This window comes from Lissotriton helveticus, chromosome 4_2 (assembly GCF_964261635.1).
Source record: "Lissotriton helveticus chromosome 4_2, aLisHel1.1, whole genome shotgun sequence".
Classification (NCBI taxonomy): domain Eukaryota; kingdom Metazoa; phylum Chordata; class Amphibia; order Caudata; family Salamandridae; genus Lissotriton; species Lissotriton helveticus.
In genome coordinates this window covers 78,763,339-78,835,427 of record NC_136064.1, presented here as the reverse complement: position 1 = coordinate 78,835,427, position 72,089 = coordinate 78,763,339, and positions in this window count along the sequence as shown.

Below are 72,089 nucleotides of genomic sequence, written 5' to 3'. Positions count from 1 at the left end.
CCATCGTCGGCCCGGCTTGCTTGAATCCTGATGGTGCAATGAACAAGGGACTCACATCTGAGTATACCCTTCCACGCTTATGGTGGACAAAATGATTCAGAAAAGGGGGTGGTGATGAACAGAGTGTCTGAATTAAGCAGACCACTCTTACCCAGTCCAAAGATCAGGGCTTGATCCATCACCGTTTTTTAGCTCACTGCACCATCCCAGCTCAGAACCTGGCTATATGCAAATTAGTCTGTTCCTGTCCTAGTGCATGATGGGAACAGGGCAAACCAAACTACCAAGCCAATTCTTATACTGGGAAGGAAACAAGCTTCCGGGGACCGGTTTCTGCCATTTCAGCCGTCGTCGGCCCAGCTTGCTTGAATCCTGATGGTGCAATGAGTAAGGGACTCACATCTGAGTATACCCTTCCACGCTTATGGTGGACAAAATGATTCAGAAAAGGGGGTGGTGATGAACAGAGTGTCTGAATTAAGCAGACCACTCTTACCCAGTCCAAAGATCAGGGCTTGATCCATCACCGTTTTTTAGCTCACTGCACCATCCCAGCTCAGAACCTGGCTATATGCAAATTAGTCTGTTCCTGTCCCAGTGCATGATGGGAACAGGGCAAACCAAACTACCAAGCCAATACTTATACTGGGAAGGAAACAAGCTTCCGGGGACCTGTTTCTGGCATTTCAGCCGTCGTCGGCCCGACTTGCTTGAATCCTGATGGTGCAATGAGCAAGGGACTCACATCTGAGTATACCCTTCCACGCTTGTGGTGGACAAAATGATTCAGAAAAGGGGGTGGTGATGAACAGAGTGTCGGAATTAAGCAGACCACTCTTACCCAGTCCAAAGATCAGGGCTTGATCCATCACCGTTTTTTAGCTCACTGCACCATCCCAGCTCAGAACCTGGCTATATGCAAATTAGTCTGTTCCTGTCCCAGTGCATGATGGGAACAGGGCAAACCAAACTACCAAGCCAATTCTTATACTGGGAAGGAAACAAGCTTCCGGGGACCGGTTTCTGGCATTTCAGCCGTCGTCGGCCCGGCTTGCTTGAATCCTGATGGTGCAATGAGCAAGGGACTCACATCTAAGTATACCCTTTCACGCTTATGGTGGACAAAATGATTCAGAAAAGGGGGTGGTGATGAACAGAGTGTCTGAATTAAGCCCTATTTTATTCAACCTGTACCTCCAGCCTTTGGTCGCCTTGATAAAGTCATTCGGCATATCGGTCATCAACTATGCCGATGACACACAGTTGATTTTCTCATTCGAGGGCGCCATGGCAGTATCAATGGACACATTTCATCGCTGTATGTCGGCTACGGCCGAGTGGCTGGGTGCGAACTCGCTACAATTTAACAGCTTAAAAACGGAAGTGGTCCACTGCTCTTTGGATCGTACACCGCGCCCGCTCCCGGACGATTTTTGGCCTGCAACTATTCCTGGCACGGTAGAGGCTACAAAATCGGTCCGGAATCTGGGAGTTCTGTTTGAATCCAACTTGCAGCTTGATGCGTCAGTGAACAGAACCGTAGCGACTTGTATGGGCCTACTTCGGGCCTTACGCAAGATTTTACCTCTTCTCCCTGAAAATACTAGAACGGAAGTATTGCGCAGTTCTATCCTTAGCCGGTTAGATTACTGCAATGCACTACTTCTGGGGGCCCCTAAACTTTTAATTTTAAAACTGCAGAGGATACAAAATATGGCGGCTAAGCTGGCCCTAACGCGTCCTCGATCTGCCTCTTCCACTGGAGCACTGGCTGATCTTCACTGGTTACCTGTCCAGCAGAGAATAATGTTCAAGGCAGCTTGTCTTGTTTTTAAGGCACTGCATGGACAGGGGACAATACCGATCCAAAAACTTTTCTCTTGGTACTGTGCCATTAGACCATTAAGATCTTCCTCTGCGTTCTTAGTGACGGTTCCAAGGATAAATAGAGTGAGGATGGGCGGCCGGGCGTTTGGCTTCACGGCCGCTACACTTTGGAACTCACTCCCGTTGACACTGAGGAGCAGACAGGATCTCCCCTCCTTTAAAAAGGACCTGAAAACGTTCTTGTTCCCAAGGAAAATGTAATGACAGATCGGTTGTAAAACACGGACGCAGTCTCAGCGCCAGGATACCCTTTGGGTGGCAGTCGCGCTTAAACAAGTAAATAAATACATACATACATACATTACCCAGTCCAAAGATCATGGCTTGATCCATCACCGTTTTTTAGCTCACTGCACCATCCCAGCTCATAACCTGGCTATATGCAAATTAGTCTGTTCCTGTCCCAGTGCATGATGGGAACAGGGCAAACCAAACTACCAAGCCAGTGGGGCAGTGAGCTAAATAACGGTGATGGATCAAGCCCTGATCTTTGGACTGGGTAAGAGTGGTCTGCTTAATTCAGACACTCTGTTCATCACCACCCCCCTTTTCTGAATCGTTTTTGGCCACTATAGGTGTGGCAGGGTATACTCAGACATGAGTCCCTTGCTCACTGCTCCATCAGGATTCAAGCAAGCCGGGCCGACGACGGCTGAAATGCCAGAAACCGGTCCCCGGAAGCTTGTCTCCTTTCTGGTAAAGAATTGGCTTGGTAGTTTGGTGTGCCCTGTTCCCATGATGCACTGGGCCAGGGACAGACTAATTTGCATATAGCCAGGTTCTGAGCTGGGATGGGGCAGTGAGCTAAATAACGGTGATGGATCAAGCCCTGATCTTTGGACTGGGTAAGAGTGGTCTGCTTAATTCAGACACTCTGTTCATCACCACCCCCCTTTTCTGAATCGTTTTTGGCCACTATAGGTGTGGCAGGGTATACTCAGACATGAGTCCCTTGCTCACTGCTCCATCAGGATTCAAGCAAGCCGGGCCGACGACGGCTGAAATGCCAGAAACCGGTCCCCGGAAGCTTGTCTCCTTTCTGGTGAAGAATTGGCTTGGTAGTTTGGTCTGCCCTGTTCCCATGATGCACTGGGCCAGGGACAGACTAATTTGCATATAGCCAGGTTCTGAGCTGGGATGGGGCAGTGAGCTAAATAACGGTGATGGATCAAGCCCTGATCTTTGGACTGGGTAAGAGTGGTCTGCTTAATTCAGACACTCTGTTCATCACCACCCCCTTTTCTGAATCGTTTTTGGCCACTATAGGTGTGGCAGGGTATACTCAGACATGAGTTCCTTGCTCACTGCTCCATCAGGATTCAAGCAAGCCGGGCCGACGACGGCTGAAATGCCAGAAACCGGTCCCCGGAAGCTTGTCTCCTTTCTGGTGAAGAATTGGCTTGGTAGTTTGGTCTGCCCTGTTCCCATGATGCACTGGGCCAGGGACAGACTAATTTGCATATAGCCAGGTTCTGAGCTGGGATGGGGCAGTGAGCTAAATAACGGTGATGGATCAAGCCCTGATCTTTGGACTGGGTAAGAGTGGTCTGCTTAATTCAGACACTCTGTTCATCACCACCCCCTTTTCTGAATCGTTTTTGGCCACTATAGGTGCGGCAGGGTATACTCAGACATGAGTCCCTTGCTCACTGCTCCTTCAGGATTCAAGCAAGCCGGGCCGACGACGGCTGAAATGCCAGAAACCGGTCCCCGGAAGCTTGTCTCCTTCCTGGTGAAGAATTGGCTTGGTAGTTTGGTCTGCCCTGTTCCCATGATGCACTGGGCCAGGGACAGACTAATTTGCATATAGCCAGGTTCTGAGCTGGGATGGGGCAGTGAGCTAAATAACGGTGATGGATCAAGCCCTGATCTTTGGACTGGGTAAGAGTGGTCTGCTTAATTCAGACACTCTGTTCATCACCACCCCCTTTTCTGAATCATTTTTGGCCACTATAGGTGTGGCAGGGTATACTCAGACATGAGTCCCTTGCTCACTGCTACATCAGGATTCAAGCAAGCCGGGCCGACGACGGCTGAAATACCAGAAACCGGTCCCCGGAAGCTTGTCTTCTTTCTGGTGAAGAATTGGCTTGGTAGTTTGGTCTGCCCTGTTCCCATGATGCACTGGGCCAGGGACAGACTAATTTGCATATAGCCAGGTTGTGAGATGGGATGGGGCAGTGAGCTAAATAACGGTGATGGATCAAGCCCTGATCTTTGGACTGGGTAAGAGTGGTCTGCTTAATTCAGACACTCTGTTCATCACCACCCCCTTTTCTGAATCGTTTAATAGAAAAGCGTCCAGGGTGCCTCGTACCTCCCCCCCAAATGCGTTTTACCACCGATCACAGGCTTCGGTGGCATTGGCAAGGTTCCACAACCTTAGAGTAGTAATAGGTAGGAATAAAGGGACAGAGCCCAGCCCAGTCTCGTTCGTCCTCAGACGGACTCAGACGGCCTGCCCTTTGGCCGGGCTTAGCCCCGAGCTTCGCCCCGCGCGCTTCCCGCGATGCGCAGTAAGAATGTAATTTAAATACACAAAGGAGGGCGGGGCTTGCACGGGAAGAGGCACCAGCTGTGGACGGTACAAAGTATGCTGGTCCTCGCAGTCCCGGCGTCCTGCGCTGTGTCCTGTGATCAGGGTCCTTCACAGGCTGTGATTCCAGTCAGCCAAGTTGGGGAAATTCGCACTCAATGTCCCGGCAAGGTAGGGAAACAAACGGTGTGGCAGAAACTGCTGCGAGCGATTCATGTAATTAAACCTATAGTGACAACGTAGCATTTCCCCACCCACTGTCAGCCCAGTGAAGTATGTAACCGCACAGTAGCCATCAATACCTGCAACATCTAAAGCGCATTTCCACTTCCTTTCAATGGCAGCTCCTGATACATATACCTATAACTTCTGGGCAGCATCTACCACAGACCACAACAATCTTTTTCTGTGTAAGAATAACTGAATGCTGTCAGTGAATGCTTCTCTTCCTCCTTCCTTACTAATATCTAATGGAGAATAATGAAAAAAAAAATATAATATTTTCTTATGCAAATAGTGTATCAAGCACTTGCTGCCCGCGGTCCTCCCCATATCCACACATATCAATATTCTGCTATCGCACCTTCCTGTCAACCCCATTATTATTTGAAGATGTTTTTTATCCCTTCTGTGAACTGGGAAAAGCAATACCTTGCACGAAAACAAGTCCTTTTCTACTGATACAGTCTCGCAAAGCACTTACTCGTTTTACTAACTGTCATTGTAAAGCAAACAGGTAACACATTCTAGGAATTACTGCTTAGAAGTGTGGAAGTTAATACTGAGATGAACAATGATTTTTTGCATGTCTGCCCGGCATTTGTTCTTCCCTGCATGAGTGCACAATGCAACAATACAATTTAGCTTAACAAATTTTTCAGAAATGTACCGGAAGGTAAAGAAACAGCCCATATTATTTTTACAAAGAAAAATAGACAAACGTCCACTTTATACCCCATGACATAAAAGCGTTAGCATGCACAGCTTGTCCAAATCCACGCCACCTAATTCAGCCCTGCCAAGTACCTTGCATCTGGCGTTAGACTAACACATTTAAGTGTGGTGATCCGCATCACCGCACTGAAATGCAAAATCACGCATAAAAGGCCTCGCGCCTCCTCGGGTACCAGTGCTGCTAATCAATGCTGGTGTGCTGTTATTTCCATGTGCCGATGTCTGTTTTATGGTGCTTTCTGTACGAAACTGACTCTATATATACTACAGCAAAATGAGGTATAGTGTGTATAGAGTCCAGGTGACCCCAGAGGTAGGCAGAGGTTAAAGTTAGATAGAACCTTACTCTCTATTTGTGGTAGTGTGGTTGTGAGAGATTGTATGAGTGGATATATGGGTGATTGAGATGGTGGATCAGTGGCGGTTTAGGTGAATGAGAGAATGTGTGAGTGTATGGGTGTGCAAAAGGATATATAGGTAGCTGTATAGGTGAGTTAATTACTGCGTAATTAGCCATATGTGTAAGTGAGAGCGTGCATAAGTGCCTGGATAAGTGTGTGTTGAGTGACTGTATGTCTGAGTAGCTGTCTCAATAAATGAGTGCCTGTGTGAGTGAGCATATGAGTTCTGAGGTTGTAGGAGTGGGTGTATGGATGATTGAGTGGGTGGATGAGTGCCTGCTTAAGTGAATGAGGAGGTGTGTAAGTGTGTGTATGGGTGTGTGAAAGGATGTATGAGTAGCTGTATGGGTGAGTCAGAGACTGTATGACTGGATATATGTGTGAGTGAGAGTGTGCATGATTTTCTGTATGAGTGAGTGTGTGGGTGTTGACTGGCTGTATGTGTGACTGGGAGTGTGAATGGCTGTATCGATGAGTGAGTGAGCATATGAGTTTGTAAGAGGTTGTATGAGTGTGTATATGGGTGACCGAGAGGGTGGATGAGTGTGTGTTTAGGTGAATGAGTTGCTGTATGAGTGTCTGTAAGGGTATGTGAAAGGGTATATGAGTGGCAGTATAGGAGAGTGAGTGACTGTTAAGTTATGTTATAGCTACCCCAAGGCTTCCCAGCGCTGAGAGTGAGATACGGTGTATAGAGAAGAGGCATGTTTAAGTGGTGCTGATGAAAGATCCAAGTCTTCAGCGTTTTTCGGAAGTTTGATTCCACTTCCAGGAATCTCAGTTTGAGGGGTAAGGTATTCCATAGCTTGGGTGCCCGATGCACGAAAGACTGCCTCCCCATCTAGTTCTTTTGATTCTGGTAGTTCTTAGTAGGTATTCAGAGTCAGATCTTAAACGTCTGTTGGGAACATATAACACTACCAAGGGGTCTATTACGATGGTGGGCGGACAAAGTCCGCCCGCCACCGCAATGGCAAAAGGGACTGCCCGCCATAGGTGCTGCGGTCCCGCCATGCCATTCAGGATGCGACTGCCACCATGGCGGTTGCATCCTGCATTTCTTACATTGCGGCGGGCGGTGCTGTCAGCAGCACCCAACGCAATGTAAAAAATACATGTTGTGCATTTGTACGCACAATGGTGCCTGCCACCTTGTGCATGCAAATGCATGGGGGTCCCATTGGTACCCCCCATGTGCACCCCCACCCCCCCCAACACCGTGGAGGCCCACAACAGGTCCCCAAAAGCAAAAAACACCTGCCTTTCCATGGCAGCAACCCCGCCGTGGAAAAGCTGATCTCCGCCATCATCATATTATGGATGGCGGTGTCTTGCAGACAACGCCACCATATTATGCCCCTTTTCCGCCCGGTTGACGAGTCAACCGGCAGAAAAGCAGCAGACGGTCTTTCCGTCCGCCGCGGACCCCCCAGCCATACTAATATGGCTGGGGTCAATCAGGCATGGATGGCGGGGGGATGGCCCCCGCCGGGCCAGCGGTGGCTACTGCCAGTCCGACAGGGGCGACCTGCCCGCCATCATAATAGACCCCCAAGTATCTGATTTTCCAGAGAGCCCTATTGTTTATGGCTTTATGTGTCCGGCAAAGTGCCTTGAATTTTATTCTCGCCTTTATCTGTAACCAGTGGAGTGCTTTGAGATACTTTCCAACTTGTTCATGGATTGGCACCTTACACAACAGCCTAATTGTGGGCTTCTGCACAACTTGAAGTTGTTTAATAACATATTTTGTGGCCCTAAGTAGAGGGAATTTCCATAATCAAGACGTGAGGTGACCAAAGCATGTATTACTGTTTTCCTTAAATGATTAGGAATCAACTCCAGTACCTTTCGGTGCATTCTAAGTAGGCCAAAGCATGACCCTTCTAGTTTCTTTGCTTGAACGTCCATTGTGAATTCCTTGTCCATCCGGAATCCGAGGTTTTTCCGAGGCTTAAATATTACGCCCTCCGAAAAAGCTCTAACTATCATAGAGAACAGAATTGAAAACATAGCATAATGTTTAAGCATCAACGGGGTCCAAGTAATCCAAGGTAAATTCAAAGAGAGTCCTCTTCAGATTTTGTCATTTTTTTCCTATATTGGTATTCACATTTCATAAAAAAGATTCTCCCAGCACTTAAATCGCTGGGCGTAATATTTAAGCCAAGACCAAAATACATCTGATTGTTAGGTGTGCTGTAATTAGAATCTCATTTGCTAATAAGGAGCTTGGGACTAGCGAATTGCCCAAGCAGCTTGGCCAGCTAGACAGAGATCTAGGGGCTGATTTGTTTCCCAGGATCATCAGCTCTGTTTTGTCCCCATGACTGCATGTCATCCACTCCACCACTCTTTCCAAGCAGGGTGCTAGTTGATCAGATTCAACATTGGTTCCAGACCACCAACTGTGTATTTTCTGCATACACAACCATGGAGATGCCAAACTCCTGTACTAAGTCAGCCAGCGGCCACATATAAATACTGAACAAGTTGGACCGAACAAGGAGCCCTGTGCCACCCTGCAACTCACTGGCATTTTGTTAGAAAGGAAGCTAGATTCCATGGCCTGGAAAGATCTGCCCTTCAAAAAGGATACCAGTCAATCCAAGGCTATATCCAGTATAACGATTTTTCAGGGTCTGTTTTCTTTTTTGTGTGTTTTTTTAGTCCTCATTCATATTGAAAAAACAAAGAAAGCAAAAGCTGCTCTAGGGCCCCCCTTTCTCAGCACCTACCCAAGATCTTTGTTTAAAGCCAAGGAAGGTGCGCTTTACACAGAACCTTTCCTTTCGAGGTTTGCTCTGACCCCAAAAAGGCCGTTGCAGAAACCACCAGAGTGGTGAAGTAACACGGTATAAAGGCATAATCATGGGACTGTGTTCAAATCAGATTCAAGCCATTTTTCACACCGAAACCAGAAATCCTTTTTCTTGTTTGGTGATGCTCTACCTAGTTTAATCGTATAATTCACAGATCTGATCTATTCTATCATAGTCAGGGGCTTTTTAAATCCAATTTTTACAGATCTCTCTCTGAGCACGCAATATCAAATAAAAACCCAGCTTTCTTACACTGGTAGACATAGATTCATATTGTGTCGGAACCCCAAAGAAAACCAAGGTTATGCTTACCTGAAGTGCCGTTCCGAGTATCATAGAGATACAATTACTTACATCTGCCCAAAAAGATTGAATCTCAGGACAACAATGTATATCATCCACCTTCTCTTGGGTGCATTTTGGGCATTTCGGAATGATACCCGGATGTCCAATAGACCCTGTGAAGACAAAAAAAATTGTTTTCTCTTTAAGTTTGTGGCCTGCACCATGGAGTACGGAATTTTTACAAGATACTTGCCATAAGTCTTCTAACTGAATCCCTGCCAAGCTTTTTCCCCACATGTCAGTCGGTAGTCTGAAATCGCGATCCGAAAGGTCCATCAGAAGCCAATACAGGTTTGCCATCTCTTTCTTTCTTGAGATTTTACAGACCAGCATGGACTCCAACTCATTTGAAGAGCCAATGTCTACTCCAACTACTGGATGCCAACTTTTTATTTGAAGATATTTGAACCTAGATAATTTGTTTTTTGTAATCACTGACCACTTGTCCCAAGAAAGTAGAGTTCCGTCATCAACTAGTTGCTTCTAACACATCACCACAGCCTCCCTCAAAGGAGCCACCAGGGTATATTTTGTCCACCCTGAGGAGCCAGGCACATTATATATTGGTGCTGCCGCACTCTAGTAGCTGATTTTGATCTCCTTTCTGACTTTGTACCACGTAACTGCTAAGCCATGTAAAATCTTAGGACACACCTTTCTAAAATATCTAGGATCTCCAAATTTGTAGATAAAACCTTGCTCGCCCCCTCACATCTAACAGCATCACCCTTAACATTTGACCAATGTCTGAACCATCAGGTTCATTCAAAAGCATGTTCCCATTCCTTAGAAGAAAGACCCAGGCATAATAAAACAAATCTGGTAAACACAGGCCCGCCTTATCTTTTTTTCTGCGCAGCTTTTTCCATGAAGTCCGCTTGCCTTTTGAGGCCCAGAAAAAACTGCCTATCTTAACCTGTAGTTTTTTAAGCCAATCTTCTCTAAAAACCAAAGGAATGTTCTGAAATAAAAAAATAAGTTTAGGGAGGATCATCAATTTTATTAAATTCACTCTTCTGATGATTGTCAGCGGTAAATGTGACCAACTTGCTAGTGACTTACAAACATCCTTGCTGACCCTTCTGAAATTTATTTCCGGGATTTTCTCAGTGGTTTGTGTGATCCTAATGCCTAAGTATCTCATCTTGTTTTTAATGCTCCCTTGTTGTACATTTATATTCCAAGCCATAAGCTCTGTTTTTTGTTCATGCATTTCATAGCCCGAGATGTGCCTGCATTGAGAGGTTCAGTCATATATCATTGGGACCGAGCGTCCAGGTCTGAAGTATACACCATCATGTCGTTGGCGTACAAAGCCACCTTTTTTCCCAGCCGCTGTACCTAAAGGGGGATATTTTATCTTAATTTCTGATTTTCACAGCTAAGAGCTCAATGCATAGATTGAAAAGGAGAGGGGACAGAGGGCCCCCGTGTCTAGTCCCCTGGAGATCTTAAAGGGGATAGACAGAATCCCACTCACCAAAACCTTAGCTGTTGGGTTTTGGAATATAAATGCTATAGTCCTACAGAAATTCTTACCCAGATTACAAAACCTTAATATTTTCTGGAGATGGGGGCAATTTACCCAATCAAAGGCTTTTGTGGTGTCTAAGGTACTAATAGCCAGGGGAGCTTTATGGACCGTAGCTATATCTATTGCCCCAATTAAGTTGTAAGTCAAATCCTGGATCTCCCTCCACCTGACAGAGCCTTTTTGATCCTCACGTAGAAGACCCCCACCACCTCATTTAACCTTTCTGCTAAAAAGTTTGGTGAACATTTTATAATCACAATTTAACAGCGAGATGGGCTTATAGGAGTCACAAACATTGGGCGATTTTCCATCTGGACCTGTCGCTTTGCCTGACTTCCCTACCATAATAGCCTTTCCAATCTCACTCACTGTAATGGGTCTATTGATGTTTTTAGTATCACTTTCACAAATGTTACGCTGGACATCCGGACCCAACCTTTCATTCACATCCTCCTCCATAGCTACCAGTTCCTCCTGATATACCCTCTCAAAATAATTGGGAATTGCCTCTTCTTTTTCTTCACTGGTCCTAGGGGGATTTCCTGACACCTCACGCCTAAGTTCTTTTATAAACCCTCTTTCCTGATTATTCTTGGATTTCAAAGCTAAGGGTTTTCCACACCCTTCCCGATATTCAAATTGTGCAAGTTTACTCGCTTGCAACTTTTTTCACAATCTCTCTTCAATCACGTCATCTAATTCCAACCTAAGAGTCTGCAAAGAGGTTTGCATAGACCCTGACTCTTGTTCGTCCCCAGAGGCTAATATCTGTTGTTCCACCCGCTGAATATTCTGTTCTATTTCCCCTACTTCTGCTCTGTATTTCTTCTGTTTGAAGGCCTGTATAGATGTTATGTTCTCCATCAAAAAGCTTTATATGAACCCCATAGAACCCCCAATGGGGCACTGTCGAGATTTATCGCAAAAAACTCATGAGACTCTAAACTGAGCTTCTCAATCATTTATCTAATAATAAGGCACAGTTCATTGTCCATCTCCTATGCATTAGCTTGATTGATAGATCTAAAACTAGGGTTACTGCAGAGTGATCCAACAAATGCGCTCGTAGATGCTTAACATCCTTCACCTGTTCTTTCAGCCCTTGATCTATTAAGAAAAAATCTAGTCTTGGTTGGTGGCGATACTTTTTGTTAATAAAAGTAAAATGCTTCTTAGCTCCCGTTTTTCTTTAAAATCTCTTTTTGAAAGTTATCAAGAGTAATACCTGTCTCTTGTTCTGATACACCTGTAGATACCTAGTAATCATTTCCAGTGATCTCTTCAGGACCAAAGAAACTAAACTGGACATATCTTTTTTCAGGATTTTTCTTCGCATAGACAGCACTGTTTTATCCAGTGTTCTAATTCTATTTAGAATTAAAATAAATAGTTGTCTCTACAGGGCAAGTGCCTTATCAATCACAGCCTCAACATGCTCATTTTTTTGTGTGTCTCTTCTTTTTTATACTGTTTGCATAGTATGTAGAAGAATCTGAAATACTCTACTCCGAAACATTCTTACTCTTATTTTCTTTTTTTTTTTTTCTTTTTTGTTTAAAACCTTTATTTGTACAGAAAGGATATACAAGGCTGGGCCTACAACCGATCTGGCCGGCCACGACATGGTAAAACAGTCAAAAATTCCAAAATAGTAGTCACAGAATCAAAGTAAAATTGTACATTCAATATAGTCGCTAAAAGAGTGGGGGAAGTATGAGGATCTATACGGCCAGCAATCAGGAGTAATATAGGTTAATTTTATAATATACCGATAGGGCGTATGGCAGGCTCAGCGAGAACAAAACAATATCCGGATACCCCGCACAAATCATTAACAGCCAAAGGATAAAGGGCAGCAATGTAGAAATGGCAGTACTATACACATCGGTAGAAGGACAGACGTAGGAAGCACAAATCAATATGCAATCAATAATAACTTGGCGTACCCACCACCCAATAGCACTTGGATACAGAACAGGGGGGCCGGAATAGTAATATCATTAAAACTAGCCCGCCATACTAACCTGGGGAGAAAAAGAAAAGGGGAGGGGAGGAAGAGGGAAAAGGAAAGAAAAGAAGGAAAGAAAACACAGATTAAAAGAAGAGGAATGCCGCGTCGGAACAAGCTCCCCATAGCAAGGAACACACATAGGAACAGGGGAATTGCAACGATGAGGGCAAGGGAGTCGCATCGGAAGCAGCAGAACTTTAAGAAGAGGAACAGCGACGTCACATATCCCACCCAATCATACCACGGGAGGCAAAGGATAGACGCGGCACCCCCATAAAGATATACAAAAGGGCCGTAGAACTGAAGAAAATAAAACAACAAAAAAGACCCAACCCACCCATCCCACCCAGCACCCCTGCAGAAGGCTACGGCCTATCCTCCAAACAGCGCGCCTGTCGCACTAAACCAGAACCCGAAATATAGTGGAGATAAGAGAGAAAAGAAGCAGAAGACAAAAAAAGATACGGAAACAAAATAGTAAATAGGAGGGAGGAGCATGAGATCAGAAATAAATACGGTCGGCTACAGCCCTCCACCCAACCATACACTACAGTACATGTGTACCAGAACGATATAGACTCAAGCACAATAAAACTTTCAGAGAGGTTTCTCATAACACTATGAATATGGGCAACTCCGCCATGAATTCGTATACCAATAATCTTTCGGGGCCATGCATCTCACCCCAATCCCTTCTTCACTGCATTTACCACCCACCAAACAACAGCCTGAAGCGTGCAATACGATGCGAGGCAAACACACAAATGAAAAAGAATACGATACAGATGCTGTTCAGAAAGGTCAATGAAAAAGCAAGTGAATAAAAATTCAAGTAAGCAATCCAAATATATCAGCAACCGCAACAGGGGCAATAAAAAACAGGAGTGCAGTCTCGTCGTTCGAAAAGGCGGGAGTATACTGGCAAAATAGAAACAAGACCTCATCAAGGTAAAAACAAGCAGCAGTCCGCCATCTTTCTCAGGCACCCGGGGATGACCGGGCCCTCGCACAGTGTCTAAGTCTCCAGTTTCCGAACATCGAAAAGGAGGTTCTGAAGCCGCCGATGTACAAATCCGTTGGTGGATAGCAGCACCATATTTCGGAGCCATCGAGGGGGGTGAGGCAATGGTATCACCGAGGCAAGAGGGGACCTTGAAGGAGCGTTCACCCAAGATGGCGGTGAATCGGGACAAGTCCTCAGGAGCACCGGGGGCCAAGGTCGCGTGTAAAGATCTCAAGGCAGCAAGAACGTCACCGATCGTAGGCTCACGTCCACATGGCCATATTTCCGCGCAATCTAGCAACCGGAGATCGCCATCAGGAGGAAATCCACAGCTCCAAACTGCGGCAGCCATTTTGAAAAATTCAACCCCTTCTTCACTCTCCGCCACCCCCGGAACAGTCCACAAACGTAGGCCTTTACAGATGTCTGGGGGGGTCCCGGCAATGACCACCGCGGTGCAGAAAAGAGAGCCCCACCAAGCGGAAGGTCGCCTATGTTCGAGCCGGCGCTCCTCAAAAGTATAGCTCGAGCGCGAGGGTCCAGGGTCGATGGACGGAGCGGCAGCAGGGAAACCCCTTTACACGGTTAGTCCATGGAGCACCGCGCCCCGCACCAGCCTCACGGCCGTCAAGGCAGGCCCGGTTCAGGATCACCGGGGATTTCTCACAGTGGCTCTCTCTCGTGGTGCAGTCTCTCGGCCGGGGCCAACAGTCACCACTACGCCAGGCCGGATCCAAAAGGCGAAGCCCCGGTCTCAGCTTCACAAAGGCCCCGGTTTCCGCGAGAGGGCACAACTCCGGATCCACCACAAGTCGGAGCCTCCAGGTCAGACGGTGAGTGGGAGCGAAGTGTTGCGTTTCTCTTTCTTCGAAAATGTATCGTCTCTGGGCAGGATATGTAGCAGGATAGGTGAGTCAGGCCGGAGGGCTGACGGAGCCGAGCTACAAGGCGACCATTTCGCTCGCGAGCTTGGCTCCTCCCCCTCTACTCTTATTTTCTTAAACTGCTTTTGTCTTATTGTTAAAGTATTGCATTTTTCAGATGATTTTATTCTGTTAATGTCACTTCCCTTTTTTCCATTTTTAGCTAAACTGAAACCTCACGTCTTGTTTACTTGCTTTTGCTCAATTTGCAGTCTTCTATATACTGATTTTAGAAACTTCTTAGTTCACTTATCTGTAGCTCTTTTTTCTTTCACCCCATTCTCAAGATATTCATCCTTTTCTTTATGCACTGCAAGATCACAGTATACTTTCTTCTGTGTATTTCTTCCTTCAGTTTTCTTTGGCTTTGTAAGATTTTATTTGTAAGTAGAAATAGATATGTATCGGAAAAGAAAAAACAAATAAACCCATTTAGGTTTTCATATTATACTAATAAATAGCACATTTTAAACATTTAACTACATTTAAAAACAGTTTACATATTATGTTATACCATGTCTAACTTTTCATAATTACATATCTATGCCCCTGCCTATATCAGCACACACATTACTGTATAACTGGGTTCATCACTATATCCATCAATGTATACCTGGGAGTATACCCACATAGATCAGTGTTTGACTGAAAATATTTGTATATGCAGAAGTGTATTCTTCCTGGGTGTCCTTAGTGAATGCGTTAGTGAGTATAAGGGTATGCAACGGGGTGTGCAAAAATGGTTCCAGGAGGCCTAGATTTATATGATGCATCTCTATAGCTGAGTGAATAGTTAGGTGTTATTGTGAATGTGTTTCTGGCTAAATAAGTGCTTGTATCATTTTGTAGATGGTGTGTGAGTTGCAGAATAGGTATGAGACTGCATGTAATGCTGGGCATATGAGCCTGTAAGTGCACAAGAAAGACACCAAAACTTGAAAGTATATGTTTTATGTTTTAACCACAAATCTCATTGCCTGTGGCCTTCTTAAAACCTATCTTAGGGGTGACTTAAATGTAGTAGAAGAGGGCTATTTGGACTTACAAACATGTTGTAAATGTCAAGTCTGGCTAGCAGTAACACTGCACGCGTAGGCTGTCCATGAGCAGCCCTGAGACATGTTGAAAGGAAAAGTGGTCAGCATGGCTGACTTTTTACTTTCAGTTTGTCAGTACTTATCTTAATGAATTTGTCAGTCCCTACTTGGTTCTGTCTTTGCAAATTTAAGAAAATATATTAGTATATGACTGCCTCTCTTACTGACTCTATGGGTCCTGTAAACATGCATGGAGGAAGCTGCATGGATTGGTTACTGGGTTACAGAGCATTTGGGTATATAAGTCTGTCTTCAACTGCCTCCATTCGGCCTACTTACGTTATAGCTGTGTGTGTCTGGGAGAGAATGTTACACCACTCCGCTCTGCGCCACTTCACTCTGTGCCACTCCACTCTGTGCCACTGCAATCTACTCATCACCACTCTACTCTATACCACTGCAATCTGCGCTACTCTATGTCACTGCACTCTACACCAAAGCAGTCTACAACACTTTACTCAAAACCAATGCACTCTATGCCACCGCACTCAACGCCAATCTACTCTGCACCATTCTGCTTTACGCCAATTCACTCTAGGCCACTCACCCACACTACACTCTACGATGATACTCCATTCTGTGATGCTTTGCTCCATCAAACTCTGCTCCAGTGACACTCTACTCCACTTCATGCTACTCCACTCTACAGAACTCTACTCCACTCTATTCCATTCTGCAACACTGCTTCACTCTACGCAACTCCTTCTATGCCACTCCATGCCACTTTACTCCACTCTATTCTAGAACACACTACTCAACTCTGTGCCACTCCACTCTATGACAATCTACTCCGCTGTGCACTACCCTACTCTACAACACTCTACTCCACTCTATGCAACACTCTCTATGCCACGAAACTCAACACCTGCTACGCCACTCCACTGTGCTCTACACCACTCCACGACACTCCATGCAACTCCACTCTATGAAACTCTGTTCAACTCTGACTCTGGGCTTCATTCTGCGCCACTCAACTCTTCATTCCTCTCCATGCTATTCAACTATACTGTACACCACTCCACACAACTCTTCCTCACTCCATAATATTCCACTCTACTCCTCTTTACACACTCCACTCCACACCATTCTCATTTTCCCTACTAACATTCAGCCATGCTAAACAGCAGCAACTCTGGTATGCAACATTGCTAAAACATATTGGCAAAGCCAATAGCTCTTGCATAGGCGAGACCCATTGGCTTTGCAAGTGCTTGTTGTCCTTCCTACCACTGTGTGTTGGCTCTTTTGATGGCAAAGTAGTGCAAAATCACACAGATTGATATGGTGTCACAATGTGTTTTTGTGATTATACAGTACTGCTTTTTCCATTGTACAGATGCACCTCAACTTTTGGTTAGAGGACTCCAAATGTGAGCTCCAAAGATTCCTTGTTTGCTGATGTGCTCCTCACTATCACAGTTGTATTGCTGTGTTTCTGTTCAACTAAGCTGTCAATATCCAATGACTGATGGCATAGGTACTGCCACTTAAGATGTGAGGAATACATTAACAGATCAGTTTTGAGAAGTTGGTTGCACTATGGGCTGTCCTAGTAGGTGCAGGTCAAACTTTCCAAGTACCCACCCATCTCCAAGTTTGCCTCTGGCAAGGTAGACATGCGGATTGCTGTGGGACATAAAATACATTTATTTCAGGAAATCGAGGAAAAAGCTTGTGAGAAGTAGGTACAAAAATGAGTGAAACAACAGGAAATTGGAGTGATTTCTCAAAAACCAGAACAGGATGGATGGAAAAGATGGCGACCAGGCCTCTGGAGGTCGAAGAAGCAGAACGGGAGGTGAGGTCATGTTAGAGACAAGTGGAGGTCCAATAGGAAAAGATGAAGAGCTGGGTCAGCACTTCTGGCCTAGCTTGAGTAGAGGGAGTAAGGCAGAAAACGTTGATCTGTAACTTCTTTCGCTGCAAGGCTACCCACTGCAGATTCTTCACTTATTGGTATTTTCTTACTTTTTAGTTGTGTCTACCTTTTCTATCTTTCATTTCCTTTCTCTTGTCTCATCTTGTGACCTTTTACTTTTTGGAACTGTGCTTCCTTTGTTAACCACCAATTCAGTTGGTGTTCTGCAATGATGTCCACTACTGCTGCTCTCAAGTCTGGGGAGGATTACTGGAACTCTCTGTGACCATCACCTGCCTCTTCCCAGGACCATCAGGTGAGTGCGAGATGTGATCTACTGCTTTGCTAAATGGGCCCTAGAGTTTGTGACAAACGTCTAATGTTTGTTCCCTGTTTCTGTCCTAGAGCTGCATATGTGAGAAGCCAGTGGATAGCACGAGCCAATGAAGGAGGAGATTCATGGATCAACGTAGACATAATACAGAACAGACCAATGTGGTCACCTTGAGTGTGCTCTCCGTCTCTTCCAATAGGCCAGTGGTTGATTTGCTTTGTTGGAAGTGCCACAATTTTGATCATCCAGCCGGGCTCGCACATGGCGTAGCTCAAACAACAGATGTGGCATGGACCCTAAAGTTAATCAAATACCTCCTTTGGCCCAAACATTTAGAAATGGGGTTTATAATTGGCAGTGGGACCCTTGCTCTAGTCAGGGTAAGTAAGTTACACCCTCAGAATAACCCATGCTCAACCCCTTGGTAGCTTGGCAAGAGCAATCAGGCTTATCTCAGAGGCAATAATAGCCAGTATTTATCTGATTGAAACAAGATGTAATGACAAAAATCAAACATACACAAGTAAAAGTCTGCATTTTCAAAGATTAAATAAAGTTCTAGTTCTTAAAAATCAAAGGTTGGGCTTGACCAGGACAAAGTACCTTAGATACATTAAAAATCAAGGATGATGCTTGTCGCAGGGGAGGTGAGGCATCTAAAAAGCGGAAGATGCATCTGTTCCTTAATGCTGGGCAGGTCGTTGGCATGGGGACTCTGGGGGACAGTGCGCTGCACAGAGGAGGTAAAGTGTTGCTATAAACAGGGATGTGTTGGTTCCTTAATGTGGTTCAGAGTTGTTCAGCAATTCACGCCTGGGATTTTGCAAGGTGCAGGGGAGGTGATGCGTTGTTCGCGGGCACGATATCTCGGTTCCTCACTGCGGTGCTGTGTTGTTGATAAACTCAGCACCCAAAGGTGATACGTTGATACTGCTTTGAAAGTCAAGTCGCACTACGTCGATTCCAAAGCGTTGGAAGAGGCGCTGTGTTGGAGTCAGAGCGGTGCGTCACGGACTTCGATGATACAGTGCTCGGGACTCACATAGCGCTGGTTCTTCTGAGGTGCTGTGACAAAAAGCTGGGGCCTGCATTGTAATCCACAGTCATTGGGCCATGCGAGGACCATGCCCTGGTGCAGGCAGTGGCGATGGGTCGAGTTTCACAATGATGCACCGGTTCCGAGCGGACTCTTGAATTGATACATGGAATTTCTTCTTTGTATCATTTATCACTTCCAAGGGCCCAGGAACTGGACTTGACACCCCTTGGCAGAGGAGGACTCTCAGCTGCAGAATCCAGGTGATTGCAGGTGAATTCTTTCATGGCCCTGATACTTCTTAACAGGAGGCAAGCTCAACTCAAGCCCTTGGAGAACCTTGGAAGCAGGATGTAGAAAACAAAGTCCAGTCCTTTCACTCCCAGGACAAAAGCTTTAAGCAGCAGGCCAACACAGCAAAGCAAACAACAAAGGGGCAGTCCATCCTGACAGCAATCCAGCTTTTCTTTCTGGCAGAATGTCCTGAATCCAGAAGTGCTCTGAGTATCTGTTGTCACAGGTCCAGTACTTATACCCAATTCAGCCACTAGCCATACTTTGAAGAAAGGTCTTTGTATTGCACAGGACCCTGCCCTGGCACCAGACACATTACAAGGGGGTGGAGACTTTTTTTTGTGGGGTCAGGCACAGCCCTATTCAGGTGTCAGTGTCAACTCCCCCCACCACTCTAGCTCAGCCTGCTGATGGGCCATCGGGATATGCAGGGCACTCCTCAGCTGCTCCCTTTGTGTGACTGTCTAGAGTGAATGCACAAGAGCCCAACTGTCACCCTACCCCGACGTGCAGAGGCAGGCAGGGGCACAGAATGGGTAATGTAAGAAAATGCTGACTTTCTAAAAGTGCAAAAACAACAGTTGATGGACAGAATGCAGAACAATGTCATACATTCACCCAAGTACAGAGATCTGGGCCTAAATCCATCGTTGTTTTGCACTCCACACCACCCCAGTTCAGACATGGCCATATGCAAATCAGTCTTGACCCTGTGACTCATGGCAACAGTTCAGCCCGAACTGCCAAGCCATGTCTTTCCTGGACCGGAATCAAGCATCCTAGGATCGGTTTCTGGCTATCATCCGTCTTCAGCCAGATTACTTTGACTCCAGTGGTGTGGAGAGCATGGGACTCACGTCTGAGCATACCCATCCCACTCGGGGTGACAAATGCAAAAACAACAGTTGATGGACAGAATGCAGAACAATGTCATACATTCACCCCAGTACAGAGATCTGGGCCTAAATCCATCGTTTTTTTGCACTCCACCCAGTTCAGACATGGCCATATGCATCATAATCTGGGGGTGGGTGTTTTCTCTGACCGGCGGTGGCTTCCACCGGCCCGGAGGATGTGGATTCACCGCAATCATAATCGACCCCTAAGTACGGAATGCAGTAGTTTGGTAGGGGGGATATGCATCACTTACGAAGAAGACAGCTAGAAAACACATCTACTCTCATGAAGTTCCGAAAGAAAAAGAACAATAAAAGTGTGTTCCCTGAATGTGAACAGTGGAAGAATACAAATCATCCAATAAAAAGGCTATGATCCATGGGAGCGACAAACACGAGAGGAGGAAGGCAAGCCATTGAATATAAAGCAAGCAAATGAGAGTGATAAAGTTACAAAGCAAACCAATTGTGAGCAATGGGCTTGCTCTAAGTCAACAGTACATTTTTGTTAGGGTCCACAAGGGCTTTCGCATATAGGCAAGACCGAAACTGGAGATTTTTTTGTGATAAAACACTAGATAAAAGGGCCCCTAGATTAACAGAGTGCTACGAATCTGTATTAATTAAAAAGGGGAATCAAAAATTGGCAACATAAGAAATTCTGTAATTTTCATCACTTTCAGAGAAAGCTGCTTTCTGAATTGGCTGGGAGGTAGCATGAGTGCTTGCTAAAATTCCGTTTAAATCCTTGATGATTTTCAAAGAGGCAATCTATATGCAGTTTCCTTTTTGTGGGATTCTTGAAGGTAGTGGTATACATCCAGTCATCCTCTTAGATTAAATGTATGTGTCTTGTGTATCCCTGTGCAAGCTCAGGAGATCAGGCTTTCATAGTTTCCAGAGTCAGGCTATGAAATTTTCTACCTCATTATCTGTGGGCCCAACCTTTCCCTAGAGTATTTAGGAAACATCTAAAGATCTTGCTATAGAACCTAGTGTCATATTTTCCTTTCTAGCAGTAGACAATTAGCCTTGACTCCACAGCGCATTATAAGAGAACATATTAAAGTAACATACAAGTTGATGCATTGATAAGTAAAGACATCAGTTTAATATGAGCTAATAGCCAGATGTGCCTCACTGGATTCTTCAGTCTTCCATATGTGAGCTTGAACATCTCCCTTTAAATGAAGAGACATCTTGAGCTTTTTACAGAGGACACTCACCAGACACATAGTAACAGGGCACACATGTAGGGAGGCAGAGTGACATCTAGTACTAATGGTCAAAGCCTGAAATGGGTTTGTTTTAGATAATCAACAGAGACCCATAAAGCTTTTACAAAGGGTTACAGGCTTGCAGTACAAAACATCTTCCCAGAAAGTCTTTGAACAGCTAAACAGATATTCCATTAAGACTGCCACAAGTGAACTCAAAGTTCCCTAACAAATACACATTCAAATCAGATTAAGACAGAGGGGTCAGAGTGCTCAAGCCTGGGGCTTGACAAGTGTGAACTGGTGGAGGAGAGATAGTGCTAAGATGCAAACTTGCAGTTTCTATTGCAAGCAGAAAAAGAGATTGAAATTCAGGGATGTACGGCGTAGGATATGGGATTTGCAGGTATTTCACAATAGTGACCTTATAACAAGACGGGAACTAGAAATAAGGTGTAGGTGTCTTTATACTTTTCCAAATCCCATTCCCCTATTCACAACCTGCAATTTGTAGTATGTTTAGTAGGACTTCAGTAGTACTCAAGTACTACAAAATAGTATTTACAAACTTGCCTGAACATTTTTGTGGCAAACGTGGGAGGGACAGGGGATTAGGAATGAGTAAAGTGGGGTTAGGGAGGGACAAACAACCACCCACAAAAGAATGAGCCTGTTGCTATCACAAACTCCACTTCTAAAAGTACCATAGGCAATATTGGCCCAAAGCAAGAGTAAATGTTCTTCCTTGGAGTAAGTGCCACATGTAGCTATCCATTTGTACTGCAACACACTCCTAAATTAAACATGGAGCTACCAAATAACAATAGAAATATACTGGAAAGTAAAGTAACAGTTTGTTTTGTACAATAAATTTTTTTTCGTAAAGAACATCCCGCTGAATTTTATAACAAGGCTTTTAAACTTCCATAGTCTTTTTTCCTTTAAAGCAAATCCTGTTGAATTTTATAACAAGGCTTACAACACTTGCAACACATCTGGTAGTACAAGGAGTACTTGTTCTGAACTCCACCACCCATGTACTGTTGAAACTCATTTCAACAAAAGCCAAATACATTCAGACTGACAACATAAAAATTAACTCAAACACTGGACAACTTTTTCTGCCTCCACTATGTTGTTGAATGTGTTTATTGAGTTGCCCTTCATTTTGAGGAATAACTCTTTGAGGCAGAGGGAAAAGGTTTAGTGGCATAAAAAGTGCCCCCCTGTGTGCACGCACACCAGTTCCTGCACGGCATGGGCTTCCGAGTCCATGCCGTTCAGGAACCTTGTTGTGAGGTCCTATTGCGGTGCTTTTTACAAAGGCACCACCGCCTTTGAAAGAGGCACTGCCGCGGGACCACCACTCTGCCACTTTTAAGTCGTAATCTGGTGGGCGGCCACGAGACTATGCAGTGCAGGGTGCGGCGGTGTGGTACCGCCTGCTCCTGCACCACCAAAATTGTAATTGGGCCCTTAGTCTTTCACGTCCCAACCAACAACTGGAGCATACTTGTAGAGCCCACCTAGTATATCAAAAGAGGCACAAGTTGTCAGGCAGAGCCCAACAGCAGGGTCCAGTTCAGGTCCAGTTGCCACTGGTCAGCTGGGGACTTACAGAAAAAGGCCTCTTGTGTCTTGTTGTCTCTCCATAGACACAAAGGAGGTCGGCCAACAGACCCACAGAGTCCACTTCGCTGTCCTGGGTATGAGGGAGTAGTTCCAGACTTCCAGGCCTTCTCTCAGGTCTCAGACAGCAGGTCCAGTCCTGTTCTGATCTTGCACAGGTTCAGAAACTGCTGTGAAGTGGGTGCCTGGAGATGTCATATTAATGCCTGAGAATAACAATTGAGTGGGGGTGACTCATTAACTAGGTAATGCACCCCCCTACAAGGTAGGTGCAAGGTCAGGGAAAGGGGGGAGAAAAAGAACAGCAATGAAAACTATACAAAGATAGTGTCCCTCTTGACCTATATTTCTTTTAAATACGACTTTTATGAAAGCTCACACAATGGGGCACATTAAGAAAATGCCCTGCTACACATGGAACAAGTGTTTCATTTGTACTTATTTTATTTCATTTTTTTAGAAAATTATTTTTATATATAAAGAAACATTTGTCTATTATGTTCCTTGTATTTTTACATGATAGTATTAGCAAATCAATCAACAATTACATGATACATAATTCACAAGCAGAACTGTATAAATAATTGTACAAAACGCAATATATGCTAATCATTTATAATAACACAATTTATACACTATTTATAAGGAACAACCTTGTTAGATAAATCCATACTCACCATCACCCCCATACATACATGCCTCTGATTCTTCTACATACACATCACTTGCACTCACTACATACATACTCTACACCCCAAAACCAGACTACATAGACAGATGGAACCATAGGGGGAGACTCACTACCCTCTAATGTTGTGCTAAGAACTGGGGTGTTACACACAAACTGGTCAGCGTGCTATTTTTCTTTCCTTGCCATCTTCTTCAGGACCTATTGCTTTGAAGATATATTGCGGGCTGGATGAAGGAGAAGAGCAAAGGACTCTGAAATAATAATACAGAGTGTTACTTAATTACTTAGAAACTTCCCCAATGGAGTTTTCTTACAACATCTGGGGGTGGCTCATGCCCCTTCCTAACCAATGGGTAAAGGTTCACATGGCCAGCCTTACCCACTTCATCAGTAGTTCCTGTTTGCCTTACTCGAAACAGGCCAGAAATTAGGCCATCTGAAATTAGCATAATTCGCATTTGTATAATTATGCAAAATTGCAGCAACAATACATGACATGCGAATCCATCATTTTGCTCTATATTTTAGCGTGATAATCATACTTCTGTGAACTTTTTGGCGTGAATATGCATTGAATCAAATGCACAGCAATTGGCACTATTTGTGGTTAATGTTTACTGTGAATGGTGCGTAAGTAAGCAAAGTAACATAACAGCATATCTTGTGGAATTTTGTGTAAAAAGCGAAACACAAAAATCACAAATTACACCGTTGTAATTGAAATTTTACCCTGACCAACCCAAAATGCTATGTGTTAGGGCATTTTCAAAATGTTGAAACTCTTAAGCCACACTAAACTGGGGCTCTGAGGCTGGATGTGTGAGTGGAGAGTGTACTATGGTAATCCTTGTGTCCTAAAATCCACTAAACTATGTATATGTTTACTTACCTGCAATCCTCCATAATCCATAGATTACTACCGCCACCCTGCCCCTCCCCCTCCCCATATCACCGGCCAGCAGCTACTCCCACCACCGACCGCTACAGAACTTTTCCCACCCCCATCTCTGGGGGGCGAGGAGCAGAATGTATCTTCAGCCCTTACTTTCTCAGCTGATGGGGTAAGACCACGGAAGCACTACTATCCAACTCCTGCATGGCTCAGGACAAGGAGAGAGGCCCGGACTACTGCCACATGTGCCTGTCCACCCCCTAACTGTAGCTGCTCCTGCTAGATGCACACATGAAAAACCTGCCCACGCAATGTCTAACTCATACCGGGGCACATGGGAAGCAAGTACATGAGCAAAGCCCCAAATGATGTCATGCACCCTGAAGATGCAAACAATTTCAGAGATTTGGGTTAATTACTCTATGGTCTCACTCAGGGTTGGCTGATAATGGAAAATCCTACAATTAATGGAAGAAGTCCTGAGGTGGAACCATTAGCAGAGTTTTGTCCATTATTTGTATGGGATTCTGGAGGAAAATACACAGATGGACTATCCATCAGATTTAGCACTCCCTTTGCAATTTATAAAAAAAACAGGTGTGGAAAAAGCGTGAGATTCTTGTAATTTTTCTGCATAAAGTTCAGCTTTAAAAGACAGATTAGATAGTAATCGTAATTGTAATTGTATAGGGGTTACTACCCCTTACGAGGCGTTGCCGCGTTTTTCGACGAGTATCACTCTACTCCGGAACCCTAAAAGGCTTAGTGGTTGATTACTATAGTGAGATACGAAATTCATTTGAGCAGTGGATCTGCTAGTCTGTGATTTGGATAATACAGAATTAACAACATTAATTAACAAACAATTAATTAATTAATTAACAATGAACAAGCAATTTATAAACCATTAAAAATAAATTATATCACACAATTAACACCATAAGATAACTTTAAATAAATATTATATAAAAAATTATTAAAATTACATTACTTCCCACCCTACACCCCTATCAACCCACAACCCACTCCTAAAAAAATTACACAATTAACATAGTTACCAATTAATTATTAATAAATAATATCCAATTAATAACCAACTAATATAAAAAGTACACAATTGACAATATAAAATATTAACTACTTAACTATTAATTAATAAATTATTAACTATAATTATACTACTTCCCACCCTACTCCCCTATCAACCCACAACCCACTCCTAAAAAATACACAATTAACATATTTACTAATTAATTATTAAAATATTAATAATTAATATCCAATTATTAACTAATGAATAGCATTTTTAACACAAGTAACAAAATAAAATTTGAAGTACATAAATATTAATTAATAAAAGTATTAATTAATTAATTATAATTAAATTACTTCCCACCCTACTCCCCTATAAAACCACAACCCGATCTTTAAAAAAATCCACAATTAACATACGTGCCAATTAAATATAAATGTTTAATAACTAATTAAAAATTAATTAGTAACAAATTAATTAACACAAGTGACAATATAAATTAATAAATAAAAAAATGTTAATTAATACAATTGTTAATTAATTAGTTGTAATTACATTTCTTCCCACCCTATTCCCCTATAAACCCACAACCCGCTATGGAACTAAAACACAAGAATTTTTTATTGATAACTTCTAAAAAAAATATTAATTAATATATTCTAATTAAATTACTTCCCTTCCTATTGCCTTATAAACACACAGCCTGCTACAGAACTAAAATACACAAAAATGTATTAACATTAAATTAATTACTTGTAAAAAATTCAAACATTTATTAGAATAATAAGCTATACTTTTAACACATATACTAACATACAGAATACCCCCCAAAAATGCAATATTATAAACAATATTTTTATTTACGATATAGCTAACTTCGATATTAAGTAAAACGATATTTCTTACCTGTGTGTCGATATTCTTGTAGGTCGATATTCTGTCACATTGAAATTTAAACATCGATATTATGGCATATCGATATTTAAAACTCGATATTATGTCTGCATACCGGTCTGACCATGTGAGTGTTGTTTGAAAGGTAACTAGTTCTGTATTTGCAAAAATTGCATCTAAGATGTGTCCAGCAAATGTGTGTGGGTTTGTGGATGATCTAATGCAGGTTCAGTGCGTCTAGGCCAGTGATGACTGTTTTTGGATGGGGAATATTGGGTTTATCAAAACAAATGTTGAGGTCACTCAGAATGCATAGGTTGGAGTGTAGCGTGATAAGGTTTGAAACCGTGTCTAGAAGTGTATCTGGGAATGTTTCATTGCTACGTGGAGGTCTGTAAAGGAGCAGGAAGTTACAGGCGCAAGATTGTGTGGGGTTGCATCTAGTGAAGAGGGACTCACAACCTTACATTGAGATGTTGTCAGTTTTAGTGATATTTAATGTTTGCCTGAACACAACAGCTAGGCCACCTCCTCTTTTGCCTACACGATTCTCGGTGATAGTTTGATGCAAGACTGGAACTATATCATCTCCAAACCATGATTCAGTTATGAAGAGTATGTCAGGTTGTGTGTAAATGAATGTCTTGTTTTTAGAGAGCGGTTGAGCATTTATTAGTAGGCAGTTTAGAGAATGTGTTTTGGTGATGGTGTGACTTTGTTTTGTAGAAGAGTGAGCAGTATTTTGTGGGCTTGTAGCTGGTGTGTCTCGAGTGCTTGTATTAGCAGTATGAGGAGAGTAATAGTGTAGCTCTTCTGTACTGTGTTCTTCGTCCAGCAGGCTACTAAGAAGGCATTTTGATGGGTCTGTGTGTGTAAGTGGTGGAGCGGTGGTTGAGAGTAAGTTGGTGAGCTGTGTTGTTTTTGTAGTGTAGCTTTGTTGTGCAGCAGACATGGAGAAGCAAAGTTGTGAGAGTGGCATGTTGCTTATTTTGTTTCCGTCTGTTTAGGGCGGAAGGTGTATGAGTTAGGGGAGGTGGTGCAGCTGTGGGTCATGTAAGGTTCTAAATTGTCCAGTGGATGAGAGGCAGTTGAAAGAGAGTTGCTGAGTTGCTGTATATGTGGGGAAAGAGAGAAAATGTGGCATTGGCATTTGTTCATGGTGCATATCATTTGTGTCATAAGGAAGGTGGGAGTGAGTGTATCTGTGTAGTTTATGACGGAAAGTATTAGGAGCTGTTGTGTGTGAGAGACTTTGTTGTGCTGGTGTTTGTGTTATGTTTTGTTTTTGAGGAGTTGTGAAAGTAGATGCTGATGTATTTGTTTTCTGAGAAGGATTTGTATGTAAAGTATTGTTGGTGAATGGAAATTGTAATGTCACGGGGATGGTGATAATTTTGTGAACAGAGTGTATGTGGTTTGTAAGAGGAGATGAACTACAGTTAAGAGTGTTTGTGTCTGATTTGATTGCTGAAAGCAGTCATACGTGTGATGCAGTGGAGTGTAAGTGTTGTGTGGTTATGTTATTGTGGTAGAAAGAAGAGGAAGGTGTTGGTGGATGACAAGATGGAAGGGTGAGCATACGTTTGTTGGTTGCAAAGAGGGGTCTGTTTGGAGTAATTTGAGCTTGGAGTATGTGTCTGGATGGGATATAGGTAAATATTCTATGAATTTGGGTTGTGTTTGCAATGAGTGGATTGGTCAGTGGTATAGGATAGAGTGGTGTATTGTTTGTAAGTGATGGTGCAAATGTGTGGTAGTAGGGTGGAAGGGTGTATAGGTGTGGTTTTTGGGGTTCTGTAGTGGGTGTTGAGACATTGATCTTTGTGTAGGGTTAGTTTGTAGTAAATGAGTGGAGTATTTGCTGTGAGTATGTTATTCTGGTTGTGGTTGTGGAGGGGTAGGATGGGTGCTGGTGTATGTTAATTGTGGCTGCATTTCTGGCCCTAGGCCTGACCAGTTTCAAACAGGCTCAAACAGGAAACTGCTTTGTCCTCTCCGCCCTTAGCCTCGACTTCCTGGCTGAGGCACCCTGAGCCCTCAGCTTAAATAGCCCAAGTGATCAGGTGACCCACTTGGCCAAAAGGAACTCCAGCCCTAACCAATTACAACATAAGCCCTCAAGCCCTAGAACCAATAGGACACCAGCCTCGTACAGCCAATCACAGCCCTAGTCCCAGCAGCTATTAAGGCACGGAACCCTAAGCCCTATCTCCAATCGAAACCCTATCCCCAGCGCTAGTCCTAGCAGCCAATCAGGCACTAAACCCTAAGCCTTACATCCAATAGAAACCAGTCAGATATTCTAAACCAAACCACCAATCAGAATCCTAAACCCATCATCCAATAAAGACAATGACCCAGGGACCAATCACATTTCAAGACCTATCAGCCCAATCAGAACACAACCCCTAAGCCCAATAGAAACAACAGATGCAGCCACCAATCACTGTACAAATGTAACATCCAATAGTATCTTCTATAAGGGGTGTGTGACCACAAGCACAGGCTACTGGGCAGGGGGTTGGGAGCTACTCCTCTTTTCAGAATCTCCTTGGAGACAGACAGGCTCAATCCACACTCTGGAGTGCTGCAGGTAAAGGCCTAAAACCAGGCCTCTAACAATACTGCTTTTCCCACCCTTAAACAACTCACTCTCCTAGCCAAAAAAAGAGGGTTACATGCACTTTCTAAACACAGTTTAAAATCTGAGAGCAGATTACTGCAGTCTCAGAACGCCCTCTGCTTAATCTCTGAAGTATAATATGTCTCTCTGGTACTTGGGTGGAGGCGGGTGTTTAATCTTGATTTACTCACTGGTTAAAACAAAAGGGAGCTCTGGTGGATCGCTTACTTCCAGGTTTGAGCACAGATTAGGGAAGAAACCAGGAGTGAAAAGTAAAGCTGTCACAGGTAGGTAAAAACACAGATCCTCAACAGTAAAATCCAATAACAAACAGGGAACATTGAGGCCTTCCAGAGCAGGTAAAAAAACAGATTATCAACAGCCAAGCCCCCCAACAAGCAAGGGAAATTGAGATCTTCACAGGCAGAACAACAGCGGATTATAAATAAGGCTCCCTTTTTTCCGTTTTTACTAGTTTTGACAGATAAATACAGACAGAAAACATTTATTTTCTTGTCTGTGTTTATTTTTAAATGTGGAGAAAACCAGAAATTGGGTTGATTTTTGAATAATTCTAAATACTGTCTGCCATGACTGCCAGGCCAGTAGCTGTGTGGATTTATAGGTAGGGGGGCTATAAAAGAAAGGACTTTTAGTAGAGAGGCTTTAACAGCAGTAGATATGCATAAGGTTGATATTGCAATGTGCATATTTTCTTATAAGTGCATTGATTTATCTTCTGCAGGTGTTTACAGCATTGAAACATAGTAGGCATTCAAGCTTGAGTCCATATTTACCGGTTACATAAAGATGGAAATGTACTAATTTCAGCTTAATTTAATCACAGAAACCCAAAGAAATATGGATAAAGGCATATAAAATTAGCAAAAAATAAATATGGCTAAATACAGACGGAAATGTAAAAAACAAAAAAATACCATAAAGCCGGGAGCACTTATTATAAACTACAAGGCCCACAATGCAACAGGGAAAAATACAGGCAGTCATGGGTAGAGGACAATCACTTTTTAAAGTATCAAGTGAAAAACAGCACAAAGTCTGGTCCTTCAAATATTTGGTTTTATTGGGTATTTGTCTAGTGTATCTTTGACAATTGCTTGACCTCTAGGCACCTTGGGCCCAATGTAGGTGGCCCAAATACCGGTCGGTAACGGTGACATTTGGTAAATTTCACCGTTACGACCGGTATTTAGGCATTCGTGATGTAGGGAAGGAATCGGTAATAAGGAATCGGTAAATACCGATTCCTTAATACCGATTCCTTATTGGCCTTGCATTTAAGGAATCGGTAATACCGATTTCTTAAATGCAATGTAGAAAGCACATAAAATAAAGCTTTTGGGCCTTAAGGTATCGGTAATTAACACCAACTTCAAGTTGGAATGTATATTGTCATAGCAGGTTGCTAGGTTTGTAGGGCTGTAGGGTGGGAAGTTAATTAAGTATAATCAATTAATAATTAATGTTTTATTTAATTGATTAATACATTGAAAGTTAAATAATAATCATATTTTTATGGTATGTATTAGGTGTGGGCAGGTGGGTATGTAGGGGTATAGGGTGGGAAGTTAAATAATGTTTAGCAGTTAGTTAGCAATGTATTCATTATTTAATTGATTAATACATAGGTAAATTGTGTCAATTACAATTTTTAAGTTATATAATAGGTGTGAGCTGTTGGATTTGTAAGGGTATAGGGAGAGAGTTAATTAAATGGTAAATAATGAACAATTTATTTTTGCTTATTTGATTGATTATTAATTATGTTAATTGAGAAATCATTTATTTTTTACCTTATATATTAGGTGTGGGTTGCTGGGTTTGTAGGGGCATAGGGTGGGAAGGTAATTATGAATTATTAATCAATTATTAATTAATATTGAATTGAGTAATAATTATGTTCATTGTGTTACATTTATTTATTTTAGTTATATTTTAAGTGTGGACTGGTAGTCCTGATGGGGTATAGTGTTGTAAGTCAATAAGTAATAAATAATTGAAACATTTTTAATTGATAATTAATTATTCATTTATTTACCAATCATGTTAATTGTTTAGTTGTTTTTTTAAATATATTTTAATGGGGTAATTAATAAGGTTCATATTATGGGTTTTATATTTGTGTAAAATTAATAGGCTTATGTTTTATATATGTTATATGTTTGAAATAAAGTACTTTCCGTACTGTTACACAGACTTGAGTGGGAATAGTAATTGTTACCCCTCCGAAGCCCAACACTTTCCCTACTGTTGGACAGACTGGAGTCGGAATAGTAACTTTTACCTCTTCGAAGTCCAACGCGTTGCCTACTGTTGCACAGATTGGAGTGGGAACAGTAAATGTTAGCCCTCTGGAGTCAAACTCTTTTCCTACAGTTGCACAGACTGCAGTGCGAATAGAGAATTGTACCCCTCTGGAGTTCAAAGGTTTGCCTGCTGTTGCAAAGACTGGAGTGGGAATAGTAAATATTACCCCTTCAGAGTCCAACGCTTTCCCTCTGCTGTAAAGACTGTAGTGGGAATTGTAAAATGAACCCCTCCGAAGTTCAACGCGTTCCCTACTGTTGCACAGACTGGGTTGGAAATAATAAATGTTACCCCTCTGAAGTCCAAGACTCTCCCTACTGTTGCACTCACTGGAGTGGGTATAGTATGTCTATTGTTCCAGACTGTAATATATTTTTATGTTGTTTAAATATATTTAATATTATTAGTTGTTAATTTCTATCATTTGTGTATATATATGTGTGTGAGTGTTTTTCTTGTATACATTTCATTTAAATATTTTGGGTAATTTGTTTCAATATTTATTTAAATTTGTAATGTTTTTTATATTTTACATTTGCTTTCTTAATGTTGTCAATGTTTTATGTATTTACATAAATGTTCTTTTTATAGTAGTACATTTTAAAAACATAATATAATGTAAACAATAAATTAATAAGCGTTATATTATATATATGGATATATAAAAACACATGTATATATATAAAATACCAAATGGTACTGGTATGTACTAATGTTTTGCAACCGAAATGGGTTTTTAAAACATTCGTACTTTACCACCAACAGTAAAATAGCGGTAACCCATTCACAAATTGGAAGGGGTTTCCTTGGGACCCCTTCCTCTTTAAGAATGTTTCAGAATAATATTTCTTATTTTTAAACTCATCCCTTTTAGGGGTGGGCGGAACTTGTGGAGCTTTACTCTGCAGAATTCTGCGGAGTTACATGAAAACGCACGTCACGCTGTTCGCACTGATTTTAAGCCCTGGGAGCTCATTCTGCGCTGAAAAGTTAAGTTAGTTAAGTTCAATTAAGCTGATTTATAAAGCGTGCGGCTGCCCCAGCAAAGGGGCGTCCCGGCGCTGAAACCAGATTAGGGCAGCTGGTAACAACAGAACAACCTATAGCGGAGGGAACACAAACGTTTTAATAGCTTTATGGAAGGGATGATAAAGCTTTAGGTTGCGGATGGAAATAGGAAGGGAATTCCAGAGTCTAGAAGCCAGCACCCGGAAGGAGCGGCCACCAGCACAAGCCCTCCTCACTCTGGGGACAACCACAAAATTCTGCGTGAACGACACCACGCGGCACGCCAGAGGGTGCTGCTTTTTGGGTTGGTTTTGCTGAAGCTCGAGTAGATTTTCTACTCGGGCGGCAGCTTTCCTACCACAAACAGTTGTGACCACCAAGTTGGGAAAATCTAGGTGAGTGCCCTCCTAACTCCCAAACATCTTGCTAGAGACACAAATTCTCGCTCGCCAACTTACAGTTCGTGAGCCACGCGCAAGAAAAAGCTCCGCCATGCAGCAGTTGGCAGTGTCTGGACGGAAAGCCGCATTACAAGTATAATGTGGAGTGGGCAAAACTCTGCGAACTCCACCAGAGGAGCAGAATTTATCACCGACCCCTAATCCCTATTTCCTTTAAGGAAAATGGCTTGCATTTAAAAAAATTGCTTTATTTAAAATCAATTGCGGACATGGTGGTCTGCTAACCCTAGCTGGCTACCATCTCTGTGATGGCAATAAATCCTAGTGGGTCACAAATTGCAACCCAATACCATTCGGGATTTTAAAAAACGACCTATTAGTATATAGGTTCGCTTTGCAAATTAACACACCGGTCGCACATTGAGACCAGTATTGTGCGACCAGTTGTAGGTACATCTAGCCCTAATGACTGAGGTACTGGTCATGGGAAAGATGCAGCATAGTTGGGGGAAATGTTTTGATGTATTCTGCAGACAAACTTTGGAAATGGATTTCAACTCCTTTTCATTAAAATTCGCAGCAGTCTCGGCCGGGGTCAGGGGAGTGCACTGGTGAGAATAAGGTTTGGGTTAGTGCCTGGGACGGGCTCCAGCCGCTAGATTCCGGTCTAGAGTTTCTCGTGGATTTGATTTCGGTCCAGAAAGAACTGTACATTTTCCATCTGCTGCGGATTTTTTTTTTCTTTGAACGCTGGATATAATGTATTCTGTATTAATGTAAAATAAATCTGACAATATATAAAATATCACCAACTGGCCAACTTTCATAGGATTATAAATCCCCAGAATTGCACGATGCATTCTGAATTTCTGAAGTGCTGCAGTGTTCCTCCACCAGACGCTGCCTAAAACTTCTGAAAACAAAAGTGCAGCTCAACTTCCAGACATCGGGGGGGGGATCCTGCAGGTTTCAAGAGCCTGGAGGCTTCTCTGTGAAAACAATGACACCGTGCCCTAGTGGAGGTCTTAGGCAGGACTTGCCGGGGGTCGAGGCATACCCTCCCTTTCTTCTGCCTCTGCCCCAGGAGCACAGTCATCACCCTTCTCGGCTCAGCTGGGAACTTGTACATTTGAGAACGAGCAAAGATCTGAAGGAAGCCCTTCCATTATAGAAAATTCTGTTCTACATGACTATAGAAGTGCCTTCCCAATGTGTTCTTGTGGTTTGGGAGTCTGCCATTTATTGCAGTATTATACTTCTACCTGTATTTTGTACTCTTTTGTAACATGCACACGTCACTTTCCCTCGTTTAATGTATTGTTTGCTACCTCTTGTATTTTGTTTGCTTTTGATACATGCACAATTGTCACCATTGCCTCGTAATGTAACGTTTGTTCTTGTGTTCTCAGCATCTGCCATTTATTGCAGTATTATACCTCTACTTGTACTTTGTAGGCTTTTGTAATATACACACGTCACTTTTTTCCTCTTGTAACGTATCGTTTGCTACCTCTTGTATTTTGTTTGCTCTTGATACATGCACAATTGTCACTATTGCCTCATGTAACGTACCGGTTGCTTTCGTAACATGCTGCCTTGTAATTTTTCCTCATGTTTCACTACCGTTCCTATTGTGAAGCGCTCTGACACCTTCGGGTAAAGTCGGCGCTATATAAAAACGCATAAAATAAAATAAAACAAAAAAGGAACAATATTCACAGATGCATTCTGGGTGCTCCGTTTATGACGTGGCACGACAAAGAAAGAGAAAACACGCCCCCCTCCTGCCTGGGGCCTTTTCTCTCCTTTCTAAAGTCAGAGCATGAGCACCAGCACAGGTAAGGGGGTTCGGATCATTGCCACCTTCCCTTCCACACCCTGCTTTTGAGGTGGCATGCAGATGGCGCCCCAAAGCCCTGGCAGGCACCATCACTGGAGACCAGATTGTGTCACAATCGGTCAGGTCCTCATACGATGGGGTGCACGCACCCCAATGATGTATGTGGGTGAGAAGATGGCAGGGAGGTTAGGCGGTCTGTCAACAACTTCCTCAGTAAGTAACTGCTCCTTAGTGAAAAGGACGGTGGTTGCGGGGTTGGGAGGGGGGCAGGATAGTCCTTCAGACAGGTAGAAGAAAGGGATGCCTTCTATTGCAATCTATGGCCCTGCTTCTGTCATTGGCTTTTTCCAGGCTTAAAAACATCAGAATGAGAAGATGCTCTTGGCACAGATGGTTACTTGTCATTAACTTTATTTAGTTATTTATTTAGTTATTTATTTAGTGTTTTCTATAGCGCGAACATGACCCTGTATAGGGTATCAGAGCGCTTTACAGGAGCATTTCAACAGTCAGAAACTTACAAATACACGACCTTACTGGTTTAACGAGATTTACACTTCCCGGAAAGTATATAAACATACATATTAGTCAGCAGATAGGATACCATAAAGCCTCTTCAAAAATAAAACCACAATAAAACGCATATACAAGTCCAAAACTGGATAGAGAACTGTTTGCTTGAAATTTAAACGGACGTGACAGGTTAATAAACAGACGACACACTTCATAATGAAACATATTCCATTATAAAACTAATTTAAAAAAATAAAAAACAATTAGAAAATCGATTTTGTGGGCTGGGAAGCCCAATAACGGCAACATGGCTGCTCTGCGAGGTTCTGGGAAGATCTGGAGTGAGGCTAATACAGATAAACAAAGGATGCTACAGGATTCTGTGACTTCAGAGCTGTCACTGTTGTGGACACCCTCGAGCAGGAGATCTGGATGGCTGGACAGCACATGACAAGAATGTGTCATATATCTAAGAGCACTGAGTCTGAGGGGCAGAGTTGTGCTCCAAGTGTGTCGCATGCGGATAAGGTAAGAAGCGTAGCATAGTATTAGAGACAGAAAAGTGCATGGGGGAGGGGGGAGTCATCAATGGAAGTGCTAAGCAGTATGCATGATGGCCAGAGGTTTTGTCTCATCAATTTCGCAGCAGATGATGTGCGTGATCAGATGGTAGAGACTTTTACCTTTATATCTTGGGTAGCCCAATGTTCCTAGTTAAGGGGTCATGTAACCACCAAATGAGATTTTGCACCAATATACGACCATGAAGGGGCTTAAAGAGTGTGTGGTATAATAGATAAGAACATACAAGTGGAGAGTCTAGATGATGAAACAGGGTTCAGGCAGATCAGGTCGTTTACCCCTTTTCTAGGTTTGCCCGGCGTTAGCCGCTTCTCACCCAACTCACGATTACCCAAATAAAGAGGCAGGCGCTGGAGACTGGAAGGCAAGAAACAGGAGTTTATTTCCGACGGAACAGAACACGTCAAATCAGACAACAGGGTATCTTCTCGAGGTGCTCTCTCGAGTTTCTCTACGGCTCCGTCTTTTATACACAGGTTTATGATGTACAAACATTCCTTATTGCAATAAAGACACTTTGAAGTACAAAAAGGGCATGTTTGGGACCCCAGCTCCAGGCCCATTCCCATACTGGCCGCTCTGATGTTGTCTTCCCCTCCCAAATGTGACATGTGATTGTAATCTGCAGCTGGACATTCCAACAGGGCACGAGGGCAGGAGGGGGTGGTCGGAACTAAAGTTGGGCGGGCGATAAGATCATGTTTCGCTATGCGGGGCCGGAGGGGTTCATCCACGAGACCTAGTTTTATGATGTGGGACTGGGTCGAGAGGCCAGGTGTAGCCGGGGGGGAGGGGGGGCATCAGAAGAGAGGAAGGGTGTTCCTGGGAGGGATGCGGGGGTGTCGGTCAGGTCTAGGGGTGTGAAGGCCTTGATTAACCCCTTCGACACTCATGACGAGCTGGGCTCGTCATGCAGTAGCCTCCCAGCACGCTCATGACGAGCCCAGCTCGTCATGAATGCTCTATATCCCCCATACCCCCAGCACAGCAGGGGAATGTGCTGAGCGGCGAAGGTGTTAATCACGCTCCTCTGATGTGAGGCGAGGTCCTACTGTAGGAAGCAATAAACTGCATCTGTTGGGCTAGGTGATGGCCTGGGATCAGGCCGGGCAATCGGGCAGGGAGGAAGAGGTTACCAAAAGGGCCCGTTCTATGAGTAGAATGAAAGAGCGAGGGGGCAGGGGTCCAGAGTGGTGACAAGGTCGTGTTTAGCGGTGCGTTTATGGCCCGAACAGGAGAGACCGGGGGCTGTCGGGGCGCAGGGTGCTTGCGGGGCTGGAGAGAGAGAGAGAGAGAGCGAGAGAGAGAGAGAGATGATGGCTATCGGCAATGGGCAGAGAGGTCATGACACAAAGATGGCTACTATCTATGTTTGTGATGGAGCCTAAAAGGGAACAAGATGGCGGGGCCACTGTTTCGTGACTTTCTTTACCTTCAACAGTGGCGAGGGTGAACACAAATGAACGCCGCTTATGTACATATACATTTTGTCATTTTCCACAGTCGCCGCTTTTTACATAAGATAGATCATTTCCGTGTTTATCATACATATAGTCGTGTTTAGTCAATGAAATAGCGTTTGTCAATATTTGTAGACTTACATATAACCGTGTGTAGTTGATGCAACATACGAGGTGGAATACATATAAATTTACATTTGTCGCACTTAAAAGTGACCGATGAAACATTTTACAGGCAAAAGTGATTGAGGGAGGAATTTAGTCCAATACAAGCAATTAGTCAAGGGGTGTAGAAAGTTCCGAAAAAGGGGGGTCTTCGCCACAGTGTCTTTATTAGTAGTGAGTCATCACTGGTAGGTTCTGGTAGTTCGTTTTCTTCCGTTGGCGCTGTTGAGCACCGGCGGTGGAGCTATAGGTCCAGCTCGGGTCCTTCTTTACACGTCGCAGGGTGTGATCTGTCCTTTGCCGTTAGGCCACAGTCCTGTTTCCTAGCTAATCTCTCTTAAGGGTGCCTTATGCTGGGCACCTGCATTTCTTTCTCGGAGTCAGAATCCACGTGGAAAGGATAGAAGGGGTTTTGTCGGATAATAGAGGGCGGAGTGGGACCGGATCTTTGAGACGGACCAGGGGAGCAAAAGGGTCATGCGCAGGCAGGTCCATCAATCGGGCTCAAAGGGGCGGGGACTACTGGCACGCGTGGGTCAACAAGTAGAGGGCTTCAAGGCAGCCCCCCATTCCTTCGTTTTCTGCGTTTGAGAGTGGTGCATCGTCCCGCGTCCCGTTGCTCTGCGGCTCCATCTTAGGTCGAGGTCACACGCGCCTCACGATCTGTGGCCAGGCTGTGCGTCACGTCCAGCCCCTCTCCTCCGGTGGCTGTGTATCCTTGAATGGGTACAAAACAGGTTTTAGCGAACTGGCAAGAGAAGGCATTTATACATTTCAATTCCGTCCCAGATCTAGGTAGCTGGGGGTACGTTTCATCGGTCACGGTCAGAAGTTATCACTGTGGAGTATGTATACAGGCGTGTCTACTGATTTTGAACTAGGTCTATTTGGCGTTCATTCATGTCGCATGTGGCTTTCTGACCCTAGCCCTGGCAGTCTTTTATCATCATGAGAGAGGGGTAGAGGCTAAACACTCTTTTCTCGGGGAGCAACAGTTAAGCAGGGTCATCAGTTATACCTCGAGTTTACAGAGCTGGGGTCAAGCGGGAGGAACGGGGACGTTTTGGACATCCGTACTTGGGTGCGGAGGGGTGGGGCAATCTGGGCCTAGGAGATTGTGTTTCTAACGACCTGAGAGCAGAAGGCCACTGACGTATAGTCCTCCTATAAAAAGGGCCAGATTAGGGGGACATCAGTCGTCTTACCTGTCCTTTCCTTATAGCCAATTCGAGTTCTGTCATTTTTACAGAAAAGGAGAGGTAGTAACGTGGCAAATTACAATTGTTTTAGTTTCTGGCAATTTTGTCGATCACCTTTGTGTTCGAAAAACCAATTAGGCTCGTGCCGGCGGGGCACAACATTACCACACAGAGGAAGAGGGAGCAGGGGTCGTTCGCATTTTAAATGAACTATTCGGTACACGTACAACATGAAGGGAAAGGACGAGAGAGAGAAACATGTACAATAATAGGCCATTTTAATGCGCACAAAACACAAAACAGTAGGGGTCATATTATATAGAAACACAGACTGAGGGACAACGTAAATCCATATACCACGTACACATGAATTCAGGCGAGGGGGGGGGGTACATGCATTTACATACAGAATTCAAGACAAAACATAGAACAGTACTTGGCCAAAGACATTTCCTCCTGCATGCTGCGCATCCTTAGTTTCCTATTTAATTCGCCTGGCTGTCTTTTGCTGTTCGTCTCTGTTGCAAATACTTATACTTTCGTCAATTGTTCGGGAACTATCCTGGTCGGGCTAGTACTTACGGTGGGATCTTTGAATCATTTTTAGCGGACGGGTATCCAGGCCAAGGCAACGGAGGGTGTTAGTTGGGGGAACAATGGGCAACTTCGAGTTTCATGGCGTAAGAATCTACTCGTAGGTGCACGTCATTCTTGGTTGCATTATTAGAGAGATGGTCGTTTCTAAGTAAGGGTGCGTTATATCTATGTCTGTTCATCGTGTATAGGTGCTACGTTCAGACCCCCTTTTTCCCCATTCCATTGGCCGTCCAATCATCACTCAAGTCGTACAAAGACATCTCTCTTATCAGGTCAACGCGTGCAACGAATATCCAGTCGAGTTACACACATTCGGTCATACACACATGCATTCATATCACCCAAATCCGCGTTGCTTAGGTCTTCTCCACACTTTAGTCGATGTTCTGATGCGACCTGCAGAAAGAAGGGGAAGAAGAAGGGGTGGGGGCGGCGTTTAAAGACACATTCGCGCGCATAAACCTAAAAGGCTTTTTACTTACTACGTATTTCGACCTATCTCCGCGGGGTGCAGTCCCGTCCATCTCGGCGTTTTAAGCCCCGTGGGACTGGTGGTGCGGGAGGCATAATGATTTATGGACTGCACATTGCATAGATCGCCCACGCGTGGTATTGCGGATCTTGTGTGGGGGGGTCGAAACAAAAGGGCAATCAGGGTAAAGTGGGTGAACTCGTGTTCTTCTTCGAGGAGTCGGGGTGGTCTACAGTGGTACCGGGTCTGGTTTAGGGGCATCTGAAACAATTTCCCTGAGATATGTGGCATACAAAGTAAAACAGAACATCGGGACCTTTATCGATTGCCTTAGGTTGCACAAAAGTAAAAAACACACGCAACAACTTGGATCGTTCACATTTTCAATATTCCTAGGTACTTTGCTTTTTAACCTTTCAGTAATCGACTTGCTTTATTTCGCCTATATTTTACGTAGATCGGAAACAAGGGCTATGTATTCAAAACTTACCAATCCAAAAGCTACGACTGTATTTGTTGTCACAAAATCTTTATTTAAAAAATGTTGACGTACAAATGCAGGCCTACAACCACGTGGGCCAGCCACGGAGCAGACTGGAACTGTACATGAGGGCATATTTATCTGCGGAAAACATAACCGAGTCGGTGGTTGTTTTATTTCATCAAGGTACGATAAGTGCAATAAAATCATATCGAAAATTCATTGTGGGTAAGTACCATCAGTGTCAAAAAGATTCGAACTTTCAATAATACTGTAATCAATGATGCGTCAGAACTTAATATCAAATTCACTGTTCGAATGTTCGAGCAATACTCATCCCCTCCCGCCATGTGCTTCAAAACTGCATACATATCTCACGATATCAAGTCTGAGCATCCGGAACACAACGGGGAATTGTGAGTTTTGTTTGTACCGGCGCCATTTTGGGTGGGGTCAGGCGGGTCCAAGTATAGTCAAACTGTCTCTACCAACTCGTGGTTGGACCAGAACTTCTTTTCGGCAGTCCAGAAGTTGCGTTAAGGGGCAACAGAACGGACCGGTGACATGAACCATCAGTCAAAGAAAAGGGAGGGGCAACAATCTTTCCTACCGGGTCATACTGATGTTCCACCGGAACTGATCAATTCGGTAGTCTGCAGTATCTTGGGTCATTCAAAACTGAGGCTGGCGCCAGCATGAGGGCGCCGACGTCCCGTGGCTTCGTCTTGGTCGTTCTGCGGGCAATCATGGCAGTCATTTCCCATCGGGGGCGGTCGGGGCCCGCGGAGGTCGAGGGCCCTCCGCAACTCTCGTAGAATCTTCAAAGCTGAGGAGAACGTTTCTGAACGGAGGACTCGTTTTTCTAGCTGGCCAGCGACCAGGCCATCCTTGCACGTCAGGTTAGTTCCTGCAAGGTCGACCGCCATTTTTAGAAGTTCTGCAGCTACCGGCAGTCACTGGGTCAAATGAGCAGACGGACTCCAGCCTGTTGGGTGAGGCGTCGTAGCACCGCCACAGTGGACGAGACCCTGCTGGGTGTGTGGAGCGTCCCTATACTGCAAGAGTGGACGAACCCTTTGCCGGGTGCGTGGAGCGTCCCTGCACCGCAAGAGTGGACGAACCCTTTGCCGGGTGCGTGGAGCGTTGGGGGTGCAGCTGAGGGGCCTCCACCTGGGGAGGCGGGAGAGGCTCGTCCGCGCCGCCTCTCCCTCCCAGTGCACCCCACGGCGTCTCGCTGACATTTGTTATGGCCGGACCAGGCGATGAAGAAGAGGGGGGGGGGTCGGAGGCATATGCAAGACATTCCCCCCCGTGGCCTGCAAGGCGTCAGGAGAAGAAGGGAATGGGAGGATGAGTTCATTCCGGGCCGGGCCATTCACCCCACAACCTCTCCGGCCGAGGGGCGGCCAGCCGCTTCTCCACCCCAGGCCACAGGAGCGGGTCCCTTGGTTCATCCTGGGGACAGGCCTTGGCGCGTGGTGTCGCCTCCGGACTATTCGCGTAATGGTTCTCCACCCCAGGCCGCCGCCGACGGCTTTTGTAGACTTTCTGACGCCCAAAAACCTACTAGAAAGTAGCCCAAAGTAGCCCTACATTGCTACTTTGGGGAAGGAGGGACAGGAACGGCGTCAAGCAGACGGCGAAATGCATTGTGGGTTTGTTGTTGCAGCCGTTTGCCGTGTAAATAGTTGTTTAATATATTTTTGTTCAAAATAAAAACGTTTTAACCTGTTACCTTGCTATAGTGTTGTATATTTCTAATATTTGCCTAGGGTTTGTCGTTAATTGGGCGGGGTGGTCGGTGGAGCCGAGCTGTCTCGCAGTCATCATGGCGTTGAGTTCGGCTTTCCTCACTAGTTTCATACTTCCTGAGGGGTTGTTCCTAATGTTTCCATTTCAGTAAGGTTGAAAAGAGATCTCATCAGTGGCCTACTGACTTTACTCGATTCCTTTTGTTTTTCCTAATGATTCTTATGTTCTTTTATTTGCTAGCACAATACCGCGGCTAATCCGCATTTTCTTTATATATGTCCTTTTTATTAGGGGTGTCCTCCGGTGGAGCCAGATGGTCTACCTTTAATAAATGGTCCGGGCTGAACCAACTACTGAGCAATGGGGGGGAGATAGGCATGACGGGTTACAACGGGGACAAAAGTCAGCACTACCTATCCTTCACTACTTTGCGGAGACTAGGTAGAATATTTCTATTCTACAGTATTCGCAAATAGGGAATACCCAAAGAGAGAACCAATTCCAAACAGTCAAGTTCGGACAAACAATCAATCAATCAAATGAGGAATAAAATAGGCGCGACGGGTTACAACGGGGGCAAAAGCCTGCGCTACCTACCCTTCACTATCTGCAAAGAGAGAGATCTTCCTGTTCCTCTCTGTTTGTAGGCAGAGAAGATCCTTTCCAAGAACCAATTCCGAACGATCAAGGTCCGGTCAAACAATCAATCAGTGGGGGATAAAAATAGGCACGACGGATTACAACGGGGGCAAAAGCCTGCGTTACCTATCCTTCACTATCTGCAAAGACTAAACAGAGTATTGTGCTTGTTTGCAAATAGAGAATGATCCAAAAAGAACCAATTCCAAAACAATAAATGCTTGGATAACAATCAATCAAATGGAGAGGGAAGTAGGCGCGACGGGTTACAACGGGGGCAAAAGCCTGCGCTACCCACCCTTCACTATCTGCAAAGGGAGAATACTCCTATCCTTCCCCGTTTGTAGACAGAGAATCTCTCAGGACAAAACAATCAAAATGCGTAATACTAGTATTTTCCAATGACAATCAAACAATCAATTCGCAATTTGTCGTGTTTCCACGACCTTACCCGGACCGTATGGACGGTTTCTCGTCTTCCGTTTCCAGCGCCCGATCGTCCTCTATTCTCCGTAATTGCTGTGGCACTCCTGATGGTTCCCAGTCAGGACCGTAGATCACTCGAGAGAGAGGTCTGTTCGGAACCGGTGAAGTTCGGATGATCGGCTGCCAGACAAGGGTCTATCGGGCAGGAGCTCTTCCCGATCGTTGCAGTCGTTCACTCTGTCGTTGGGACCTCTCTCACTGGATCCACGTGTCGCTGATGGGCCCCACGCTTGGGACGCCAATTGATGAAAAAGGGTTCAGGCAGATCAGGTCGTTTACCCCTTTTCTAGGTTTGCCCGGCGTTAGCCGCTTCTCACCCAACTCACGATTACCCAAATAAAGAGGCAGGCGCTGGAGACTGGAAGGCAGGAAACAGGAGTTTATTTCCGACGGAACAGAACACGCCAAATCAGACAACAGGGTATCTTCTCGAGGTGCTCTCTCGAGTTTCTCTACGGCTCCGTCTTTTATACACAGGTTTATGATGTACAAACATTCCTTATTGCAATAAAGACACTTTGAAGTACAAAAAGGGCATGTTTGGGACCCCAGCTCCAGGCCCATTCCCATACTGGCCGCTCTGATGTTGTCTTCCCCTCCCAAATGTGACATGTGATTGTAATCTGCAGCCGGACATTCCAACAGGGCACGAGGGCAGGAGGGGGTGGTCAGAACTAAAGTTGGGCGGGCGATAAGATCATGTTTCGCTATGCGGGGCCGGAGGGGTTCATCCACGAGACCTAGTTTTATGATGTGGGACTGGGTCGAGAGGCCAGGTGTAGCCGGGGGGGGGGCATCAGAAGAGAGGAAGGGTGTTCCTGGGAGGGATGCGGGGGTGTCGGTCAGGTCTAGGGGTGTGAAGGCCTTGATTAATCACCGCTCCTCTGATGTGAGGCGAGGTCCTACTGTAGGAAGCAATAAACTGCATCTGTTGGGCTAGGTGATGGCCTGGGATCAGGCCGGGCAATCGGGCAGGGAGGAAGAGGTTACCAAAAGGGCCCGTTCTATGAGTAGAATGAAAGAGCGAGGGGGCAGGGGTCCAGAGTGGTGACAAGGTCGTGTTTAGCGGTGCGTTTATGGCCCGAACAGGAGAGACCGGGGGCTGTCGGGGCGCGGGGTGCTTGCGGGGCTGGAGAGAGAGAGAGAGAGCGAGAGAGAGAGAGAGATGATGGCTATCGGCAATGGGCAGAGAGGTCATGACACAAAGACGGCTACTATCTATGTTCGTGATGGAGCCTAAAAGGGAACAAGATGGCGGGGCCACTGTTTCGTGACTTTCTTTACCTTCAACAGTGGCGAGGGTGAACACAAATGAACGCCGCTTATGTACATATACATTTTGTCATTTTCCACATAGAGAGGAGTACCGGTCCAGATAATATAGGAACTAAATACATATCTTTGTATATTTTCCCTCTCTCTAGATTACATATGGTTAGCATCTCGAGGAGGTAGGAAAAATCCCTTATTTATTTACTGTCCTGAGGAAGGCAGTTTTTAGTAGCTGTACCCACCGAAACATGTCGACGCAGAGCACTGCTGAATCCGACCGCAAGGAACTACTAGAATTAATGGACTATCACGTTCACCAGGACATACACTTGATGTGAACTGTTGGATCAGCTACTGCAACAGCTTTTTTTGAATTGTACAAAAAGGGTTCCCCGTTAATATATTCTTCTTTGGTCATTTTAGATATTTAAGAAAAGTGTTTTTATATAATGCATACATTTTTTTAAACTGTATACTGCATGTCAAATATACATTTTATGAAATGTGAAATGTTTTGACTATAATAAGGAAAAAATTACAATCTGATATAAAGTAAAAAAACTCTTTTTTTATTAAACACTTAAAAAAATACCCTACAACAAAAACAGCTCAGCTCACTTATAGATATCAAATGTGAACAATCAACAGTGAGATAGATTTATAGCACAATTGTTTTGCCAAGAAGAGTCGATATGTTCTTTCAATTTTTTTAATTCATCCTTTATTCACACAGTTTTTTGCAACCACCAACGCGTTTCGTCCACAATCGGACTTCTTCAGGGCTCACAATGTAAGGTTTTTGTATTTTTCATATATCCGTTTCCAATTTGTATTACCAAATGATTTGAAAAATATGTGTATCCAAGCACTGTATATGTACTGATTCGAAAAGGCTCAATTAAAAGTGTATCGGTGAATAAATGCACCCGCCTCTGCGCGATCGTCTTGCTCGAAAAAAGAATACCCCTTGATGCTTGATCTCATAATTGGCGGTATACAAGGCTGGAGGGTGGATTCCACTATAACTTTATGCTGAGTCTATTGACAGGGAATAGGTAACTGAAACAAATTTGTGTATGAGTGTGTTTGGTATAGGGTTTCCAAGGGGAATTCTTGTTCTCTTCACTCAGCAGCTGATGTGTTCCAAGAGTTTGGTCACATCCGGTAGATCTTTCTTGGCACCAGGCTCCACGGTTACAACCTATGGACCCTGCATAGACCCTGGTGCTAGTTCCAGACCACGGTCTCCTGGACCCTGCCTGGGCTAAGGTACAGGTAAGGTCCGGATGGACACATGCAATCAGTCCTGCCAGATTCACACAGGTATTTGTAGGTGGAATCTACTTCATCAGCCCCCAAGTGTGTACACATACAAACAGTGTCTATAGACCTTTACAATGATAGGTAAGGGGTTTGTGGACTTTTACTGCATCATGATGTAGTGTCCTTTAAAGAGGTACTTCTCAACTCTCTCCTGAACTGCAGTCGGGTTGGGGCAGCATGATGGATACAGTAATGTTCAAGCTCTTGAGTGGTTTTTGGATGATTTGTTTTTGTGTGTTCACAAATCTTTTCATCTGGTGTGATGGTGTCTAGATTGTGTGTATGCCAAGAGCCATCAGAGATTGTTTTGTTGTCGTCCAGATATGCAGGGGTGCAGGTTGGGATTTGTAAATGATGCAACTGGTTTTGAGGATAGTGCGGGGTAGCAAGGGGATCCAGTGGGTTTCCATCAGAATGGGGTAATGTGATCATATTTCTTCAGGCCCTGAAAGAGAGGTGCTGCTCTACGTGAGTAGGATGCCCGTAAGGGTAGACAGTGTTTCCTCTGAGAGCCTATGTGCATCTTCAGCATACACATGCAAGACTACAGGTGCAAGAAGAACAGTTCTGAAGTTGCTTTTTTGGAGGATTAGCTTCAATTTCTTCAGTAGACACTTGATAGCTTGTTCCTTGGTGGGTGAGGCAGGTGACTCAGGTGAATCCAAGTGACCTGTCTCTATGTGAAAGTTTGATTTTGAAGCCATGAAGGTTCAGGTTATTGAGCCGGATAGGGTCTGTTTCTTTAAGAGTGGAATGATCTAGCATGATGTGAGAGCTTTTAGGAAGATGCTGTGAGTGATGGCAGCATTGGAAATGTCCAGTAGAGGTGCTAAAGCTGCTCAGCCAAGAGTTTTGATGAATTATAAGGGGGCGATTTATGATCTTCGTAGGTGGATGCCTTTAGGAGGTTGAATAAGTCAGCAAGATCTTCCAGAGATAGGACTTTGAAGGACAATCAGTGTTGGATGCTATGAGAGTGGGTGGGTCTACTGTGATGAGTTATCTACATGTTGCCCAGAGAGACCCCACAAGTGTGAGGTCATTGGGGGGGTTCTGTTTTTCTTCTATTTCTTTTCCTGTCTGCAGATAGTGCATTAGTTGTTGGTTAGGTCTTGGTAATGCACGGGTGCTGAAAGTTTTGGCTTGCACTTGAGGTTTTAATTGGAGCCTGAGTGTTCACAAGGCTTGCCAAAAAAGTGTTGATGTTGTTTAGATGGCTGTTGGCTTTAAATATGGAGTTGTCAGGGTGGATGCTGAATTCAAGCTTTAGATTGTCGATGGGGAGGTCTTTGACGGATCTGTATGCGTGGTGTTTTTTATTTTGGACTGACCTCAGTTTGTTGGTTGGACACTGACCAAGGAGGTAGCTATGGAGAGGTGTGTGGTCAGACCTGAGGCATGGGTGGTTTGAATTTGAAATTGGATTGTTGATGAGGTTGAGAAGACAAGGTCAAGGAAATGGCCTTTGGAGTATGTTGGCTTGCTGATATGCTGTACCACATTTAGCCTGTTAATGAGGTTGAAGAGGGTGTCTGTGTTTTTTCTGATCATGCACTTTCTTAGAAGTTTAAATTACCCAGGAGAATGGTGTTGGCGTGTCAGAAAGATGATGTGAAGAGGAGATCTGAGTATTTAAAAATGACATCATTGTTCTGCCTCTACAGCCAGTACATGAGATGAAAAATGGTGGACTGAGTTGCAGAGAGTGGGAGGTGGCACGTCAGGCGCTCCATAGAGTGTAGTCTTGCTTGCCTAGGGGGTAGGACCAGGAGAACTTAAAGATGAGAATAAGACCTTATCTCTTCTTATGCGCACTGTGCATGGGATCCACATTGCAAGGATGTGTGAAGGTGAGGGGATGAACCATGTTTCTGCGATAAATAGCATGTCAAGTCTGTAATAGGTGATCAGGTCTGAACTGCCTGGAGCATGGAGTATTGCAGATAGTCCATTAATGAGTGTGAGCTGGAATACATGTTTTGTAGTCTGAAGGTGTCTGGTAGTTCTTGTATGAGGAAAAGTGCATATGTTGTGAGGCTGCTATAGTGTTGTCTGGGTGTGATTGTGGGAAATGTGATGTGCGGGGTGCTGGGTGATGCACAGGATGGCATCCTATCTAGGTTGCAGAAAAAGGGGTTCTGGCCAAAGGCCCTTCATGGCCCTACCAGGCACAAAAAGGTGATGCCCTTGTATGCGTCCCCCGTTTGCCGGGGCACCAGGCTTGTGAGAGGCCCTGAGAATGCGACTGAAGTAGGGAGAAGATAGGAGGCAATGTCACTTCTTGAGAAGGTGGATACTGGGAAATGCAGTTGAATAATGGGGGATGAAACCGGTGTGCCTGGTTACTTCTTTTACAGATGGTTTTGGCTGGAAATCCAGTGATGTTGATTTCTGGTTTAAGATGGATGTAGGTAAATGTAGTGATGTCACTTACTGTAGCAGTGGAGACTGGGAAATGCAATAGTGCCACTTACTGTGGAGATGTAGAGGGAGGCGAGCATTGCTCAATCTACTAATTCTCGTGCATAAGATACTTTATACAAAGGCATAAGTAGATTACCTGTCCCATCAGTCCTTTATTAGGTGGATCCAGGTGACAGTTACTCAGATGAGAGACTCTCTAATGCGATCTGCTGTATGAGAAATATTGAGACATGTGAGACCTACACCCTCTACAAAACCTGTGCTTAGTTTTTTTAATTTATATAAATAAAAATGTAACTGTTCGTTTGTTCAAAATCTCAAATCTCCGAAAGTTCTTCACCGATTGCTTTGAAATTTTGACACAACGTTGCATTCGAATACGCGACTGTTTTTATATACACAACGTTGGATTCGAATAGTCGCGTGTCGAATACACGCATGTTTTTAATAGAAAGCACAAACAGACACATAAAAAATGTCAATGTCCGTTTGATAAAAATCCTAAATCTACGAAAGTTCTTCACCGATTGATTTGAAATTTTGACACAACGTTGAATTTGAATAAGCGCGTGTTTATATATACACAACGTAGGATTCTGATACGCGCGTGTCAAATATGCGCGTGTTTTTAATCTAAAGGACGAACAGACCCTATCGATTGGGTTGCTGCGCAACAACTACAATAGACGCATAGAGACAATAGTCTACATATATTAGGATGGACAGTTGGTGTTAGGATTGCAGACCGGGAAGTGGGTGGAGGGAGGGGGGAGGAGTTGGTTCACTTGGCAACATTAAGAAAGGACAAATAGAGACAATAGTCTACATATATTAGGATGGACAGTTGGTGTCAGGATGGCAGCCGGGAAGTTGGTGGAGGGAGGGGGGTGGAGCTGGTTCACTTTGCAACATTAGTTCATGTTTATATATACACAAACTTGGTTTCGAATACGTGCATGTCCAATACGCGCGTGTTTTTAATCGAAAGGCCAAACAGACCCCATTGATTTGGTTGCTGCGTAACAAATACAAGGGACGCATATAGACAATAGTCTACATATATTAGGATGGACAGTTGGTGTCAGGATGGCGGACCGGGAAGTGGGTGGAGGGAGGGGGAGGAGTTGGTTCACTTTGCAACATTAGCGTGTCAGACCGGGAAGTGGGTGGAGGCAGGGGGGAGGAGTTGGTTCACTTTGCAACCTGTACAGACCCTATTGATTTGGTTGCTGCCCAACAAATACAAGGGACGCATATAGACAATAGCCTACATATATTAGATGGACAAAAACATATTGTATACCCACCAGCATTGTAAAATTTAACATATTAGAAATGTGCGCTTACTCTTTTCTTTTTCTTCCATTTAACCAGACTGAGCTACAGCAACGCGTGGCCGGGTACAGCTAGTGAAAAATAAAAATAAACAAACAAGCAATAGCAACGACAAACGATTTTGGCGTGGCAAGATGCTCAAATGTTTACATTTTTTTTAATTACAAATCTATGTCGCAAAAATGAAAAATAGAAGAAAATGAAGAAAAAGGCCACCACTTAGACATGGCTGCTATATGCTTGCAATGGAAGTTTTATATTAAATAAAAACATTGCATGTAGTTCAGTTCAAATAACTTTATTCGATTCTTTAGAATCATAAAAGTTTACATATATACTTAATAAAAACAGTTAAAAGTATTTACGAAGTTTGCACATGTTCCCTTCCATAAATCTTAGTAACAGAAATTAATCAACTTTAAAATCATCATACCCTTCCCCAACACAATTTATACAATTGACTAATTCTTAGTAGTGCCTACAATAAGTATAACTTTTAAATTCCTTTCACAATTCACAGTGTTTTCTGATTGAAAATGCAATTCTAATAAAACTAAGCACTGCACTTGAAATTGCAGCCATAGATAATGACCTCAGATAGTCAAAGCCCTCCTGATAGGAACAGGATTGAATAGCTTTCACTATAGGCTTAATAAAGCGTGCTCTAGGGTCTGTATAAAGTGAACAAAACAGCATGAAGTGCATTGTACTCTGTTTGGCCAGATTATTACAAGGACATGGGGCTAGTCTCTCACACAGCCAACCTGTTTAGGATAGGCCACTAACAAGTGCAATGTGCCCATCTGTAATATAGTCAACAAAAAAACGTGATTGTACATGCAAAGTAAAAGACAGGTAAAATAGCTGGTGTTTTAATGCCCCACCATCTAACAATACCCATACCTGGTTAGACATACTTAATTCAATACAGTATGCATTTTTTATAATCGTTTTCATGTTAGATTGGCTGGTATCTGGGTTATTATTGTAATATTCATCTAGGCCAATTTTATAAAAGGTATCCTTAGCATAACGTAGCCAAGGGAGTGACATTGCGTTATCCAAATTCATACAGTCTTTAAGGATACTCCTAGAGAAAGTCGAATCTTCTGAGGACCAGATTTCCACCTATAAAATAAGTGGTGCAATATTTATCCTATCTCTCACATATTCCAGGACCACCCTAGAATGACAAAATAATGTTGAAGAGCTACTAGGGATCACTAATAATCTTTTTAAAAATGTGTTCTCTAAAACCTGAATCTGATAACTCTTATGGTAATCCCATACTCCGGCCCCATAGGTAGCTACAGATAAGCATTTTGACTTGAATAGAGCTATTATTTCTGCTACCGGCTTTTGTCCTAATTTACAAGCGATGTTGTGCCCTTGTCATGACGAGCTCATCCCAGTTCAGTTTATTATTAAAAACAATGCCTTAATAAGTAAAGTTGGGCACCTTCACAATAGTTTTTACTTTCACAATAAATGTCCTCGTTTGGGGTTTTTTCGGACCGCAGACCATAATAAAGGGTTTACTGAAATTTACTTTAAGGTCTAAAGCATGAAATCAGTGTAGGCGGTCAGGGTTTTTTGTAGGCTATTAGCCGTTAGAGTCATTAAGACTGTATCATCGGCGTATGATAACAGAGGGACCAATTTACCATTTATTCTAGGAAAATCAAGTTGCTGTTTAATCAGGAATGATTCTAGGCCGTTAGTATATATAAGAAATAAAAAGGGGGCCAGAATGCAACCCTGAAATATCCCCTCCGTGAAGGCGATGGGCCCAGTTTTCTCTCCTCCTGGACCAAAGCGAACAGCTGCAGTGCTAGATTCATGCAACCTACGTAATAGGGTAATGAGGGGTTCTTCAAAACCCATTTCCCCCATCATCGTCCATAGATTTCCCCTACTCACAGTGTCAAAAGCACTGGACAAGTCCATGAAGGCCAGGTGAATCGAAACATTGCTAGTAATTTTAATAGAAGAACATGGACATTTCCTAGAAGGCTGACATAAAAACCTCATAATTTTAATCCACATAAAAGGAAAATACGATTGTTATTGGGACAAAAAATAAAATAATACAATTGGGTTTGAATTAGTGCAATCCGAAGGCATAGTTCAAGCAAATAAGCATGACTGAAAAAAAGTATAAAGATTGGACGGAAAAAAGGCTTGGCAAAGTATTGGCCTATCATCCTTAGCAAAAAAGTGCACTTCCTTTAAGGTAGATATGAAAATGTGATCATGGAAATGCCATCAATCACAGTGCAAGCGAGCCAATGGCTGAAATGGGCTAATCCATTGCCCCCTGTTGTATACTTTGGAGGGTGGCTGCAAAATGTAAATAACAGTTTATCAGACCAATTGATGCAGCACACTATGGGCAAGATTACAATGTCAGGCCGACTCCTGTACGTTCGACACTGTGGTTTTCTTGGGACGGACCGACCTCTGGTCGGCGGTCCCAACACTGCAATTACAATGCGACCACACATGGTGCAGTCGCATACTCCTATTTCTTTATGAGAGCTTGTACGGCGGCCGTACACTGGCGTAGCACAAGCTCCCATAGAGAAATGGGAGCCTGTGTAAATCCCTGCACCATGAGGCCCCGCTAGGGGCCCCCATGCACTTTTCGATAGCAAATCCATGTTGGAATGGCCGACATGGATTTGCTCTTGGAAAGTGCCATCATAATCCTGAATATGGAAGCGCCTTCCTCACGGGATTATGCGGCCCTTCCGGGAAGTCAGCCGGGTTGATCAGTCGGTGTGAATTCCGACCACCGTAATTGTAATACGGCGGTCTGAATTCAAACCAGGAATGTCGGTGGGAAAGCCTTCGACCAGTGGTTGGAGGTTTATGAACCGACATCCTAATTAGCCGCTATGTTGTGGAAAAGTAAATTTTGCCATGTTCTGTGTCCCTACGTGTCATTCATCATATGTTATGTGTGCATGATTAAATATGCATATGTATTCCCCATGTTCGATTAATGACGCAATTACAGTTGTGTCCACCTCTAGTATGCCAGTTTCCAGTCCTCGTGAATACTACGAATATCAGGCCTATGTAAAGCTACGTTGCCACGTTTCTCAGTGTGCACGTTATTCTATTATAAAGTCCCCGTTTCTAGGCCTCAAAAGGGCCTGGACACCAGATTCAGCTCCTGTCTCCTGAAGCCTCGCTGAGGAGCGATACAGCCCCCACCTGTATCCTCGACCCTTCACTTACTTCCTGCCTCGCAGTGCCCGGCCCAGCCTGGCTCAGTCTCTGAGTCTGCCAAGAATATGTTATGATTCCAGTTATCAGTTCAGTCCTCCTTCTCTGCATTCCTAAGCTACTGAACTGCATCAATAGTTTCCGTCATTGTCTAGCCTTCACGTCTCCACGTTAGAGAAATACTGCATTTAATGGTCATTTAATATTCTTCATCACGCACTACATGTAGAATAATGCATGGTCCAGTCTTAGAATCAAGTTAGCCTTTCCCCTCCTAACTTCTAGTTTATATCAACATGTTCTCTAAACATCAGATACTAGATACTGTTTAGGTACATGTCGCCCTGACTCTCCAGACTTCAGTCTCTGCTCCTAGCACAGAGTTCATAGCTCCCAGCTTCTCCTAGTGATACGTCATTGCTAGTTTGCGCGCACCATCAGGTTAGAGGTCCCGGCTCCTTAGGTAGCCCCCTCCATGGTTTCCGCCCTATTCATGACATATTCTGTTACGTTTGCATCACATGTCTATGTATACGCCCAGTTACACCTACTTTCGCCCTTATCTTTCGCGACTGCTACGCGTCACACCCACTGCTACGCCTACTGCAATGTAATGCTATGTGTTTGCGTTATGTATATATGCTCATGTATTGTTATTAAAAGGCAGCGCGCTCATCCCAGATCCAGCCCCAGCAGCTGCTGGGCCCTGCCATCCTATTCCTATGCAGGTTGTCCTGTTCCTGTCCTTATGCTGTATTAAACCTGCAAAACTCCTACTACCTCGAATCTTGACTCTTATTTATTGAGCTATCTGTTATGATATATGTCTAGTCAAAAAGAGAGGTATTATTTATTTATTTACCACATAATGGCGCCCGAACAGGTACTTGCCCTTTCCCCACGCGTCGGTGAAGCCACGCCGACCCCCTGACCCTCTGCAGTCGTGACGGAACTCTTCTGCGCACCGGCAGATATTTCTGCTTCAAGTATCCCTCAGGCCCACGGAGGAGACGGAGGAGGCGGTCCAGCATCCAAACGAGACGGTGGAGGAACGCGGCGAGTCCCGACCAGAGCCCAAGCCAAGAGTCCAAGGTCCGAGGTATCCGGAGGTCCACCCGTAACTGAAGTCCGAAGTCCGTCGTCGTCGTAGCAGTCCAGTCCAGTCCGAGGCTTTCCGTTCTTGCTGCCCGGTGAGTACCATTACTGGGGTAGTATCTAGACAGGGTCAATCTAAATTGACTCTGGTCCGTGGGTTGGTGGTACACAGACTCACAAACGAAGTGTTCACCTAGGTGGATACGGGTCTTGATGCGTCCCTTTATGGGACCGGTATGTTCCGTACTGTTTCAGCAGTGCATCCAGTAACTCTAGTCTGTTCCGTTCTCGAGAAATTCTTGTGTTTCTGTTCTCAGTATTCCAGGTAATATTCTGTCCGAACTGTTATGTTATGATGTTGTTCAATGTATTTCCAATGTCGTGGTATGCCTGAATTGTTCTCCCAATTGTTATTGTTCCTCGTGTATTGTATTGTGTTCCGATTCAAGTTTACAATGTCTCTCTTTTCGAGATTACGTCAGCTAAGAACTAGAAAGGGTTTGTTAGAAGAAGCAGTTCCTGTTCCGCCGAGGGACAGTCCAGGTCACTTTATGTATCAGAAGCATGGCATAAGCGCCATATTGTATCTAGATTTATGGGTAGAGTATACCAAACAGTTAGAAGAAAAGTATAGATGGCCCGTATCGGGTACATGGGATGCCGAGTGCATCATGCGAGTAGAAGAAGCATTATGGAAAAAGAAAGCCAGACAGTCACAGAAAGATGCCATCGAGTTATGGCGTAAAGAAGCTCATAAAAGAACCGAAAAAGAAATCAGAAAGTCAGAATTAAGTAGAGAATCCTTAGAACGAGCACAAGAAAAAGAACTAATCGAGATAGGTGAACAAGTCAAAGCCGAACAGTCAGACAGACAGAGGCATGCCCTTATTAGGGGTATGTATCCTCTCCTTGCCGAGGGCTTGCCAAAAGCGACCCCAGAGGCATCCAGTAATTTCCCGCCACCATTAGTTCCGACCAAGCTACGTCACAAACAGACCGCAGCTGATATTTTTATTTCGTCCTATTTGGACGACACAGTCCCAGAATATGCAAATCCTGTTCGCGCTCCACCAGTCCCTGTAAATCAGGCACTTCCCGCTCCTCCAGACACCGGAGTACCTGTTACGGTACCCCCGGTCCAGCCCGCCATACAAGTCCAGCCTGCATTTCCATTTCCCACTCTGCCAGGACGAAGAGCCTCAGTAGACGATTCTAGTTTAGGGGCCGCAGGGGGAGGTACTCCTCAAACCCCGCCGCCACACAAGCGTTTAACGACAGCCGAATTACATGCACAAGCGTCCCAGCGTACGCCCAGACATCAGACTGTAGCAGAAATAAGAAAATCCCTTGCCGAATGCTGCTATGATCCAGTCCCAGGCGAGGATAATATGGTTTTATATTCATTCCGCGTAAGAAAGGTGGCCGAGTATCTAGTCACCTTACCGAATATGAAAGAAGATCTAGACAGAATATATCGTTTCATCCGTACAGGGGATGATCCAGAAAGCATTAGCGAGGCCATGTCTCAAAGGAAAGCCGAGATCCAGCTCATGATATTAAAGTTTCTGATCAATTGTCTAATAAGAGAACAAGATTACCCGTCTAAAGATCCGGCCGAAATGAGAACCCTGACAAGGTGGAGTGATAATATAGCCGAGGGTAAGCACAAGACCGTCGGTGCTATGGAGAGTATGTACAAGAAAATCCGTAGAGAAATAATAAAGATACACGAACAACGTAAAGCAGCACAAGTAAGCGAGAAAGAAAGTAACTCTGATACTGAAGAGGTAGAGGACGAGAATCCCGCCAGAATAGCGTATGTAGGAAAATCTAGATTTCCAGATCGCCATTTACGCCTAGAACACAAGTCTATTTTTCATTCTCCAGCACCAGAACAAGGTTCTCTAGAACAAGTATTTCAAGCTACCGATCACATTCTGAAATCACGAATCGGTTACAGTGAGTTAAGTACCATGCATGAACAAGAACTAGCCCGATCAGCAGTCCGATGGATTACTGATTCTATCACTTTTCCAGACGAAATAGTGGCACAAATGTTTCTGAAAATGCCCCCAGCCGAGCAACGACTGGTGGGTATGTATATGATTCAGCACCTCATTACTTTGTATGAGGGTCAGCACTCTGATCCAGGTCCGTTACATGATGTCCTGAACGAGTTACTCCAGTATAGATGGAAAGGTCTAGGTACCGATTTAATTAGTGTCATTCTAGAACAGCGCCACAAATATAGAACGTTTCTGAACCCGCATTTTGTTCATGTCTCACCCCCAGAAAGTAAACCATTTTACATGGAGAGACAGAATCCGTTACGAGAAGTCCACCCAGTTAAAGGAACGGGTGGCGAAATGCAGCGAGTGTTTGTATACACTCCAATAACAAAGATGGAACTCCTCGAGATGAAGAAATTAATTCCCTGTCATGACAAAGACCCAGCAGGGTTCCATAGAGAATTAAAAGACATGCTCCGTATGGGAGAATACACATACCCAGATATAATTAAAATGTTAAAGGTTCTGTTGCCCGCAGGGGTGTATGAAAAGCTCAAGGAAAAAGAATGGGAGGTGGGAGAGAAAAAGATCGATTGGGCAGTTCTAGAAGCTGAAGACAAGGCACGAGTACCAGGTACCGGTCTTGGAGATAAATGTAAAGAATTACCAGAATTATTAATACAAGTTTTACCTAGATTATTGACAACGAGAAAAGAAGACTGGGATGCAATCTCAGCCTGTAAACAGAAACAAGATGAGGATATTAGTGATTTTTATTCTAGATTTGAAAAATGTTTTAGCATCAACAGTGGCCTCAAGACAAGTAGTGAGTCATACCCTCACCTTTTTGTTACTAAATTAGTCGAGAATTCAAGTCCACAAATTAAAAATCGAGTTTTGAAAGTCGAAAGTACCTGGCAAGCTAATACCCCGTCCCAGATGTTGCAGATGCTTCAATACCATCAGAATAGAATCAGAGAAGAACAAGAACACGAAAGAAAACGTATGAAAGACACGAAAATGAAAGTACTAGTTGCACAATCTGTCCCTCAAGACAGTCAGAAGAGGGGTCCGAATCAAGCCAGTCATCCATCCTGCAGCTCCCGTTAAAGGGAATTGCAATTATTGTAAACAGCCAGGTCATTTTATAAATGAGTGTGCAGTTCTGAAACACAACATAGCTACTGGTAAGACTAAAGAAAGACCACGTCCGCCTAGACAAGAACAAGTTTCACAGATTCCTCAGCCACAGAATGCACCACAGACAGTTACAGCACCGCAGCCTATTGCTGCAACACAGCATGTTACATCGCAGATGTACCAGTATGCACAGTCTGAGTATCCAGAGTACCAGCAGTATTCATGAAACAGCCTAGAGAGGGAGGTAGGCTTGCCTCTCATCGAGATACCTGTAGATCAAGAAGGTCCCTATGTTCACAGTCAAGTATTAGGGAAAGACAGAAAGTTTTTGATCGATACAGGGGCAAGTAGGACCACAATTAGTCACGCCGAAGTTCCAGGGGCTCCGCTCTCAGGCTCAAGAAATGTTTCCCTTGGATTTTCAGGAAAACCTATCGTAAATGAGATTTCAAAGCCAGTTACTCTAGAAGTAGGTCCATTGTCCCGCACTACTGATCTGTTACTTACTAAGTCATGTCCAGAAAATCTATTAGGCATTAAGACACTGAAAGAGTTAGGTGCAGTTATATGCTGTTCCCCAGAGGGAATACGATTGTTCCTACGTGACTTTAAGGGTCACTATGTATTACGAGATTTTGATTCAAGACTGTCTAATGTTCCACAGCATCTATGGGCGCAAGGTCCAACTGATGTAGGTTACATGCAAATCACACCCTATCGTGTGACTCTCAAGCCAGGTGTAGTGTTACCACGAATCAGACAGTACAGATTTGCCACCTGAGGCTGTAGCAGCCTTATCCAAAATTATTGACGAGCTCATGGCTCAAGGAGTGGTTGTAGAAACTGACTCCAATGTATGTAATTCTCCGATCATTCCAGTCATGAAACGTACTGATCCAAATGCACCCCCAGTATATCGATTAGTGATTGACCTACGAGAGCTTAATAAATGTATTATTCCTCAGTACCCAGTTGTCCCAGACATCTCTTCCCTATTAACGGCCATTGATTCCGAAGCCACGTTCTTCACTGTCATAGACCTCAAGAACGCATTTTTCAGTGTTCCTATTCATCCAGACAGCCAGTTTCTTTTCGGATTTTGTTTAAATGGAAGGAGCTATATGTTTACACGAGCTCCTCAAGGTTTCACAGAAAGTCCTAGTATTTACAGTCAAGCACTCAAGAGACAACTAGACAACATTCACATGCCAACTGACACTGCCCTGCTCCAGTATGTCGATGATCTACTGATCACAGCCCGTTCTGAACGTGCTTGCGAGCGAGCATCCCTTACAGTCTTGTATTTCCTAGCCGAGATGGGGCACAAGGTGTCCCCTTCTAAGCTTCAATTCTGTGTCCAGCAAGTGGTCTACTTAGGACACTTACTGTCCAAGAGGGGTAGGCAGTTGACACCAGACCGTATCCAGTTAATAGCGAGTCTTCCTCAGCCCAAGACCCAGAAGGAGGTACGTGCTTTTATCGGCCTCACTTCTTACTGCAGACAATGGATTCCCCAGTATGCATTTCTAGCCAAGCCACTGATACAGTTAACGACACAGGAGGCAGCCGTATCGACTGTTCTCCCTTGGACATCTGAACATACACTTAGTTTCAATGAGTTAAAGAAAGCCCTATGCCAAGCTCCAGTTCTAGCTACACCGAACTACAGTAAGCCTTTTACACTTTTCGTTACTGAACGTGAAGGTACAGCATTATCTGTTCTCACACAAGATCAAGCAGGACAATACAAGCCCTGTGCTTATTTTTCGAGCACATTAGATCCTGTAGCCCAGGCTCTGCCTGCGTGCCTCAAGTCAGTTGCAGCCACAGCCCTAGCTATCAGACAAAGTGATTCCATAGTCTTAGGACATACCTTGACAGTACAAGTTCCACATTCCGTGGAAGTTCTTTTAAACCGAACACAAACTCAGCACTTGACAATTGCACGTTTAACAGGTTATGAATTGACACTGTTCCAGCCACACATAGAAATCAGACGCTGCAACATTTTAAATCCTGCTACATTGTTACCATCAGTTACTTCAAATCCAGCCACACATGACTGTGTGGAAATAGTTAACATTACGACAAAGCCAAGACAAGATCTGACAGATATTCCGTTATTAGACCCCGACCTGACACTTTATGTGGATGGTTCATGCCTGAGAACTAGTACAGGAGAACTAGTCGCCGCGTATGCAGTGACTACTGACACCGAAGTTATTGAAACACACCGTATTGACACCCTGTCTGCTCAAGCAGCAGAGCTAGTTGCTCTGACACAAGCCTGCATACACGCCAAGAACTTGAAAGTTAATGTTTACACAGATTCACGCTACGCATTTGGAGTTGTACACGACTTCGGAGTGCTCTGGCAGGAGAGAGGTTTCATGACTTCTCATGGAACCAAGATTCAGCATGGTCTCCTTATTCAAGCTCTGTTAGATGCCATACACTTACCGACATCTATTGCTATCATGAAGTGCAAAGCACATACGAAAGTTACTGACACTATTTCCCAAGGTAATAATCTAGCAGACCGCACAGCCAAGCTCACAGCACAGACTCCAGACATTCCAGTTAATCAGACACATACTCCAGATCCGATTACATGTATGACAGTTAAGGACCCTACACAAGATGTCATAGATATCCAGTTACATGCTACTCCCGAGGAAATCAAGAAATGGTCCGAACAAGGAGGGGTCCAGACAGATCAAGGATGGTTAACAAAGGGTAGAGCCACATGGTTTCTCCCCGACTCTATGGTTCAAGTCATTATTAATACCGCACATAGTCCAGCACATTTAGGAGAAAAAGCTATGTTAGACAGTATCCAGAACATTTGGTTCAACAAGCATTTACGAGCTGCAGCCAAGCAGAAAGTCCGTACCTGTATGATATGTTGTCAGTTTAATCCAGGTAAAAGTGTCCCGGTGGAACAAGGTGGATTCCAACCTCCTGACCACCCTTTTGAAGTCCTCCAGATGGATTATATTCAGATGGAGCGATGTCGAGGTTTCAAGTATGTCCTTGTAGTTGTATGCGCTTTGTCCAGGTGGACAGAAGCATATCCAGTCCCAGATTACACAGCCGCGACCACTGCTAAGCAGTTGGTTCGTGAGTTTTTCCCCCGTTATGGACTCCCTAGAGTCGTATATTCTGATAACGGTCAGCCATTCTCATCCGAACTCATGAAGCATGTTTCCCTGTTGTTAGGGTACCAGTGGAAGTTTCATTGTGTACGCCATCCTGAAGCAGCCGGTCTCGTAGAGAGACATAACCAGACCCTGAAAATCCGTATTGCAAAAGTGTGTAAAGAAAAAGGTGTGGACTGGCTAGTAGCTCTGCCAGTCGCTTTATTTTATATGCGCATGGTCGCACATTCCAGATCAGGTCTGTCCCCGTATGAGGTCGTATTCGGCCGCCCCCCTAACATGTGGGGTACTCCTAGACCCCGAAGTATTACCGATGTTTCAAGTAATATGCTGACAGATTACCTAGCTTCCTTGATGTCTGCCCTCAACTCATGTCGTTCACAGGTTGCCGCCGCATTTCCAGACAATACCGAGGTGGCACCGCATGAAATCGTTCCAGGATCCATGGTGATGGTCCGCAACTTTGACAGATCAAGTCCGCTGGAGCCTCGCTGGAAAGAGCCCCGACAGGTCCTCCTCACCACCCGTACAGCCGTGAAGTTGGAAGGACGCAAAGGCTGGGTGCACCTTTCTCATGTCAAACAATTTAATGGACTAAAACCCATCTTAAAGAACATTTCCCAGGATTTGAAGGATTGCCAAAATATTGTTCTCAAGGACTGTCCCGCAAAAGACATTGCTACAACCCCTCCCCTGTTAGAGAAAACTCCGCAACAGGAGTACAAGCTAAAACTCCGGTCTAGTAAAATAAGTCAGTCAGTTTGATTGTCTAAGTCCTCCCCTAGGTGAAACGGTTAGACTGTTTCTGACATGTATAAAATAGACCCCCATAGTGAGAGAGGTAGTCAAAACTCAATCCGATGTATCATTTTTCTATGTTTCATATTATTTCTCAGCCTTATGATTTCCTGCGCGAGTTATGCATTTTACTTGTATTTCCCAGTTCTTCATGTAAATAAGTCTGCTAATGCTACAGTAGAGCACACGTTTAGTGATCTGCCTCCTCATGAACTCTCTTACCGCCTCGCCATGCGAAATAACTCATTCATCCGCATGTTACATTACTCACACCAGACCAGCAATGCCACTAATTGTTGGGTGTGTGGTCGACTCCCCCCTTTCCAGACACAGAAGGGAGTTCTGCCACTTTTTCCTTATCCATTCTCACATAATGGTTCGTGTGGAGCATGGTCCACGTTAACGTCATCCTCAACAGATATGTCTTTTCTTAACAGTACATGTTTCCCAGACAAGCAAGGTCTTCCCCACAGAACAGGGTTAGATCTAGAAAATGAAGTGTATAATTTAGGTAATTATTCGTTGAATTTCATGGTCCTGAATGTTCAGTCTGATACTACTCCAGACTTACCTGCTATTTCAGTACTACCAGTCAAAGGCGAATTATGTGTCCGAAATAATGGTTCCGTACCTGTAGGACATAGTGATTGTACTACTATTGTCAAGTATAGTGACAGTGGGAAATCTATTTTCAAAGCTTCACGTCATTCTTATTTTATTTGTGGTCAAACTGCATATGTTCGTCTGCCCCTCGATTGGGAGGGAACCTGTTACATTGCCTTCCTACTGCCACCAGTTTTCCTAGCCCCATCTGATTATCACAGAAATACACATCTAGTACACATTAGACATAGAAGGGAGTCCCCAATTGTCGATTATACTGAAACTGCTCTAGAACAGTATACAGATTTCAACAGAGGTTTCTTTTTCTTTATAGGACCTATCCAGAATAGTAAACTGATCCGTAGGTTAACCAGAACCCTCGAAGCTGTAGTAAATGAGACTGCCTCTGCTCTAGGTAACTTAACTGAAGAGCAATCTGCCATGAGATTTGTCGTTTTACAGAATCGTCTCGTCCTTGACGTCATACTGGCCGATAGGGGCGGGGCCTGTAGAGTCATCGGATCTAGTTGCTGCATTTTCATTCCAAATAACGCGCCGTCTGTTTATTCAGCTATAACCAGACTCCATAAAATTGCCCATCTGATACACCAAGATCCAGGCACCTGGACATGGTCCGGTTGGTTCTGGAATATAATTTCCGCATGGGGATGGAAAATATTGTCCTTTCTAGGTATTGCAGTAGCGATCATATTCAGCTGCTGCCTCTGTATACAATGTGGCCCTGCGATTTGCGGCATTTGTGCTACCTCTTGTATTCCTAGTCCCAAGCCCCGTTCTAAATCCCGTTCCAGGATAATTCGAGACGAGCAAATGATACTGTATGAAATGATAGACGGTATCATGAAAATTGATGTTTCCTGATGGAAACGTAGTGACAAGGAGGGAATGTGGAAAAGTAAATTTTGCCATGTTCTGTGTCCCTACGTGTCATCCATCATATGTTATGTGTGCATGATTAAATATGCATATGTATTCCCCATGTTCGATTAATGACGCAATTACAGTTGTGTCCACCTCTAGTATGCCAGTTTCCAGTCCTCGTGAATACTACGAATATCAGGCCTATGTAAAGCTACGTTGCCACGTTTCTCAGTGTGCACGTTATTCTATTATAAAGTCCCCGTTTCTAGGCCTCAAAAGGGCCTGGACACCAGATTCAGCTCCTGTCTCCTGAAGCCTCGCTGAGGAGCGATACAGCCCCCACCTGTATCCTCGACCCTTCACTTACTTCCTGCCTCGCAGTGCCCGGCCCAGCCTGGCTCAGTCTCTGAGTCTGCCAAGAATATGTTATGATTCCAGTTATCAGTTCAGTCCTCCTTCTCTGCATTCCTAAGCTACTGAACTGCATCAATAGTTTCCGTCATTGTCTAGCCTTCACGTCTCCACGTTAGAGAAATACTGCATTTAATGGTCATTTAATATTCTTCATCACGCACTACATGTAGAATAATGCATGGTCCAGTCTTAGAATCAAGTTAGCCTTTCCCCTCCTAACTTCTAGTTTATATCAACATGTTCTCTAAACATCAGATACTAGATACTGTTTAGGTACATGTCGCCCTGACTCTCCAGACTTCAGTCTCTGCTCCTAGCACAGAGTTCATAGCTCCCAGCTTCTCCTAGTGATACGTCATTGCTAGTTTGCGCGCACCATCAGGTTAGAGGTCCCGGCTCCTTAGGTAGCCCCCTCCATGGTTTCCGCCCTATTCATGACATATTCTGTTACGTTTGCATCACATGTCTATGTATACGCCCAGTTACACCTACTTTCGCCCTTATCTTTCGCGACTGCTACGCGTCACACCCACTGCTACGCCTACTGCAATGTAATGCTATGTGTTTGCGTTATGTATATATGCTCATGTATTGTTATTAAAAGGCAGCGCGCTCATCCCAGATCCAGCCCCAGCAGCTGCTGGGCCCTGCCATCCTATTCCTATGCAGGTTGTCCTGTTCCTGTCCTTATGCTGTATTAAACCTGCAAAACTCCTACTACCTCGAATCTTGACTCTTATTTATTGAGCTATCTGTTATGATATATGTCTAGTCAAAAAGAGAGGTATTATTTATTTATTTACCACAATGTATATAGTTATCTATTTTTGATTTATGATTTAAATATATTTTTTTATATTAAATGAGGCTAGTGAAACAGAAAAACAGATGACTGAGTCCAGATATGATCAGAGGAACAATTGAGCTGAGGTGGACATGCCATGCTCAAATCCTGGCCCATGCATCAAGCCCTACATAGAGTTGCACAGCCGGCAAGTGACCTAATGCCATTTGTACTACTCTTAGTAAATCTAAGTCTAAAAGTCCCAGCATGCAAAGCGCCACACAACCAGGGGTGTCTGTAGGTAGCAGGCAGCACGTGGAGGGTATGTGAGCGACTGCACCAGCTCAGTTTATTTCACGTAACCACTATTTAACCACCTCAAACTGTTATCAAACGTAAACAACGTCAACAAAAGTTACAAAATCAGGCTTTCCCTCAAGACTGCAGTCATGTTCGCTGCAGGTCAGGCAGAGACCCATCCGTACCAGCCCTTCCACCCATTGGCTTGCAAATAACTGACTAACCTATCCACCACTTAAAATTTATTTGCATGTTTCACTATACTAATTCAACACTAATCCTCTATGGGTCCCGGAGTAGCGTGCTACCAGCCGAAAAAGCGCTTTGACGCCTTGTCAGGGGTAGTAAGCGCTATATAAATGCAATTACAATACAATACTTAACCATTCTACATGTAGCTTTTCCCCTTCTTTAATTAACATTTATAAATATACTCACGATGCGCACTTTAGAGTTGCAGTCAGACACCTCCCCAGGCCTGCCCTGTCGCCTCTTCTTTCGAAACAAAATTCAATTTCCCTTCGGAGGCGCTCCCATTTAAATCAGCCGGGGCCTCACTGCGCATGCGCGTGTCACTGTCAGCCTTGGTGAGCAGGAAGTGTGCACAGGGGATGGCGGCCCGGGCGCTCACCTCTCTGTGATTAATGACACCCCGAGCTCGGTGACTTCTTCACCCCCAGCCATCATTCAAAGAGTCCCAGAAAAACCCTGTTTTCTTTCCTCGTTTGGTCTTAATTAATTACACATGTCTCTCCTTTTCTTCTAATGCCGGGGGAAGCTTTGGGGAATACTTGGCAGTAACCTTCAAACACCTCGTGCAGTGGTGAGAAATGTGGCTGGGGCAGGGAAGGTTGCACAATTTACAGTCTCACCGCCTCAGCCACCTCTTTCCTAACTAAAGTGTTACGTAGGTGTTACTACAGCCCTCACCACCCACCGACCTTTCTCTTCCACCCTTTCTTCACCACCACTGATCAATTCTGCGACCTCCCAGCTCTCTCCTCCTCCCGTGGACTAGACCAGCTCCTTCTAACTTCTACAAACCTGCTGGTGTTATTGTAAGTTGTCGATGGCAGTGCTTTAAGTGGGATACAGGGGGTGGTGAGGGCTCTGTAATTAAGGGAGTGGCTTAGACAGGTAAACTACATTTCTGTGATCCCTATAGCGTGCCACCCAACCGGTGTTTTGTTTCAAGATTAAGTAAAATGTGAAATAAACAGGAACTCAATTAATCAATTGAGGCTTGTAAAGTCCAGCTACTCACCTGTAAGTCTCTCAAGACGCTCGGGGTGCGGTTTGGGCATTGGGGGGGGGGAGGGAAGAGACTGCAGATCTTTAGCAAGGCACTGCGGTTCATTGAGGTCCTTCTTGAATTGGGGCAGTGACGGTGATTGCCTGAGGGGGAGAGACAGGGCGTTCCAGGTCTTTGCTGCGAGGTAGAAGGATCTTCACCTCGGCCGCGGTCTTGTGGATACGTAGGATGGCCGCCAGGGCCAGTTGGGCGGAGCAGAGGTCTCTGGTGGGTGTGTGAAACGAGAGGCGGTGGTTGAGGTATGCAGGTCACGTGTTATGTAGGATTTTGTAGGTCTGTGTGAGGAACTAAGTCGCTCATGGTTTATCTTCACGTTTTTACATGAATTCGTCAAGTAGAGTAAAGGCCATGAATATAGGGCCTCATAGGGACTCATTAATTTGTCCCCTTTTACTTACAAATGAGTCCGAGACCCAGAGGGACCCGGCCCACTTAATGCTCTGGAAAGTAGACTCGGACCACTCATACAACCAGAAGAGGGCTGGTAAGTGGCCTCATGTCATGTGTGACACATTCAGGGTGTTCTGTTTATTTTGCCAATAGCGATTTGCATTCTGGGAATTCTAGTATGGCTTTTAACATTTCACCTATGGGCTCACAAACGCCAGTGTAGAAATAGTCATTGGCAAAGTTCCTCATACTAGCTGATGGTGTTACAGAGGACACAGTGGTATGAGGCTGCTGTAACCTTTATCCATATTTTCAGGGGATGGCTCGCTCACATGGCTGTTAAGGGTCTGCCCTTCCTATTGGCAACACCCCTTTGCTACTATTCTACAATGCAAATTGTTAAACTATTATGCACTAAAATAGATTACCTGTTGGAAGTGATTGCTTTCTGATGGCTGGTGCATGTACCTGAAGGCCTCCATCACACAGATTGTCCAGGGCAGGTGAAGTCCCAGCCATGCCTTAGGGGCCTGCCTCACTCCAGAGTTTCTCCATGTGTGGTGTCATTGATAAAGGTAGCTCCAGGTGCTTTAAGCTTCAGCCATGAAGTGTTTGGGCTGAGCACCAATCAGCTGCACCAGCATGGACCCTGTGATGTTGGGTCTATGCTGATGCACTGCTCACGCGACAGCTTTCGGTTTCCTGCTTCAGTGCTTGAGATGGGATCTCCGCCTGGGAGGGAGACGGGTGTCCACGTGGAGGATCCAAAGGGCCGAAGTAGGACACGTGCAGGCCGCTGAGGAGGTAAGTAAAAAAATACTCTCCAATGCTGTTTGCATGTGTGGAGTAAGAGACTCCGAGTGTGTATGTGCGTATGTGTGTGCTTACGCTTGCGTGCGAGTGAATGATTCAAAGTGAGTGTGCGAGTGGATGAGCACTTGAGTGAGCATGTGAGATAGCATTGGGACTGGGCACAAATGAGTAGCACAGTGTGTGAGCATGTGAGTGAGACTGTTGGGAAGCGAGACAGAGAGTGAGTATATGAGTGAGACTTACCCCCCGATTCATCAATGTCCCGATTTGCGAGTCCTTAATAGCGATTATTAAGGAATTGCTATTAAGGACTCGCAATACGGGATTCATGTAGAAATCGCAATATTATTTGCGATTTCTACAGCTTCCTTATTTGCGATTAGCAATTTGCTAATCACAAATAAGGATGAGATTTCAAGGGTGCCAGAGGTGTCCAAAGGACACCCTGTAGCACCCCTGAAATGTCAATGTAGACTGATGTTACGCACACACATGTCCAAAGGACATGTGTGTGTGTGTAACATACAACTTAGAAAAATGCACTAAAGTGCATTTTTCTATGTTTTCGCTATTTACCATGAAGTCAGACTTCGCGGTAAATAGCGGCCAAAAATAGCTAATTCGCAATTTAATATTGGTTAATGAATTGCATTTAAGGAATCTCAAATAGAGATTCCTTAAATGCAATTCCTCGCAATTTAACGATTTCGCAATTAGCGATTTTTGCATTTGGGATGATGAATCCCAAATGCAAAAATTGGGCTCGCAAAGGGCCAGATTCTCAGAATCTGGCCCTTTGTGAGCTCATTTTTCAATGATGAATCTGGCTGTTAGTCAGCTAAATATTGAGGGCCTCAATAATGGGCTTTTGGTGGAGGGCAGTATCTACGCTTCCCTATGTGAAAGTGAATGGGCAGGAATGTACCTGCACCGTATTTAATCAATACAGTGCATTCCTGTCCTTTCCCTGTTTGCTGATTCCATTTCAGCAGCCTAGCGCCAACGCAGGCACCCTTGCACCATTGTGGAGCAGTTCCTGCGTTGTAGGCAGGATTGTTAATGTGCAGGAAGGGGCACCTTCCTGCACAAAACAATCTTGAAAGGCAGTTTCCTCTTTCCATGTGTGCTGCAGCACAAACGGAAAGAAGAATAAATGAGCAGAAATAAAGTTATTTCTCTTTGTTACGCCTCAGCTCAGGAGGCGTAAGGTTTAGGTGCACCCCCAGATTTATATGGTCTTGTAAATCTGGAGAAGCATCAAAATCCATGGGTGTTGCGTGGGAACACCCACCGCCACGCCTATTGAACGCCTCCCTGGTGCGGAGTAAGGCAACTCAGCGATTTGCACTACCTTGCCGTAATCGACACCTGTGATCCCATTCAAAGCCACGCAGAGTGGCTTTACGTGGCCTCATAGATATGATAACAAGGTTTGCCCCGCCGGAGCGTCACAAAATGGAAGCTTCTGCGGAGCAAGGGGGTCAGAAATATGCTCCTGAATGAGCATGTGCGTGAGGAAGTTTGTGAGTGAGACAGTGTGTGTGATGTGAACATGCTATCACTGACATATTGGAGGTATAAGGGGCACCCACAGCTAAATACTGGATAAATACTGGCACTAGCATACTGGAGTTAATCTTAACATAAGGAAGGACAACCTTGTCATATGGGAGGGAGAGAGGTGGCTAGAAACCACAACAAAATGCTTTCCCTCACACACAGCCTGAATAGCAAAATTCTGACACTGGCATATTGTAGGTAATTCTTGGTATATTGGAAGCAATTATGGCATATTGGGAGCAAAGATGACAAATTGCAGGGCCCGCGGATGCTGAAGGAAATTCTTGACATATGGGGATACCTATTGAAAAAAAAATGAGGTCAACTGTTGAGGAGCGTCATGCTTCATTGGTTTGGAACACCATGACATGTATCCAATATTTAAGAGCTGTGCTTTCAGAACCTACAACCTTTTAGATTTTTTATGTGAAAATGTGTTTTAAAATGCACTATTTTACCACCATTATCTTCAACCTTTTCTCATAGGAGAACCCCCAAGCAATCGTACTGGCTTCGCTCACTCACTAGAATTTGGGTCAGCTGTAAATGCCCCTCCACCCTCAAAGATCTCCATCAGCCATTGCCTATCTGAACCCTTGAAGTCCCGTCTAAGTTAACTGAATCTTAACCAAAACATTTCCCCAACTTTTTTAATATACTGATTTTCAGTTTTAGGGAAAACACCTCATCCCTCTCTCTGCCACGATTTTCATTAAAACAACTTACTCAAGTTGCACTAAATATGTTTGGTCCCATTAATAAGACATTCAAATTCTGCCCTGCTCGAAGTTATGCTGCAGCAACAAATGATGGATGGAATGCTGAATAAATCAAACATTCACCGCCAGTCAAGAGATCTGGGTTAAATCCATCATTCTTTTCTTCACTACGCCACCCCGGTTTGGACCCAGACATATGCAAATCAGTCTAGAACCTGCTCCTTATGGGAACAGTCCAGTCCGAACTGCCTAGTCGGGTAGTCCTTGGACCAGAAACAAGCATTCTCTGACCAGTTTCAGGGGATCACCCCTCATCAGCCTGGATAGCTTGAGTCCAGTTGAAGAGTAAGCCCGGGTCCCACATATGGACACACCCGGTGCACATAGGGCAAGAAAGCAAAAGACACACAAATGATGGACAGAATGCGAAACAACTAAAACATTCACCCCCAGTCAAGAGATCTGGGTTAAGTCCATTGTTGTTTTGCTCAACATGCCACCCCAGTTTGGACCCAGCCATATGCAAATCAGTCATGACCCTGTTCCTCATGGGAACAGTCCAGCCCGAACTGCTAAGCCGCAAAATCACCTTGAGTAGCTGCACACTCAGGCACTGATTTTTCTGCATGAAACTCATTACCTGCGCTAACTCACCGCGCGAGCAGCGCGGTGTGCCTATTTATGCCCGTTGGCAGAACTCCAATGAATCTCGCAGAGTTTTTGTGTAACTCTGAGGAATTCCATGGAGTTAAATTCCACGAGTTCCTCCCACCTCTAGTTTTTATTACTATTGTTGAAGGAGGGACATCACAACCCACTCCAGACTTCTCATCTTGTGCGTCATGGCCTCTCCCAACACTCAACAATAGTAGGAAAACATATTTCCAAATCTGTATATATATTTTATGTATATACATATAAGTACCGGTGAAAGGGGTGAACCATCTGGCTGTTGACATGATACCTCACTAGAAGGCCTAAGATATTGTCTCCTTTCACCTCTGAGACTGTCCCTCCTAGTAAGGATGTAAAAATGTTTATAGTTTAGTTGTGATCACCATCCACACTCCATGGCCTGCCCATACCATAACAATGGCAGCAGATGGATCCCACTGCATTAACATTACTAACTAAACCTTATCTTGCACTACTAGCAGCTGCTACCTACTGTCCGCAGGGCACTTACAGCCCCGCGACCCAATTCAGGTCCTGGTTTTCGAAGTTATTTCATGAACTAGTAGTTACTGCCTTTCTAGACCTGAATATCTTTAAAGTGCAACCTGTAATAGACTTGTAGGAAATTGCTACAAACAAATGCATTCTGGGACTTGTAGTTCCACTTGTTCTGTCACAGTAAAGAGAGCACGTTTGGGTGGCAGCTCTTTTTGATATCTGACTGCTAACCTCTGGAATTCTCTTCCACTGGAGCTGAGACTGGAACCATCAGAAACCAGTTTCTGAAAATAACTTAAAACGTTGGGGCATATGTACAAGCCCCTATCGCCACCACAGCGTCACTTTTATGGATGTTGTGGTGGTGATAGGGTCTGCGCCTTATGTACAAGGCAGCCTTAAGCCACTTAACCTGGCATTACTCTGCCTTGTACATAAGGCACCCTTTCACGCTATGCTTAGCGTGTAAGGGATGTGCAGTGGTTGTTGTGGTGGGCGTTCCACCGCAACACCCATTTTATTTGATGTTCCCCCACCAAAATTAAGCCCAGTAAAACCCTAAATTGGCGAAACGAGGAGAAATGCTTCATTTCTCCTCGTTTTTGCTTTTTTCATGTGTGCTGCCTTGTGCAGCACACATGGAAAAAAGCAAAATGCCATGGTTTGTTTATGTACAGGAAGGTGTCCCTTCCTGTACATAAACAAACCTTTTAATAAAATGCCATTTTGTTAATTTCATGTGTGCTGCATGAAGCAGCACACATGAAAGTTACAAAATTGTATTTTACGATTGTTTATGTACAGGAAGGGAGACCTTCCTACACATAACCAATCCTCCCCTGCACGCAAACACACTGGTACTCTGGTGCAAGGGTGCCTGTGTTGGCGCTAAGTTGCCAAACTAAGTGCCATTGCAGGGGGAAACGCAAGGCTGCACCACATTCTTGTAAATATGGTGCAGTCTTGTGTTACAGAAGTGGTGGAGCACGGCTACAAGTCAAGGAGGCTAACGACACGCTCCATTTCCTTGTACATATCCCCCCTGTTTTTTAAAACAAGCGGAGTGAACAGAGTGGGCGTGGCTATCTGTGGAACTCTTGGAAGCCTAGCGGGGGACACTCCGATTGGAGTAACCATGCACTCTACAAATTAATACCATAACATAAGCTGATATTGATGATTCTGGGCTGATTTGTACTGGATGCACGTGTCACACAGGACACGTCACACATATCATTGGTCCCCTCGTCAGCTGTATCGACTGCAAATAAACAATATATTAGGGTAACATTGAAAAAACAGACAGGCCTATGTTGTCATTCTCTAGAGTTGATACCCATGGGGTCATTTGCTCCACACAGCAAGCACCAGTAGTTTAATAAGTGTTTGTAGTTTACTGCCCCAGCATCCTAGCTCCCACCGAGCGCTTAAGGCGCTACCTCTATTTCTTCGAATGTCCTGCCCAAGCCTTCGAACAGCTCGTGCGGGTCCAGAAAGGACCCGAAAACGCAGAGCTTTGCAAAGCCCCAAAGCGAGCGCTTCCCACGCCTCGACCAGCGGTGGCCAGGCGGTAATTAGGGAGGTCTTATTTGCAATGTCTGAAAATAAGAAAGAACAGAAGAGTCGATAAAAGCCCCTGGGGGCGGGGGCTAATTGTGAGCAGCTTGAAGTGGCCTTAGCCAGGCCCTCTTTAATGGATCCCGGGTGCAGGGCTGTGTTTCATCACACAGACAGGGTGTCCTGCAGAGGCCGCGAGGCTGGCACCCCCGCACGGGGCCACGAGCCAGAATGGCCATAATGAAGCCTCCCAGCAGGTAAAATGGTTCCTCACGATTTTCACCAGTGCAAAAATAAGAAGCAGATCTGTATTATGCACCTTTTCACTACTTGTGTTGTAAAGAATGAGAAAACGAAATGAAAATGAAAAATTCTTTATTGTGTAGTTAATAAAAACCATTACAATGTAAGATGCAACATTGACTTAAAATGGATCAGAGAAAGCACGTTCTTATAGAATAATAACACAAACATTGATTTAAAAGGTAAACATAATGGTACTGGTATAAAAAATTGTAAATGCTGGTTCAAAGTCTATAAAATACAGGTTAAAAAGTTCGTGGAAATCAAATTTGTAGTAGGTCTTGACACAATTTCTGTTTTTTTTCAAAATTGATAACATATTTAATTATTCGACAGATAAATTGAGGGTCCGCCGAGTCCAACACTCGGACTATGGCTGAGCGGCATGTGCGGATTCCTAGTTTGTTAAATTTTGCCTTGAGCAGGTGCCGACGTTCACTGTCTAGTTGCGGGCAAATGCAGATCAGATGAATGAGATCTTGTACCGCAGCGCCACATAAGCTACATTCCTTTGAGCCTGGTGTCTTCCAGCCCGGTTGGTCAGCATTTGTAGGCAAATTACCCATTCGTAGGGTTAGGTATTTGGATTTCAGATGTGAGGAAAAGGCTAGCCCTAGATAGGGTGCCGGGGCCAGCTTCTTATATGATTGGATTATCATCC